A 71,865-nucleotide genomic window follows, 5' to 3' on the forward strand; every position below is an offset into this window, starting at 1 on the left:
GCCGGAGATAAATCCAAGATTACATTTGTTTTGGTGGATTGGGACCAAATGCAGATTTTTCAAGGAAAAGTAAAGTGGCATTTAACCTATAATTTCTCTTTTCTGGAAATTAGTGTTTTTTATTTGATTACTGATAGAAATTGATCATGTCCACATTTCTTCCTTGCCTCTCGTCTTAATTCAGAAAATAGAATGTATTCTGTCTGCTGTCACTCTCCTCACCCCACATCTTCTCATTCTCATTAAGGCAGAGTTGCTAAATAGTTGATATAGTTTCTGATGAGAATTGGATGATCATAGAGATTGAGGAACATGCCACACGCGTGATCAAAGGAGGAGACTGTGTATAGGTGAAACCTGTGAAGTCTCATTTTGACAATTTTATTTTGACAAGTTATTCCCCTTAAAAAAAATTTTTTTTTTTCTGGCCTGAACTTGAACCATTAGGGTCATTACTGTTCTGGATGTTTTTTGTTCTCATCTATTTATTTACTAGCACCTAAGGTCTGCAGCTGTCCTCTGGTGCCGACCACTGCTGTATACGCAGGACTCTCACCCAGCCCTCCGCGCAGGTGCCATTTCTGGGAGGCTCTTGGGGACTGTAGTGGGTGTTGGGCTCTACAAGTGGGCTCTTGAGGGCAGGGATCTCAGATCCAGAAAAGGGTAAGAGGAGAATCCTGTCTGGTTAGATTCTCCAGTCTCTCTGACCTGCGCCAGAAGTACATCTTGAGAATCTTCCAGTTGAAAGTGTCTATTCTATGTAATGAGAACAATGTAACTTATTCTTTTTTTTATTTGTCATGACTCCCAAGAATAGTAGAGATGTTTTTCAGGCCAAAATGTTGGGGACCTTATTGCCTCAAATTTTCCAGTCAGAGATGAAGGAGCTAAACATATGGCAAAAGCTCATTGCTAGTTTAATCCTCCTTTTCTATTTCCTAAAACACAAGACTCAAATGATTCTAAGTTGGAAGAGCAAGCTGACACACAGTCCAGTAGAGCTCGTGCTGGAATGTACTAGAAGATTCTGATCCAGTGGCGTCTTGTTACAATATAAAAGCCTTAAATATCGATGCAGCTGCAAATTCAGGTGGTGAAAAACATGGGTATTTGAGAAATGTGAAACTATGAATTATAACATTAACCACCATTTATTAGCCCTTCCATTGCTTTCAGGTTTTCTATTTCCTGATTTGTATACCTGCTCTCAAAGTCAAATCCAATGATCAATCACGGTAGTCAGCGGTTCCTCAGGGTCAGCACATCTGTTTCTCCTCATGTCCCGGCTTGCTATGTTCATTTCTATTTTGTTAACCTGTATACATACACATTCTTTATCTTCAAGTTTCTTTTGGAAAGAGGCAGCATTCTGCATACAGTTTTGGAATTAGTTTCTAAAGAATAATTAATTGCGAAGGCTTTAGTTTGTCTTAAATTCTAAATAATCAATGGATTACCTGGCAGGAAGACAACAGCCATTCTTGTTAAATTATTCTGCTAATGTTTACTTTGTAAGCAGTGGTATTTTATGCAAACAAAATTGGAAAGCCTTGCTTTGGGCCCTGTAGGGGCAAAGGCCTTTCTTCTATTACTAAGTATTGTCTGGTAGGCCTTCCTGAGGGAGGCTTTGTCATTTCCACACCTCCCTGGAAGGTGGATCGGAAAGGACATGTGGGGCTGGGCTGTTTTCTAGAATGAAGTCTCACTTACTCTCCTTTTCAGTATAGATAATTTGTATTCATAGATGCATAATTTTTACACTTGTACTTTAGGAACAATTTATACACCTGTGTATATAGTACATATGTGATCATTTCTCTAAGCTGTTTCATTTCTACCTGAGTGGCCCTCCATAATTAATCCAATATACTTTTGCACAATGACCCGAATGAAATATAAACTGTTCAAAAAGAATTTAGATTTCCAGAGAGGACAGTTGCTCATTGACAAGGACTCCTACCCTTGGCAAGCTGACTCCGAGGGAGCTGTCAGAAACCTGAGAGGGAGAATGAACTCAAGGGCAGCATAAGTCACCTCCAGGTGGCAGCTCACTGCTATCAGTTGGTGGTGTTAAATCAGGTGGCAGCCTCCTCTGGGGCTGGGGTCCCATTATTTAAAAAAAATTCTTTTTCAATGTTTATGCATTCTTGAGAGAGAGGGCAACAGAGCGTGGGCAGGGGAGGGGCAGAGAGGGAGGCAGCATCCCAAGCAGGCTCTGCGCGGCCAGAGCAGAGCCCAATGCGGGGAGCAAACTCACGAACCATGAGATCATGACCTGAGCCAAAGTTGGATGCTTAACTGACCAAGCCACTCAGGCAGCCCCATTTTTCTTTTTCTAATGTGTATTTATTTTTGAGGGGGAGGAGGGGTAGAGAGAGTGGGGACAGAATCCGAAGCAGGCTCCTGGCTCCAAGCTGTCAGCGCAGAGGCTGACATGGGGCTTAAACTCACGAACCGTGGGATTATGACCTGAGCTGGAGTCCCCATGCTTAACCGATTGAAACACTCAGGCACCCCTAAATTCGTTTTTCAAACAATGGCAGATCTCATAGCACTCCTGGAGAAGGGAGAGGGCTTGTGAAATAAAATACATATGGGACACTACAGGTTGGGATTCACCTCTTCAGATGATTGATATTAACCAATATACCAACCATGACAACTTTTAAGCTAAATATTGAGGAAGGCATCTATCTTTTCAGCTAATGTGTGTATGGGTGGGTGGATGATGATAGTGACCAGGATCTAAAACTGTAACATGAGAAAGTGACACAAATTCCACAAGTTTGCAATACAGATAAAAGACCTAAATCAACATAATGGAGATTTCAATCTAAAAGTAAGATCATGGTTTTATGTAAAGTTTTCTCTCTTAATGCTCTCCATAGGAAAAGAGAGTATTTTAAGATTATAGAGACTATTATCAATGAAAACTTCCTGAAATTCAGGCATACAGACCAGCAAATTCACTTTCAGTGGAGTGGACTAGGACACACAGATGGGGTGCCTCTCAGCCTCTGCTCCCCTTTCTGGGAGTTGCCCATGGTCACACCCAGCAGCCACACTCACACTTGCCTTCCTGCCTGTGGCTGACGAGACCAGCAGTGGGTCCAGCAGAGACTCCGTCCTGAGAGTTCTGAATGGGGCACTGTGAGATGCTGTGTCGTCATTTCCGCAGGCCAGTGAACAGAGCACGAGCAAACCAGGGAGTGAGGGCAACCGCGGCGGGTCACATGCACATATAAGCAGTGACCGCTGGTCTGCTGAGAAGCCAACAGAGGGGACAATGTGAGAGAGAACTTGAGTAAGGGAAGCTTAGCTGACTGCCAGGTTCCTGGTCCAGTCCTCTGTGGGTCCCAGCTCTGCTTGATGCCCTTGGATTCCATTAACTATCGAGAACCTTCCATGAAGGCCTTTTTGCTTAAATTAGTTTTAACTAATGTCTTTACCTTGTGACCCAAAAAGCCTTGACTAGAAAATATGGTAACCAAAGCAAACTGTGTAATGTAACCAGTAATTAACATTGAGAAAGAAATGTAAATGGAAGCAAAATTAGGAATGTATTAGTCATTTTTCCCTGCTGAAAATTTCAGAGCAGTCATTCTTAGCTTTTTGCGGGGGGTGGTAACAGAATTCTTTAAGAAGTTGATGGAAGTTACAGACACTTTTTTGTAGGGAAAAAACCCACTTTTTGCATATAAGCCATGTACCACAGGGTAAGTACTTAAATAATTTGTGTTTTTATTAAAAAAAATTTTTTTAATCTTTATTTTTGAGAGAGAGACAGAGTGTAAGCAGGGGAGGAGAAGAGAGAGAGGGAGACACAGAATCTGAAGCAGGCTCCAGGCTCTGAGCTGTCAGCAAGGAGCCAGACATGGGGCTCGAATTCATAAACAGCAAGATCACGACCCGAGCTGAAGTCATACATTTAACCAACTGAGTCACCCAGGCTCCCCGATTAGTGTTCTGATTTGAGCCTTAATAAATGTACATATATACCTATCATCCTCATTGTGTCACCCTTATAAGCTTCTTTCTGAAGGATAAAACCAGTTTTCTCTGTAAATTTTCTTCAGTTCCTTTAACTTGATGGCTCAATCAGAATTATTCAATTCTATTGAATAACTGTTGAATTCAACAGTTATTATCTGTTAAATTATGAGATATATATTGTACCAAAAACCTTTTTTAAAAAAGTTTATTTATTTATTTTTGAGGGGGTCAGAGGGGAAGAGAGAGAGAGAGAGAGAGAGAGAGAGAGAGAGAACCCCAAGCAGGCTCCATGCTGTCAGCACAGAGCCTGATACAGGGCTCGATCTCACAAACCATGAGATCATGACCTGAGCTGAAATCAAAAGTCAGACACTCAACTGACTAAGCCACCCTATCCAAATACTTTTTCATAATATTTAAAATACTTTTGAATGCAAATCCTGATCGATGCCTGAAACATAAATTGTCTTATTAAGGTGGATTAGATATACTTCACATTGAAATTGAATGCCCTCTTCTGTAGGCTACGCTTTTCTTCCCTATGTTAAACTTGTAATTTATCAAAGGCTCCAAGTAGCTATTAAGTCAGATGGTCTGTATTTGAATCCAGCCTCTGCTACTTACCACATAACCTTGGGCAAATTATTTAGCCCTTTGAGAGTAAATTTCCTCATTGGCAAATGATGTCAAGAGTGGTACCTAATCATAAGGTTTTTGTGAGGTTTTAGTAAAACCCATTTAAAGCACTTAGCAAAGCCTAACATAAGGCAAGTAACTAATAAATATTAATTTCTTATCTAGATGAATTGACATAAAAACTTAATCACGATATACTGTTAACTTGCTTCTCTTGAAAGCCTTTTCTCCTGATTTGTCCTGCATACTTACACGGATAGAGTAAGTGCCAGGATTGAGTCAGGGTCAGGTCCATTCAAGGCTTTCCTCCTCTGGGAACCTCCTTCCCTCTTCTAGACAGAACGAGTATAGCTGAGTTCCACCCCCAGACTCTGGGACAGGGATTGTATTATTCTCCTCCTCTGTATGCCATGACACAATTTGTTGAATAGATATATGAGTAAAGAAGCACAGAGCCTGTATTGAAGGAGATTCCTGCCCTTTCCCTCTCATTGATCAGACCCTGAGGGAGAGTATGGAGAGGTTACAGACATGGAAGAGGTTGGTATGAGAAAAAGAAGGATCCTACCAAGTTAGGGAAAGATGGATTGTTCTGTAGCCGTGGTAACAAGAAGCCACCAGAACTGGTTGTTAAGTCTCTTCAATCTATCTGTGACAATTAGCTGAACTGAACATACTTTTGCAAACCAACCAGTGTTCACTCTTGCTTTTGAAAATCAGTCAATAAATAAGAATGGACCCGCTGTGGTAAAAGTGCACCTGAGCACCTGCAAATCAGTATGTCTCACCTGAGCAACCACATTTCCACAGATGATGTCAACCCATTCACACTTCTGAAAGGCCATCAATCCATGAATTCCACACTTCTCAAAAACCCTACAGGAGATCAGCAGTCTGCTCTGCTCTTGGAGACCATACCTGACAAGCAGTTCTCCCTTACTAGAGACCGCCATAAATCCAGTTTTGTCCTTTAATATCAGATATGGGGAAATAGTCTCATCATCCTTTCCCATTTCTGAAACAGAAAACTCTTCTATTTAGATAAATTTCATGTAACATAATTCACTACCTTAAACATTTTAGAGTATACAATTCAGTGATTTTTAGTATATTCGCAATGCTATGCAACCACCATCCCTGTTTAATTCTAGAATATTTCTACTTTAACCTAAAAGGAAACCTGTAGTCCCCAGTTGCCCTTCTCTTCATCACCCATCAACTACCACTCTACTTTTTGTCTCTGTAGGTTTGCCTATTCTTGACAGATAATATGAATGGAATCACACTGTGTGTGTGGCCTTTTGGGTCTGGCTTCTTTTACTCAGCATGTTTCAAGGTTCATCCATGTTGTAGGATGGATCCATACTTCATTCCTTTTTTATGACCAAATATTATTCCACTGTATAGACACACTACACATTTTTTAAATTTTTTTTTAACGTTTATTTATTTTTGAGACAGAGAGAGACAGAGCATGAACGGGGGAGGGGCAGAGAGAAAGGGAGACACAGAATCTGAAGCAGGCTCCAGGCTCTGAGCCATCAGCCCAGAGCCTGATGCAGGGCTTGAACTCACAGACCGCAAGATCGTGACCTGAGCTGAAGTCAGACACTTAACCGACTGAGCCACCCAGGCGCCCCAGACACACTACACATTTTTTATCCATTCTTCTGTAAATGAATACTTGGGTTGTTTCTACCTTTTGTGAATAATGCTATGAACGTTGGTGAACATTGTTGGTGTGCAAATACCTGTTTGTAAGTACCTCTTTTCAATTGGTTGACAATTTTTTTTTCAGGACTTTAAGTATATCACCCTAAGGGCACCTGGCTGGCCCAGTTGGAGAAGCGTGCAACTCTTGATCTCGGGGTTGTGAGTTCAAGCCCCACACTGGGTGTGGAGATTACTTTAAGATAAAATCATAAAATCACAAAATCAAAAAATACATACATACATATGTCACCTACTGCCTTCTAGCCTCTGTGATTTAAAAAATTTTTTTTATTACTCAAAAAAATTTCACTTTTTTAGTTAGCTTTCTGACTCTGTGCTTGTGCCTTCAACACTTTCAAAACAATTTTCTGCTCATCAACAAGGAAAGCACAACTGGTCCTATCACAAACACACTTAGCTCACATGGAACCACCATAGGTCCTGATGATATGTTCTTTCATTTTAGACAACCTCAGAAGAACTCTAGGTCTCATAGCATGAACTCCTCAAAGTCGGCCTGGGCACACCCCACAAGCAGAATTGGATGCTTTCCCAATCTTCTTGGTATAAAGGTAAATGATTGTATTACCAGGGGTTCAGGACAGCCTGGTTTTGTTAGAGGCTGTATCGTAGGACAGCCAACGATGGTATGTCAAACACTAGACCATTCTGAGTGCCTATGGACACCATCCCGAGAAGAAAAAGCTAGCCTCCATGATTTCTGATAAGAAACCCAGCCATTAACTCATTTTATGTGATGTGATTAACACATTTTATGTGATGAGTTGCTTACCCAGAATAGGCAAATCCAGACACTGAAAGTAGATCCGTGGTTGCCAGGGTTTGGAGGAAGAAGGAATGAGAAAACTGCTCATGGGTATGGGGTTTTGGAGTGAAAATGTTAAAAAAAGAAATTAGTAATGATGATTGCATAGCTCTATGAATGTATTAAAATCCTCAAAACTGTAGATTTTAAAAGGATAATTATGTCTCGAGCTGCTATAGAAAAATCTACATTGGATATCTCAAAGGCATTTCAAAATCAATGTTTCCAACATCAAATTCTTGTTAATATCAACCTGTCTTCTTCCTGTGCTCTCTCGAGCTCAGTGAGTAGACCACCACCCATCTACTTACACTAAATAGAAACTCTAGGTCATGCTTGCCACCTTGTCTCTCCCTTCCCCCAATAGTCAATCGCTGAATCTTATCAATTTTACCTCCTAAATGTCTAAGTGTTCCACTTGTCCCTATCTTTAACAGTCCATCCCAAAGCCACCACAAATCTTCTTATCTGGTCTTATCTGGTCTTGCATATGCACACTTGCCCCTCTTCAATTTGCTATCCCTGCAGCACCTGGCAGTGCTGGACTGCACAATAGTTAGACCAGGCACGTACTGACTACATCAGCAAAGCAGGCCACTTAAAAATTGAGGCAGGGGTGGGGCGCCTGGGTGGCTCAGTCGGCTGAGCGACCGACTTCGGCTCAGGTCATGATCTCACAGTCTAGGAGTTCGAGCCCCTCGTCGGGCTCTGTGCTGACAGCTCAGAGCCTGGAGCCTGCTTCGAATTCTGTGTCTCCCTCTCTCTCTGCCCCTCCCCCGCTCATGCTCTGTCTCTGTCCCTCAAAAACAAGTAAACATTAAGAAAAAAAATTGAGGTAGGGGTGCGTGGGTCCATCAGTCAGTTAAGCATCTGACTCTTGGCTTCGACTCAGGTCACAATCTCACAATTTGTGAGTTTGAGGCCCAAGTCAGGTTCTGAGCTGACAATGCCAAGCCCGCTTGAGGCTCTCCCCTCCTCTCTGTCCCTATCCCACTAGAACACCCCCACCCCCTCTCTCAAAATCAATAAATAAACTTAAAAAAATTGAGGCAAAATTTCTTGAAAATTTTTGGTATTTTGTATTAGGATATAAAATTTCTGTAACAGAAAACCCAGCTCACACTTGCTGAGATAATGGGAAAATGTATTATCTCACCTAACAAGTCCAGAGTGAAGCAGGCTCTAAGGTTAAGCTCAGCCACGTCTTAAAGCACCTCCATTTTTTCTATATTGTTGTTCTGCTACCTCTCCTCATGGTGGTAAGGTGGCTGCCAGCAGCAAATAGGCAGTATGTCCCCTTATTCACATCCAGTGGTAGAAGGAAAACCTCCCTCAATGACAAGTTAGTTCGTCCTTCAGCTTGTATCAGGCAAATTTAAGTTACAGGCACATTGTGGACCAGGGAAAGGCCCAACACTCATTGGCATGGACTGATTAAGGTTCACCTGTGGACTGGACGGACAGCTGAGTAAAATTTGAGGCTCTGCTGAGGAGGAAGAAGAGGGGGATGGATGCTTGCCCTTGATCTAATAACATGGCTTTTCTTTTGGGCAAGGGTTGAAATATAGGGAGGGGCCCTAACACATTGTAGAAAGAGGAAGTCAACTTTAGCAGAGTACCATTTACAGTACAAGTTTTCCCCTTTCATATTTCAGTATTCAAAACTCAAATGCATTTGATTTTCTGTCATCTGGCACAAATTTAACAATTTATCTGCAACTGGTAAAAAGCTTTCCAATTTTTTTTACTGCATTATAATAAAGTTCAAATGTAAAGATTATCATACGGGACCAAGTGTGGGTCATTCTTTTTCTAATTATAAAATATACTGAGCACAATGGCAGAAGTTCACTAACTACAGGGGTAAACACAAAGTCAAAGACTTCTCTTTTGGGGGCTCTACGCATTTAAGCAATATATATGACACATCTACAATTGTGCTAGCGAGCCTTAAGTAAAAAAAAAATGTATTTTAGGCAGTTACAGGATAAGTTGAAGGACCTGAAACCATTCTTTCAGCTAACAGGTCTAGATATATTATAGGTAATTAAGTTCTAAAAATCTGCTGTATTAAAAATCAAGTGCACTTAACCCAGAGATAAAGGGTTCTGTGTGTTAGGTTATTCATGGGGTGCCTGGGTGACTCAGTGGGTTTATATGCTCAACTTAGGCTCAAGTCTTGATTTCACGGTTCATGAGAATCAGGCTCTCTACTGTCAGTGCAGAGCCCACTTTGGATCCTCTGTCCCCTTGCACTCCTGCCCCTCCCCGACTCATGCTCTCTCAAAAATAAATAAACATTAAAAAAAAAGAGGTTATTCATTCAACAGTATGCATAAGTCACTAACAAGCATTGAGGTCAATCGTTCCGCTACCTATGTGTGGTTGGCCAGCTCCTACAAGTCTACGGTAGAAGCTCTCTTCCCTAGGTCATCAGGATCTGCTGATCAGAGTGGAGAATCACAAAATTATAATAAACATTAAAATGTTATTTAAAAAAATTTTTTTTAATGTTTATTTATTTTTGAGACAGAGAGAGACAGAGCATGAATGGGGCAGGGTCAGAGAGAGAGGGAGACATAGAATCTGAAACAGGCTCCAGGCTCTGAGCTGTCAGCACAGAGCCCAACGCGGGGCTCAAACTCACGGACCTTGAGATCATGACCTGAGCCGAAGTCGGACGCTTAACTGACTGAGCCACCCAGGCGCCCCAAAATGTTATTTATTTTAACGTTTATTTATTTTTGAGACAGAGAGACAGAGCACGAACGGGGGAGGGTCAGAGAGAGGAGACACAATCTGAAACAGGCTCCAGGCTCTGAGCCGTCAGCACAGAGCCCAACGTGGGGCTCGAACTCACGGACCGCAAGATCATGACCTGAGCCGAAGTCGGCTGCTTAACTGACTGAGCCACCCAGGTGCCCCTTAAAATATTATTTTTAATTAAAAACATACAATTCCATTCATCCACCATTCCTCTGATATCGGGCTAAAAGGCCTTTTCTGATTGGAGTCTATGGACCAGGGCTGTACAAAAGACATACAGAGCAAGCAGCACTATCAATTTTAGTTTCATTGGACTGAGGACTCAAGACACTTGTAGAGAAAACTGAGGGCAGAATTCTGCTGGATTTTGACCTTTCCTCCAGCCGAACTTACACATTTGTTTGCCCATACCTAATCCCACAGCATTTTTTTCTTGAGAAAGACAATCCTTTAGAGCTACTTCTGGGTATCCGATAGGTCTTTACCAGGACTTTCTAAGTATTCAACTTATTTTCATGGACATCACAACTCTCTTCACGCTCCTATTTGTTTCATTTGGGTAATATTAAATTAAATTATATGATTACCAAGTACAACTTGCATAAACAAGTTTGGGAACAAATGACTGACTTTTAGAGAGCATACGCGTCAGGAAGAAGTGATTAGCCCGTCAGGGACTAGCCTACTTACTAGTTGTAAAAATTGTGTGGGTCTTCAGCATCAGGAGTATTTTTCACACAGAACAGGAACTGGTTCAAAGGTATGAACCACAGGAAAGCTGAGCTGGTTTTAGAAACAGAAAATCTCAATTCAGAAACTTAGCATTCAAATTCATATGAAGCTGTGAAACTCTTGAGGGGAATGCTAACAAATAAGATTTGACCAAACCCTTCTTTGCTAAGCCGCCAGGAGGGCCAGTAAGGCTTCTCTGCAGCAGGGCATAATGCCGGGGTCTCCCATTGGATATGTTTGGTGTCACCGGGTCCAACATGGTGAATGCTCTGAAATATTAAAATACATCTCTTTGAAGAAGGCAGGAAAGGAACTGTTCCTAGTTTATGTTTAAGAAAATATTGAAGGGGCGCCTGGGTGGCTCAGTCGGTTAATCGGCCGACTTCGGCTCAGGTCATGATCTCGCGGTCCGTGAGTTCGAGCCCCGCGTCAGGCTCTGTGCTGACAGCCTAGAGCCTGGAGCCTGCTTTGGATTCTGTATCTCCCTCTCTCTCTCTGCCCCTCTCCCGTTCATGCTCTTTCTCTGTCTCAAAAATAAATAAAACATTAAAAAAAGACAAAAATTTAAAAAAAAAGAAAGAAAGAAAATATTGAAGTCAAGCTTTCGGCTTTCGGCTCAGAAGAGGCCAAGGTGCAACTGTCTTCGGTCGTCCCGAATCCAGGTTCACCTGACACCAGCCGCCTGCAACACGGCGCCTAAATTTGACCCCGGCGAGATCAAAGCCGTACACCTGAGGTGCACTGGTGAGGAGGTTGGCACCACATCTGTCCTGGCCCCGAAGATTGGCCCCCTGCGTTTGTCTACAAAAAAAGTTGGTGATAACATCACCAAGGCAACTGGTGATTGGAAGAGTCTGAGGATTACAGCGAAGCGGACCATTCAGAACAGACAGGCCCAGATTGAAGTGGTACCTTCTGCCTCCACCCGGATTACCAGAGTCCTCAAGGAACCACCAACAGACAGAAAGAAGCACAAGAACAGTAAGCACAGTAGAAATATCACTTTAAAATTTTTTTAAATTTTGTTTTATTTTGAGAGACAGTGTGTGCACACACACAGGCACAGGCAGAGGCAGAGGGAAAGGGAGAAAGAGAAAAAATCATCAACAGGCTCCACGCTCAGCACAGAGCCTAACTCGGGGCTCAATCCCATGACCCTGGGATTGTGACCTCACCCAAAATCAAGAGTCAGAGGCTCAACCAACTGAGCCATTCGGCACCCCAGAAATCTCACTTTTGATGAGATTGTCAATATTGCCTGATAAATGTGGCATGGATCTTTAGCCTGAGAACTCTCTGGAACCATTAAAGAGATCCTGGAGACTGCCCAGTCTGTGGGATGCAATGTTGATGGCCACCACCCTCATGACATCACAGATGACATCAATAGTGGTACAATGGAATGCCCAGCTAGTTAAGAACTACTAATAAGGAAAATATTTGAATAAAGGATCATTTGACAACGAAAATAAAGAAAAGAAAAAGAAAGGAGGTAGGGAAGAAAGAAGGAAACAAAGAAAGAAGAGGAAGGAAGGAAGGAAGGAAGGAAGGAAGGAAGGAAGGAAGGAAGAAAATATTGGTAGCTTTAATAGTGGGTCAGATTATGGGGCGCCTGGGTGGTTCAGTCGGTTGAGTGTCCAACTTCGGCTCAGGTCATGATCTCATGGTTTGGGGGTTCGAGTCCTGTGTCAGGCTCTGTGCTGACAGCTCAGAGCAGCTCAGAGCCTGGAGCCTGCTTCCGATTCTGTGTCTCCCTCTCTCTCTGCCCCTACCCTGCTTGTGCTCTCTCTCAAAAATAAATGTAAAAAAATTTTTTTTAAATAAAAAAAAATATGGGTCAGATTACTAAGGATAATAAAATTCTCAGGGCGCCTGGGTGGTTGAGTCAGTTAAGTGTCAGACTTCAGCTTGGGTCATCTTGCGGTTCATGAGTTCGAGAGCCCTGCATCAGGCCCTCTCCTCTGCTTTCGGCTTGGAGCCTTTGGATCCTCTGCGCTGCCCCCCCCCGCCCCCATTCTCTGTCCCTCCCCTGCTTGATCTCCCTCTCTCAAAATAAATAAACGTTAAAAAATAAAATTTCTTCAAGGGAACCTATTTGCTAATCACTAGGGGCAAAACTATCCTGTTTCCTGGTGCCCTCTTGTGATAAAACAGCAGGTCTACAGGGCGGATTATGAAGCTTTAAGATTCAAGTATCTGAAAGAGATCTTCATTTACCTTCATTAACGGTTGGACTGTATACTGAGAACTAGCTACCAAAATGATATAAGGAGTTCAAGCAGTGGTGTTTAAGGGTGGGCCATAGAATTATAAGTATTTCCTTCCCACCCCCTAAATCATCTAAAATGAAATTATATTACGTTTATCAGTAAAAACAACAAAAACACCACCATGATTTACTACCACGGTTAATAATCAGCAGAACCAATTTAAAGTTTTTGGATAGAATGTCCTATAGCTTCAACATGATGACCCCTCTTTTAGTAATTCTTTTTTTTTTTTTTCCAAGATTTTATTTTTAAGTGATCTTTACACCCAATGTGGGGCTTGAACTCACAACCCAGAGATCAAGAGTTGCATGCTCTACTGACTGAACCAGGCAGGCATCCCCCTTTCTAGTAATTTTTACTGAATTCAGGGGGAAGACCAAATAATTCTTTTTAAGTTTTCCTATTGTTTTATCTCATGCTATTGAAGAACTTTAAAAAAAAAAAATTAATAAGCAAGGCAAGTCTACAACTGTTTTTCTAACTAGCATTAGGAAGCCCGCTAAATTATGGAATCTCTAAAAAGGTTTAACACGCCTTCTAAAAGGCAGTATTGGGGCGCCTGGGTGGCTCAGTTAAGCAGCCGACTTCAGCTCAGGTCATGATCTCACGATCCGTGAGTTCGAGCCCCGCGTGGGGCTCTGTGCTGACAGCTCAGAGCCTGGAGCCTGTTTCAGATTCTGTGTCTCCCTCTCTCTGACCCTCCCCTGTTCATGCTCTGTCTCTCCCTGTCTCAAAAATAAATAAACGTTAAAAAAAAAAAAATTAAAAGGCAGTATTGAATGGGGTTAAGATTATTAACTCTGGGGCACCTGGGTGGCTCAGTCGGTTAAGCGTCCAACTTCAGTGCAGATTATGATCTCACGGTCCGTGAGTTCGAGCCTGGAGCCCGCTTCGGATTCTGTGTCTCCCTCTCTCTCTGCCCCTCCCCCACTCATGCTCTGTCTCAAAAATAAATAAACGTTAAAAAAATAAATTAAAAAAAAAAAAAGATCATGAACTCTGGAGCCAAATGCCATTTACTCAGTGACCTTGGACAGTTACTTAGCCTGTCTGTGCTTCAACTTCCACATCTGTAAAACAGTGATAATATCACCTGATTGTCAAGAGAATTAAATGACTTAGTGTGTAACTAACCAGTTAAGTGTAAACTGCTTTTAACAGTGCCTGTCATGTAGTCGGTTGTATACACATTTAATAAGTTAATGCCTAAGTATATGTTAAGAATAGTTTTTGTAAGGATGCCTGGCTGGCTTAGTTGGTAGAGCATGTGTATAACATGTGACTCTTGATCATGGGGACATGAGTTTGAGCCCCACATTGGGTGGAGAGGTTACTTAAAAAATTTAAAAGAAGAGGAGGAGGGGGACGAAAGGGAGGAGGAGGAAGAAGAAGAAGAGTTTTTGTATCGTTTTCATTCTCTTACTCAACATTCTTACCCTTCAGGATTTTTATTAATAATAATTTCTACTAGGCCTAGAGAAGTTAAACTTATGGTTAATGAAATATATATTTAGGGATGAGTAATCTAAATTTCTAAGAAGATGATGTTTAGAGAAGTTTATAAGCTGAAGACCTCGGAAGAGGTCATGAGGCATGTCCATTAAGAAAGAGTTCTTCCTGAACCCATCTTCCCTGATGTGGAGAGCCTTGAGATGCTGACTGCACACTAGTAAGGAACCCAGGTATAAAGGGATGTGTGTATGGTTTTAGAATACGAACATGAATTCTTGGATGCTCCTCCCTTCAAAAGGTGGATCTTAATCCTCTCTCCATTGAGTGAGAGACGGACTTAATGACTTGCTTCTAAGTAGAAGGGATGGTATGCAGCTCTAGAGACAAGGTCCTTCCTCACATGGATCTGAAGGAAGCTGAGGGAAGCTGGCTGCCATTTCATGGATACCCACCAGCCCTATGGCAAGGCTCACGTGCTCCATCTTGTAAGTGGGCCATCCAGCCCCAGTCAAGTCTTCAGATGACTGCAGGTCCGACTGACTGGCTGAGAAACATCATGAGGCACACTGAGCCAGAAGCACCAGTTGAGTACTCCTAGATTTGACCTGCAGAAAGCATGTAAGATATGTTCACCAGATCTAGTTGCTACATCTCAAGGTAACTTTCTACATAGCATAAGTAAGTATTATAGTGTGTATTCATGGATGAGTAAGAGAGCAGTGTAGAGTACCCTTTCTGGACCTGATACTATCCAACTGGTGAAAATCTATCATCTTGACCCAAGAGCTATCACCACACTGCAGTAAGATGCTGTGATAAAATGGTTTCTTTCTTCTCCCTGCCCAATTGCTACCATTTTTGTCACAAGCTTGTCAGGGTTTGTCCTACCATTAGCATAATTGCCTAGAATGTCTGTGATGAAGCTGGAGTGCAGTCTCAGTGAAAGAGACTATTAGAGAAAGTGGCAACCTGGCTATGGAGAAGCCCCAAAGAGCGAAGTTTCATAATACATTGTCCAGGCTTTGGTTCTTTGTCCTAAAGGATCAGAAACTGTGTTTTATCAGAATATTCAGAATTCATAGACTAAATGGACAGACTTGGGGGCCGAACTATACAAATTAAATTCACATGAGACTAATGTATAAATCAGAAAGCTTCTCTAAATTTGCCACGTGTAGGGGTGCCTGGATGGCTCAGTTAAGCATCCGACTCGATTTCAGCTCAGGTCATAATCTCATAGTTCGTGAATTGGAGCCCCACCTCGGGCTCTTTGCTGACAGTGCGGAGCCTGCTTGGGATTCTCTCTTTTCCTCTCTCTCTCTACTCCTTCCCCATTTAGTGTGTGCACTCTCTCTCAAAATAAATAAACTTAAAAAAAAAAAAAAATTTGCTATGTGTTGAATGGAATTCTGGTGCTCTGAGCCAGAGTTCTTCCCTTTCTTGAATGATAGCTTGGAGGTCATATTAGCAAATCGGAAGATGGTTCAGTTAAGCTTGTAATTAGAGCCCAAAGCTGTGAGTCTCAGGTATGTTCTTCTCAAACCATGGCAAGTCTTGATAAACTGATACTAGCTGAACAAGAGAACACTTCCGGTCACTAAACTGTTCACGTGTCTTGGGTTCAGTACCTCCCTTCCAGGGAGAACACTGTATGTACACAGTCATATTTTGCTTCTCCAAACTCTTGACAAATTGACCATTTATGATCACATTTTCTTTCCTCAAATGAGATAATATCACTTAAAAACCACAGAGTACCTAGGAAACAGAGGCTTACCTTCCCACAAACTGACTTAATTAGTTTAACTCTCTGGGGGTATCTTATTACCGAGTCCTTGGGAAAGGTCTCACTGTTGCTTTCACATATTACCTGTTCAGTTAGGAACAGAGGACATTTATTAGCATGTCAGAGCTTGTCCAGAGATAATATTTTAAAACTGGCATAGCCTACATGAAAGGCAGTTTTGTAATTTTTTATCTTTCATCTAGAAAAATTTTCCATGATCAACAAAATCCTAAGTTGAGACCACCAGGGGTGGAAAAATGAATAAATCGGTTGTCAAAAATAGGGCATTTATGTGATGTTATTTTCCTTTTTTCAATCCACCATATGTGGTAGTATAGTTTTCTAACTTGAGTCATGAGTATTCTTACCAAAATTTAACCATTCGAATTTGGAACAAAGGCTAATGTGCACCTGTTCCGTTTCAGAACTTCAAAAATAGTTTTTAGTATACAATTATTTAATTTCAATAGGAAATATTTTGGTATTTAATGTCTTAATATTAACCAACAGCTACTGACTCAGAAAAAAGTATGTTCCATCAAATGTACACATTTGAATTATTAAAAAAAACCTTAGGATTACAATAAAATCCTCAGTATGTTGCCATTATGTAATTAAGATAAATAATATGTAATTAAGATAAATAATAATAAGATCAACAGTCATTGGTAAAGTGCCAAAGTAATTTCATAAATTTATAAATATATCAAAATCTCTTTTAGTTTTATTATCCTCAGAAACTCAGGACTACTCAAGGGTCATTTACTTGTCATTTCCATCAGAGATCATTCTTACTGATTTTGTTTGTATGCTACAGAATACATCTTTTTCTAATACCTGTTTTACTAAAATGAAAATAGATTTTTTTTTCTTGGAAATAAGATGAAGTCAAATTAGTTCAACAGCTGCTGAAATTTCACCTGAAATACCAAACAGCTCCAAAGTAACAAAAGGAAACGATAAACACATTAGCTTTAATATGGCTAGTACACAGTAAAAATTAAAAGAGCTATTTTAGCGAAGTTAACACAAGTAGAAAACTTGATCAAAGTATGTTCACTGAAAGTCCCATCACTAGCATTTTTATTGAATACAACATATGCTAGAATATAAATACATAGTAATATGCCCCTTCTTATCACAGGGAATCTTTTACACAACTAAAATCATGGCCAACATATGACAAAAGAAAAATAAACCAAACCTGTAAATTCTCAGAAAAGGAGTTAAGGATATAGGAAAATAATGCATTTTATGTAATTACAGAGGACAGTTAGTTATAATGAAAATCCATTACTTTCCTCTCTGACTCCATTTTATAAAATAAAGTCAACATGTATTAATCTGTGAATTGCTAAGAGCACATAAACACTGTGGCCCTCTCAAAAGACAGTGGTCAAAGACAAACTGTTATCTTGATGTTGTATATTGTTCTTAGTTCTTAACTGGAGTTGAGCTTCCTTTCATAGTCTTCTTTAGGTGGTGGTAGTTTGGCAAGATTTTCATCAGGAAATCCAGCTGTAGTGTCTGGGGCTAAAAAGATAAGAGAATTAAGAACTGACAAGCAGAAAGCAAGAGTACCAGGCAGCTCAGGGTCAGGGAAGTATAGGTGATTCCCACTGGCTGATTTTTGCTTACCTGTTTTTTGTGGGGTTTTTTGGTTATTTATTTATTTATTTATTTTGGTTGTTTAATTTACAATGAATATACATTAAGTTTGGAAATACGAAAAAGCCAAAAGATTTTACATATAAAAATATACATGAGGGGCACCTGGGTGACTAAGTATCTGACTCTTGATTTCAGCTCAGGTCACGATCTGCCCCGCGTCAGGCTCTGTGCTGACGACAAGGAGCCTGCTTGGGTTTCTCTCTCTCCCTTTCTCTCTGCTCCTCCCCTGCTCCAACTCACACTCTCTCGCACACTCTCTCCCTAAATAAATAAACTTTAAAAAAAAAATTAAAAATATACATGACTCAGTTTTCAACCCTGCTGTTACAGGCTTTACGCTGGCCTTGAAAAAGTTAAAAAGTTCTAATCGGGGCGTCTGGGTGGCTCAGTCGGTTGAGCGTCCGACTTCGGCTCAGGTCATGATCTCACGGTCCCGTCCGTGAGTTCGAGCCCCGCGTCGGGCTCTGGGCCGATGGCTCAGAGCCTGGAGCCTGCTTCGGATTCTGCGTCTCCCTCTCTCTCTGACCCTCCCCCGTTCATGCTCTGTCTCTCTCTGTCTCAAAAATAAATAAATGTTAAAAAAAAAAAAAAATTAAAAAAAAAAAGTTCTAATCATAGACAACAACCTAAGTAGAATTCTTGGAACGCACAGTTTTCCACAGGCCCTACAAGTACACAGCTGTACTCTCTGCTCTTCACTCACCAGCGCCGCCCAAACTTCCCTCATTGCAAAACTCACTAGGGGTACTTGTGACAAATATGGATGATTATTAGGTCCTTGCCCGAGACATTTTGATTCAGTAAGTTCTTTAATAAGGACCTGTGATGAGTGAGATGTGGAAAACTGTATTCAACTTCAGATATTCTTACTCACTGAATTCTAATCTCTTTTAACCCAACTCCAGTTTCTTTTCTCCTTCTTCAATCATTTTTGCTGGTATGCAGAAAGATAGTGAAAACAACCCTGGTTTGTTTTACTGCCTTTTTGGTCTATAGAAGTAATACTTGCTTATAATAATAATAAAATCCAAACATTACAGAAACAGAATAACCCAAAGACAGCTGGAGTTTTAACATCTGATAAAATATGGCTAAGAATCAGATGCAAAATGATAGATGTCTTGAAAAATATTTTCTTTTGGAGGAGGGGAAAGAGGCTGGGTAACTAAGGAAATATATTGTGTGCCAAACAATGAAGTTCACAACTTCAATCAGAATGTCTTCTGTCCAAAGGAAGCCCCAAATGCCCTATTTTATCTCCTGTATGAAACTCTAAATATATATTCTTAATTATTCTTGGTTCTTAGTAGGAAGAGAGAATTTCTCGTAAGCCAGGAAAATATCAAAACACACTTGCATATTCACAAACTGTGTTTATTTTCAAGTCAGCTATGTTGGTAAACTAACAGATGGACCAAAGTTGGTTGGCCAGTATAAATTTGGTAGGATCATTCCTTACCTTGAGGATTGGTATTTTCGGAGTGAATCAACAGTTTATAAAGTTTGGTGATACATTTTCAGTGAAAATACATTAAGATCAGGAGCAACATCTCTGGATTTTCTTTGCTCATTATCAATTTGTCATTGTCATCTTTGTACATATTTTTGATAATAACTTAAAGACTGAATAATTTCAATGCAAATAAATTCTAGTTTTAGGAATGTTTCTCTGATTTTAATCATTTGCTTTTTATTTTATTTTTTTAAGTTTATTTATTTATTTTGAGACAGAGAGAGAGGGGGAAAGAGAGTGGGAGAGAGAGAATCCCAAGCAGGCTCCACGCTCAGTGCACATCCTGTGACCTACGACCCCACAACCATAGATCATAACCTGAGTCAGACATTTAACTGGCTGAGCCACCCAGGCGTCCCTCTCATCTGCTATTTTTTTTTTTTTTAATTTTTTTTTTAATGTTTATTTTATTTTTGAGACAGGGATTGACATGAACGGGGGAGGGTCAGAGAGAGAGGGAGACACAGAATCTGAAACAGGCTCCAGGCTCTGAGCCGTCAGCACAGAGCCCGACGCGGGGCTCGAACTCACAGACTGCGAGATCATGACCTGAGCCGAAGTCGGACGCTTAACCGACTGAGCCACCCAGGCGCCCCTCTCATCTGCTCTTTAAATGGCAAACTTGCTGTCCCATTAAAACAATTATGTGGTAGTTTTTTGAAAATTAGTAGCGCCAGAAATTTTTTCTAATTGAAGTATATTTATTTAACATTATTCAAGTGTTATATTAGTTTCAAGTGTACAACTTATCAATTCAATGATTCTATACATCACTTGGTGCTCATTATGATAAATGTAGTCACCATGACAACCATAATTACAATTTACTGACTATATTGCCTGTGCTGTACATTTCATCTCTGTGACTTACTTATTTTAAACTGGAGGTATGTACCTCTTAATCCTCTTGATCTGTTTCACCCATCTCTCTCCCCCCCACCCCACCTCCCCTGTGGCAACCACCAGTTTGTTCTCTGTATTTAAGTTTTTGTTTCTTTCAGAAAGAACTCCTTTTTGGGGAGCCAGGGTGGCTCAGTCAGTGAAGCACCCGACTTTGGCTCAGGTCATGTTCTTGCAGTTCATGGGTTCCAGCCCTACATCAGGTTCTGTGCTGACAGCTCAGAGCCTGGAGCCTGCTTCTGATTCTGTGTCTCCCTCTCTCTCTGCCCCACCCCTACTCATGCTCTGTCTCTGTCAAACATTAAAAAAAAAAAAAAAGAACTCCTTTTAAAGACAGGTTCCAGTACCTGTGGTCGCTCAGTCTGCACCCTACGAAGGCAGTCTGCACCATAGATCACTGTATTCTCAGGGATGACCTCAAATGTATTCAGGTTACAGCAAGCCCCAATGATGCAACCACTTGTCAGGATTACGTTTCTGCCCACATACGCTGCAATAAAAACATAGAAAGAACTGTATTTTAAGACAAATGATTAGAATGTTACATTTTTCCAAAATGTCTTAAAGTATGAAAAAGTAAACTAGCTTTAAGAAAAAAATTAAAGAAAATACTTCAATTCAGAGTTGGTAAAGCATAGAGGCAGGCACCAGACTAGTATTAGATGGATTAAACACAGAGCTCTGCTGCTGACTAGTTGTGTGACCTTGGACAAGTCACTAAAAATTCTGAGAAGCTTATCTATGAAATGAAAGATCAACCTACTTACAGTTTGTTGTAAGGAATAAGTGAGATATTAAATGGAAAGTGCCGAGCTCAGGTTTGACACATAGTAAGTATATAATAAGTAGAAAATAACAACGATAATAATTGGTAATCAAATTAAAACAAAAACCATTAAGTAGACTAACAACAAGTCTAACTTTAGTATTTAAAAAAAGAAGCATTTTTCTTTCATGTCAGTTAGGACCACCAAAGATAAATTATTATTCTAAAGACATCTTATTGTTCAGGTTCTTTCTGGACTTTAGTGGGGCACGCTCTTGGGAGCTGCTTTCCCGTAGTGGTGACTTTACATGACCTCCTGCCCAGCTCCACTTATGATAAGTTGCTTATATTTGTTCCTGACTGGCTAAGTAAAGTAGTCCTGAAATTAAAGAAAGCAAACTGATACAGAAAATGATTTTTTTCTTCAATTCTGCAATTATATTAATCAACTAAATTATCACGGACACTAGTATTTAGCAGAAATCTTTTCAAATCTTTCATCTGAACGTTATGGTTTAATCCAATCCCAACTTATGTACACAGCTGAATTTTTAGTTCAATGTATTAAACACATTATTAGGTTCCTTAAAGGCAAAGATTTAGTCTCCTATTGTAGTCCACTTCCAACCATGCCTTCCTTCCACTTTGCCAGAGGTTATACTTGGGTTGTTTTCTAGGACACCACAAAGAAAAAGGAGGTAATCATTTTCACAATAAAATTCTGAATACAGCTTACCTTTTGATTCAATAACATTATTATCTCCCATTTTCATGGCTTGGGAATCTGTAAGCCAGAGTTAAGTAAACATTGTAAACATGTGCATCTTTTCCCCCTACCAATTCACTATATCCTTATCCTGCCCTGGGACAGAGGGTAGGAGCATGGGCAGGGCCATGCAGGCTCAGCCTGGTGAGAGCTCCTTTGCTCAGGGCAGCCTGAAAGTAAAGCTTTAATCTTTAAATGTAAGCATCTCTAAGTAGATATAAATGCCTTCTATGTTTTTTAAGGAAATGAGCATCTTTTACCCCCATTCTATAAGTAACATATTTTCACGACTGTTTGAAGAAAATTAAATTTATCACCCAATCACTTAAAGATAACACTGCTAACAGTTTGATATATCTTTATGTAAATACATATAATTCCCTTAACATAACTGGGAATCAAACTGTATAAACTTTTACAGCTCGCTTTATTTGCTTCAATTAAATTTGCAGGCATTATTCCATACGATTAAAATCTTTAAAACCGTAATTTAAGATGACTGCTTAATGATCCGAATAGTCCATTTTGTGCCTGTAGCTTAATTTATTTAAATATTTTGCTATCACTAAATAGATTTTATTTTCCTCCAAGTTTTTCTGTCATAAAATTATATCTTTCTGACAACATGAAAAGAGTTTACTAGCTTTTTAGAGTACAAAAATCAAGGTAAGAACTAGTAGCACTCTGGGGAAAAAAAAAACAAAGAATGAAATATTTCCAGGGGTGCCTGGGTGGCTCAGTTGGTTAAGAGTCCGACTCTTGATTTCAGCTCAGGTCATGATCTCATGGTTTGTGAGCTCAAACCCTGACATCAGGATCCGCTGTTAGCTTGGGATTCTTTCTCTCACTCTCTCTCTCTCCCTCCCTCTCTCTCATTGCCCCTCTCCCCCTTAAAATAAATAAATAAATAAAATAAACTTAAAAAAAAAAAAAGAAATATTTCCATCCCTTTCCACCATTTCTTTGCAGCAGACAACATACTGTTAACCTAAACTATATAGGAATTGAATGGACAGAGCTGTGGTTCTTAAAGCAGGACAGAAGCCAGGATTCTTCTGTTTCTATGTCTACTGCCACTCAGTTATTGTTACCTATTGTTACCTGTGAACAAGCTGTAACACTAGGAGCAGTGTGTGTGTGTGTGTGTGTGTGTGTGTGTGAATGCATACTTATAATACACTTGATATATTTGACAGGTAAAATATGATGATTTCTATGGAATAGATTTTGGATACTAAAAACAGCTGGGAAGAATGTTTTACTTTAAACTATTGTAAAGGATACAACAGCCAACTTCAAACACATTATTGGTGCCAATGATCATAGGTTTTGGTTCTGGATCTTCAGCATCAGGGGTGATATTATCAGGGTGACTATAAAAAGAAGAGACAAATCATCAAAGTCAATAATGCAATAAGCAATTCTCTTGTTTTAGAATTTGGGTTCATTCTGTCAATTTGATCTCCATCAAGCTTAAAATACGTAACTATATAAGTAATTTCTTATTCCAAGTGAATTATTTATCATCTATGCTGAAGACTTGATTCTGAGTTGAAAAAGAACTACTAAAAGGTAAAGAAGTCACAGGTAATTTTAGAAGGTCAGCCTTCCTTTGCTGATTTTTATTTATTTTTTTTATTTTTAATTTTTCCTTTGCTTATTTTTAAAGCTCATAGCCCAGAGGGCCTTTTCCAGGACAAGGTAAAAATGATGCTGGCTATAATTTTTAGCTTATTAAACTGGAATCAAAATCATGCCTGGCTCGAAAAATTTCCATTCTCAATAATCATTTGAGATTGTGAAATGTAAACAGAAATTCATGTAATTATTTTATATGCTCTTAGGTAGTTTGAAATATTTGGAACATAAAATGTTTGTGGTCTAAGAGGAAGCCATTTTTTAAATGGTGCTTTATCTCTGACAGCTGAGTTACTGCAGAATATAGCTATTACTGACTTACTTACAATAAAGGTGCCAAAATAAGATTTTAAAAAGAAACTGCTTAATATAGTAAGAAACTCCCAAATCCTAAGTAAGTGTTATGACAAATCAATCTCTTTATCACAGTCAAATATTTTCCCAAGGTCTTTCTTACAAATTCCATACATTGTTGCTATAAATTAGGTATAAGCTTGAATTTCCTGCCAAAATTTTATCTAGAAAGCTTTATTAAATGCTTATGAAAATGTCATAGGTATTATAGTCTAGCTCACTAAGACCATGTACATGTTTGAATATTTTATCACTTTTTATTCTTGAAAGTTAAAAATTGCCAGGGCGCCTGGGTGGCTCAGTTGGTTGGGCATCCGGCTTCGGCTCAGGTCATGATTTCACGGTCTGTGGGTTCGAGCCTGGCGTCGGGCTCTGTGCTGACAGCTCGGAGCCTGGAGCCTGCTTCAGATTCTGTGTCTCCCTCTTTCTCTGCCCCTCCCCCACTCATGCTCTGTCTCTGTCTCAACAATAAAAATAAACATTAAAAAAAAATTGCCTCTAAGGCCCCCAAAATTTCAAATATAATTCTGGGTGCTACCCCCACAAAGCATATGAAAATATATATCAGAGTAAAGCTCATGTGTCTGGGCAGGAGTAATAACAATTCAGTCAGAAGTGAGAAATCTAACCAAAAGACTCTCTTCAAGGGTGGTGAGCACAGCACTTGGTTGCTGGAGTCAGGAAATGTTTGCTTAGCGCACAGCGGAGGTAGTGATACGTAAGGGGAAGATTATCAGACTGAGAGGAGGAGATTCTAGTCAGTCACCAACAAGTTATCTCACCTTGGACGAGTCTCTTCACCCATCTGGTCTCTGGTTTCCTTATTTACTAACCACTTGTGTTGAAAAGATCCTAATGTTTCTCTAGTTCTAAAATAGTAGGCTTTCCAGATGTCTACCGTAAAAGGTTCCTATAGATAGCTGAATTAATAAAAACACAACCCAAGGTACTTAGTTCAGGGTATCTGAAAGTGTCTTACTCACGCATTTATGATAAGCGCCTGTTCTTCTATTAGGTTACCTTCCCCAATCACTATTGGCCCGGCTTCTGCAATAATCCGTGCTTTAGGGTGAATCACTGTCCTAGGTCCTGTTAAAAATACGGTGAAAAGAAATTATTGGTGGAGGCTACGCTTCCAATAGGAGGGGAGAAGGTGACCAAGAGGGGGTCGAGGCTATTGGGAGGAACATTTTCTAAAGTATGTGCCAGGCACCACACTAGGTGCACTTTACAAATGTTATCTCCTCAGCTGTTATCAATAGTAGTTAGTGCCAAATCTCAAGGCAAGGTGAGTGGAGACAGCACAGGCTTTGGAGCCAGACAGCCCTGGCTAACCAGCTGTTTGGAAGCCTCTGTTATCTCAGCAGTGAAATGGGGGTGGGGAGAATACCATCTTACAGAGGCACTGTAAGGATTAGATGAGATCATGTTTGTAGACACAGTATTCTGGCACATTGTTGGCAATAACATTAATTCCCTTCCCTGCTTTCTCTCATAAAAGTAAGGCTCCCTTTGCTTATAATATTGGGCTTTCTCATGCTAGTGAACCACATTAACACTTTCTCATGCTTGTGTACTATATAGAGTTAGTCTTCCTATTAAGTGGCTAAGAGGAAACATGGGTGGAATGGGAGAAGGGAAACATGGAAACCTTATCTCTGTTACTTTGTCACCATCCCAATAACAAGCCTAACCACTGGAAGGAGGCAGAGATACTGTTGTGTCTGGTCTAGGACATGATTTTAACCAGTTAAAGGTTGAAAAGGTTACAGGGAGGCAGTGGAAGGAGCCAATATAATTACTGGAATCCTAAGACTCTGAAATAGGCAGACTGAGGGGACGCCTCCTACCTCAAATTGAAAGGAGCGGGAAGGGGTCTTACCACATCCATTTCACCACCAGGGTGGAGGTGGCCGGCATTGCTTAAACAGGGACACGATTCTGGACAGCTAACACATTCCCTCCCCTGGTTCTTAATTTCCCAAAGGCCTAGCATTTTGGTGATAATGAAATCACTCTTGAGAAAATATAACCTCATTACTGCCACTCCCTGCAACACTAGCCCCACCCACCCCCAATGCCATGGCTATTTTTATTGGTAAATAAGTGGACATGAAGTAACCAACTCTGAAAGTAAGACAGCCTGGGTAGAAGTGTTGACAGTGGGAAGGTAGTCAGGAAGATGCACTGTCCCTGTAATTCAGTACTCAACTATGTAAGTTAATTTATTCAATAATCATTAGCTGCGTGTGACAGGCAAGATCCAGTGCTATATGTTAGAGGGAAATAAAAAGAAATATAAGCTACTTTTGCCCTTTTGAGCTTGCATTTCTTCTTTATTTTGTTTTGTTATCTTGAAAACTGGAAATACTTAACATACTCACACACAAATGTATTAAATAAGGTGTTCCTGGTGCTCAGAGAACTGGAAGGAACCTCAGTGCAACTTTATTTTTTCCCCCTAACAATGAAGAGCTGGGGATTGATAAGGAGGGTGGGGTCCAAGACAGGATGCACAGTCAAAAGACGCACAGTCTGATAAGAAATAACATGAGAGTGGTTGTGTTATTTGTCACCCCTGGCTCCCCAAATCCTGAGCTGCCCAAGTAAAATTGCTTTGGTAAATTCTCCTATTCAGGATAAAAGATGGGATCTCTTGGGTCCCTGGGAAGATTCTCAAGTTGACCATGATTGTGAACACATGTGCCTTTTTTTCTGTTAAGAAATACACATATTTACAAAGGTAATACATACTCATTATAAAAATTCAAACAAAGCAAAAGTGAAAGATCCTCTCTTTGCGCTAATCCTATTCCCTAGAGGTAACTATTCTTAAAAGTTTGGGGTATATTATTCCAGACTTAAGTTCCACTATACCCTTAAGACCCGTAAATATCATTGTATATAAATATCTTTTACCATGAAGTTAAAAAATAAATAGAATATAATTTGAAGGTGGAAAAATATGGATTATAAGCACATAGTTGATTTTTTTTTTTAATCAAGGGATGGTACTTATTATTGTCCAATTTTCTTAATTCACCTAAAAAGTCATGGTGATTTTTCCATAAAAGTACATTTAGCTAGCTCTTCTTTTTAATGGCTGAATAGTACTTCATATCATATTAACATATCATAATTTACTTAACCAAGCCCTTACTGACGGGCATTTAGATGTTACCACTTTTGAGGGACAGGTGCTAAATAATACTGAAACAAACACTGGATTCCTCCAAAATGAGAAATTTCTTACAGGTCTTCCAGCTGTGTGAACCAATTTACATCTGTAGTTTGCACAATACCAGATTCACACTTTACTTAAAAATGTTCTGTGGTAAAAGGGACAAATCATTCTATTTTAGATTCTTTGTAATTAAAGCCCCTACCAGCACCCCACTCCTTGTCTAGAAAGTCTAGACTCTGGTCTCTACCACTTAAAGGCTATATGCTTAATCTCTCAAATGCCTGTTCTCTCATCTATAAAAAGATGAGATCCAGAATAACCTACTTCATTGTGTTGAAGTGTGGATTATACGAAATAATGTCTGAAAGGGAGATCACAGGGTCTGGCCCATAGGTGTTAAAAATGGGAAGTTCATCACTATCTGACACTAAAAGCTAACAAATAACTATCAATAAGCAAAACAACTCCTTCTGGTCTGAGAAACAGAAAAACTCCTCTCCTCCACTCAGGTTATTAGGGTGGTAACTCCTTTTAAACAGTGGGGGAAAATTCACATATTACTATAAGATAGTAAAAGAAAAGAATAAATGTATTTTCTGTACTGGCATTAAAATCTTAGACGGGGAAGAGATCACCATGCTGTGATAGAAAGCAGATTGTCTGCCGTGGCCAGATAAGCCAGAGGCACTAGGTATTCTGCTGGCCCCTAAGCTGCAGCTTTGACGACAAGCAGACTTGTAAGAAGTTACTGGAGAATGGACTAGTATGATAAGGTTGTCACTGAAACCTGTCTTTCTTTAAAAATTCCTCTGAAATAGCTTTGAAAATAATTGATATTTTCATTTTTCCCTTTCAAAAATGATCTAATACATGTTAACTATACAAACACAAATTTTAAAAATGAAACTAAACCCAAGTCCCATGTCTTATAGAATTTTTAAATATAATGCCTGAGCTATTTTTTTTTTTTTTTAATGTTTATCTATTTTTGAAAGGGAGAGACAGAGCATGAGCAGGGGAGGAGCAGAGAGAGGGAGACACAGAATCCAAAGCAGGTCCAGGCTCTGAGCTGTTAGCACAGAGCCTAATGCAGGGCTTGAACCTCCCAACCCCAAGATTATGACCTGAACCGAAGTCAGACGCTTAACCGACTGAGCCACCCAGGTGCCCCTAATGCCTGAGCTATTTTAAGCAGGTTTTTTATTATTGTTGTTTTCATTTTTATCATAATTAATAAGTTAGCAAGAAGATAACTGGGTATCTGTTTATAAATCCAAGGGCCCTGGGATATAATGCAGGATCACCAGCTTACATGAGACACCGCCTCCACCTGGTGGCAGCACTGCCAAACTACAAGTCCTTGTGTTTCAGGGCTGAAATAACTTAGAAGGTTCAAGTATCAACTCTGAATTGTGGTGCAACAAAAGTCATGGCTGATAATAAACTGAACAGTTCCCCTAAACCTCTTGCAGGTCTTTTGGGGCAGAGAGTAGAGGGGTTAGTATTCATGTACTTCAGTACATGTGACTGCTAAAATTTTGGTTTCTAGAACTTGCTAAAGGGACATTCTGACTCAGGTGTGTAACCTGCACAGTGTGGGCTTTGTCTCTGCACAGTTTTGTGCTGGAGATTGGCACCAGTGGGCCCAGGAATCCGAGTGGTATTCCAAGACCCGGGCAGCCACGGCACACTGAAGTCTGGGCACAGACTGCTCCACACTCTTCTACATGTAAGAAGCACTTTTACCTAGAACGGGTCTGATTTCAAACCAAGTTTAAGGGTCTTGAGGTTAAAAAATGCTTTAAAAATAAAAATGTATCACTATAGAAAGTTGCTTTTTTTTTTTTTTTTTAAAGGCTGTTGTGAACTTTTTTGGAGCTCTTAACTGGCAGGGTAGTTTGTATATTTGCTTACCAAATGTGCTGAAATCCTATTTGGCTTATCTCCCTGTTTGGATAAATGTGTCTAGAGCTGATGTTGCCTTACTGGCTGATGAATTATTTTTCTAAATGGTTGGCTGGGCTTGATGCAACACAGCCAGAAAGGCATTCCTTGCATCAAACTTCCATTCCCCTCATTTGGTAAAGGACATTTTTCCTGTCTATCTTTGCCACAGGAAGCTATCTTTGTGTACATTTTCATATGTCAATAAATAGTTCAAAAAGCCACAAGCTCTCTTTGGAAAGTTAAAACAATTCCTTTGAGCTGTAAGCTTAAGTATCTGTAAGAACTGCTTTATATTTGATGAATTTCAAGTCAAGGTCACTGTTCTGCCTTATTAAAAAAGACTTCCACAGTAAAGGGAAGCTTTTGATCTGTATTAAAAACTCTAATGGAGAGAAAGAATAAATGGGACAAAGGGGTTCCATCTCCGTTTTCCCACTATGTGGAGGTCTGCCTTCCTACCTAGTACCTTGTCCCAACCGAGCCCTGTCCTGAGACCAGGAGACTGACTTTCACCCTATAATGGGACTACAGAAAAGGGGCTTAGAAGTAACTTTCTGAAATGCTTTTCAGCTTTCAAAACAAAATTTAAGGAAATAATGCGTGGTCCAAAAATCAAGGCAGCCTAATTAAAAACAGGCTGGACGCTATGAAACCTTGTTTACCCACATTGTAATTAACAAGAGAGCTGTTATTTTTCCCAAGGTCTGTTTCCTGGCAGCCTCTAAGGAAAGGGGTCAGGCTCCAGCAGTGCCTCAAGTCCTAGGGTTTCTGCTTAAGGACAATGCTTCAAAGCTTCAGACTAGTTTCTTTGATAAACCAAATACCTGATTTTCTAGGAGAACAGATCAGGTTTAAAGTTCTATTACACTACTGAAACAAAGAGAAGGAAAAATTACTTTCTTTCTGAAATATTTCAGAATAGAATAATTTGGTAAAAGTATAACCAACTAGGGGATGTAAAGTTCTGGATAACATTCTGAAAAATCTATTAAACTCAACTACACTTAAGGTTATTGCTACTTGACTGAGAAAACAAAGCGTATTGTGTTCAAATCTCTATATCCCTAATATAACAGAAGAAGACTTTGGTCTGGTAAATTAAGCAAAAACAAAAACAATAAAAGCCATAAATTGGGGAAAAAGAAAAAAACATGGTGGGGAGAGTGAGTTTTTTTTTAAATTTTTTACATTTATTTTTGAAAGAGTGAGACAGAGCACAAGTGGAGGAGGGGCAGAGAGAGAAGGAGACACAATCTGAAGCAGGCTCCAGGCTCTGAGCAAGCGTTCAGCACAGAACCGAATGTGGGGCTGGAACCCATGAACCGTGAGATCATGACCTGAGACGAAGTCCGACACTTAACCGACTGAGCCACCCAGGTGCCCGGGAGAGTAAGTTTTAATCACATAACTTATCTCTACTCTCTCGTTTAACTTCAGATCTCCCTGGTGCTTTTTAATCTCATGTATTACATCAGAAAAATGAATTAATAGCAGTCAGAAGATTAGGGATATCTTATTCCAAATATAACAATGATAGAAATGGCTATCTAAGTACTGATTCTGGAAATTTTCCATTCTTATATATACAGTTAAAGATAAACACAAACAAACAACAAATAAAACAAAATGATAAGAAACATACATAATGATAATGAGAGAAGAATTATAAAAGACTGAGCACTGGATAACTATATCACTTCTGAATCTTTTCCTTAGTTTTAAAAATTGAGATGTTTCTATAAAGTGAGCAAATTTTCCTGTTTTAATACACTGGGTCAAAAATAAGCATAAAAACATTAATTTAGATCCATTCTATGATAAACTTCAAATCACTAGTTAAAAATTACGACCACTTCTTATGCTAAAAAATCTGTGTTGAACTGTCATTTTACATTTTAGCCATCTCTGTACTGTCAGCTACTGGAAAAAAAAGTAGATTTAAACACTGTATTCCTTACATAATTTCAACATTTAGGGAAGGTTGGTGATTAAAAGGATAAGGAAAGGGGAGGAGCACAAAGTAGTGAAAGACAGCAGGAGAGACTGGAAAGTGAGTGCTGACTCCTGATACTCCCATGTCCCAATCCTATGCTGTGGTCCCTGGTCCACCTTTTCTTTTCATAGGAGAAAAGGAGAAAAGTAACAGGAGTTTTTTTTGTTTTTTTTTTTCAAATCTGAAATATACCTACAGACAAACATGTACCTACACCTGTGTGTACATTTTTGCCAGCAGAGGTTTCTATACTATCTATCTATTATATAATAGGTATACCATACTTCGTTAAAAATGAGGAAGAAGTAGAAATGAAAGGGCAAATTTGTGTAATTAGCTACATTATTTTAGTCTTACTTTCCTTCTAATTAAAAATACTTGGGGGTGGTTCAGTTGGTTAAGCTTCTGACTTTGGCTCAGGTCAGGACCTCGCAGTTCCAGAGTTCGAGTCCCATGTCAGGCTCTGTGCTGACAGCTCAGAGTCTGGAGCTTGCTTCGGATTCTGTGTCTTCCTCTCTCTCTGCCCTTCCCCTGCTCACACTCTGTCTCTCTTAAGAATAAATAAACATTAAAAAAAAAAAAAAGAGTACCTTGTGGGTGGGGTGCCTAGGTGGCTCAGTTGGTTAAGCGCCCGACTCTGGATTTCAGATGAGGTCATGATCTCACAGTTCATGAGTTTGAGCCCTGCATCAGGCTCTGCACTGACTGCTTGGGATTCTTTTTCTTTCTCTCTCCCTCCCTTTGCCTGTCTCTCTCTCTCTCTCAAAATAAATCATTAAACTTTAAAAACAAGAAAAAAGAAAAAAACAATACCTTGTGAGCTAATGAGAGGGTTATTCCTTGAATCATGATGAAAACCATAAAAATACCAGATTAAAGGGACTTCTGGGTGGCTTAGTTGATTAAGCATCTGACTTCAGCTCAGGTCATGATTTCACCGTTCAGGAGTTCAAGCCACGACGGCTCTGTGCTGACAGATCAGAGCCTAGAGCCTGCTTCAGATTCTGTGTCTCTCTGTCTCTCTCTCTCAAAAATAAATAAACATTAAAAAATTTTTTTTAAATACCAGATTAAAAATAATGCAGAACAACATCTTTGATAAACATGTGGCCATCATGATTTCTCCTCATAAAAAGTTTGCAAATGGTTTTAAGAATTAACAAAAAGTTAACATAGCACTGAAAAGAAACTGTGTCACCTTCTAAACTCTGAAATACTGTCAATCTAAAATAAAATCCAACCTAGAAAATTCCTAATGATATTCCATAATACTGGTACAATCTTTACTTGTTTTATAAGACATGATGTCTAAATTGGTTGGAGGCTTAGACTTACTAAAATTCACAGGGTTTTTTTTCCTATTAAAGATAGTGTTAGCAGCGCCCGGGTGGCTCAGGCAGTTAAGTGTCTGACTCTTGATCTCGGCTCAGGTCATGATCTCGCAGTTCATGAGATGGAGCCCCGCATCAGGCTCTGCACTGACAGTATGGAGCCTGCTTGGGATTCTCTCTCACCTCTCTCTCCAAATAAATAAATAATACAACAACAACAACGAAAGACACTGTTAGCATAAGGGACCAGGGCGTGTTTTCTCTCTGAAATTATACTTAACTCACTGAAAGCTCTACTCTGGTAACATGCAGCTGCTAGTGAGGATGGACTCATGTTAGTTCGTAAAGCTACAAAGGCACAAGATGCAGTGAAAACATACGTAAATGAACTAGTGGCTAAAATTTAAGTTCAGGGGAACTCAATCATGTCCATATACGAAAGTTACCACATGTTAAACTGTTAATTTGATTTCAGTGTTGGACCTCACCTCCAGCAAGGCTACATACTGCTAAGATTTAACAATGTGGTCAGCTAGTGTTAGGTTTCGGGCAATGACTTTCACAAATATTCTCTTACTTAATCCTTCAAAAAGTGCCTGTAAGGTGGGCACTCCTATTTTGCACGTCGAAAAACCTGCTACTTGCCACTAGATATCCGTTCTTCCCTTTCCCTGGTAGCTGAATCCCACTGGATTGGGGGCAGCAATGCACCCAGTTCAGACTGTATCTCCCAGCCTTCCAAGGCTGAGACTAAGTCCAAGGCATCAGACATACAAAGAGAGAATGTGTGAAACTTTCAGGAAGACTATGTAAAGGAAGCTGATCCAACTTGGAGGTACACCCTTTTGTTTCCACTCCTCCCCTTTCTTCTTCTTTTTTTTTAGTATTTATTTGTGGGAGAGAGAGAGCGCATGAGCTGGGGAGGATCAGAGAGAGGAGAGGGAGACACAGAATCCGAAGCAGGCTCCAAGCTCTGAGCTGTTAGCTCAGAGCCTGACTTGGGGCTCAAACTCATGAACTGCGATATCATGACCTAAGCGTAAGTCGGATGCTTAACGGACTGAGCTACCCAGGTGCCCCAAATCCTCCTCTTTCTTATCAAAGATCACTCTTGGTGCTTTAGCTATCACATTCGGGCCTACAAGGCTGGAGCTCCTGGACAATCAACTGACCAGCCCTGAATTGCCTACCTCTAGACTTATTTATATAAGAGAATAAACTTTTGTGTGTTTAAGCCACCACTATATGCAGCTGAACCTAATTCTAATACACACACTTACACAGATGGGGAAAATGAAGGCTGGTGAGGTTATGTGTAATAATATGTGCAAGGTAAACCAGCAGGTAAAGAGCAAGGATGCTAACCCAGGTCTGTCCGACTCCATGGTCCACCTCTTATTAACTACCTAGTAGTGTATAAGCTCCATGAAGGCAACACCTTTGTCTGCTGTGTTCATCGCTGTGTCTCTGGTGCTAGCACAGCGCACACTGTAGTACATAATAGATGTTCCTCAAATAAATTAATGACTCTATTACATCGCCTCATTCCTTTATCAGAGAGGGGTTTTCAAAATAGAGAGTCCATCCAGGTGCCTGGCTGGCTCAGTCAGTGGAGCATGTGACTCTTGATTTTGGGGCTTTGAGTTTGAGCCCTACATTGGGTGTAGAGATTACTTAAAAATAAAATCTTGGGGTGCCTGGATGGCTCAGTCAGGAGATGTGACTCGATCTTTGGGTCGTGGGTTTAAGCCCCATGTTGGGTGTAGAGATTAGTTAAAATAAATAAATTTTTAATTAAAAATAAAATAAAATAAAATCTTTAACAAGTGCCCATCACACTTACTTCTTTTAGAAATACTAAACATGGGGGGTGCCTGGGTGGCGCAGTCGGTTAAGCGTCCGACTTCAGCCAGGTCACAATCTCACGGTCCGTGAGTTCGAGCCCCGCGTCAGGCTCTGGGCTGATGGCTCCGAGCCTGGAGCCTGTTTCCGATTCTGTGTCTCCCTCTCTCTCTGCCCCTCCCCCGTTCATGCTCTGTCTCACTCTGTCCCAAAAATAAATAAAAAACGTTGAAAAAAAAAAAATTAAAAAAAAAAAAAAAAAAAAAAGAAATACTAAACATGGGAGAAATACATCATTTTCTCAATAAAATTAGGACGTCAATGAAACAGACAAATATATAACACCTAATTAATTGTAAAGCATTGAAATAAATTAAATTACATCAATTTTTGAGGAAAAAACCACTAATAAACAATTTCCTTACCTATGGTTACATCACCCCGGATTTCACTTTCTACACATACAACTGCTCCAGGAGCAATCTTCACACTGTAGGAAGAAAAAGGTAACATTCACCATGGGTAAGTTTAAAAAATATTGCTATAGGGGCGCCTGGGTGGCTCAGTTGGTTAAGCGGCTGACTTCGGCTCAGGTCACGATCTCACGGTCTGTGAGTTCGAGCCCCGCGTCGGGCTCTGTGCTGACAGCTCAGAGCCTGGAGCCTGTTTTGGATTCTGTGTCTCCCTCTCTCTGACCCTCCCCCGTTCATGCTCTGTCTCTCTCTGTCTCAAAAATAAATAAACGTTAAAAAAAAAAATTAAAAAAAAAACATTGCTATAGAAGCTATCTAGACACTTCAGTGAAAAAAAAGTTAAAAAAAATCTGATTAAAAAAAAGAAATGATAAAAGGTAAGGTATTTAATATACTATAAGTTTCTGAGGGGGCATACTATCCATCAGGCTAAAATCATATATGATGCCCTATTAAAATGCTTGAGAAAAGAGATTTTGGATTCTTTTAACACCAGCATTGTTTCCAAACAGCAAAAGGCTGAATACAACCTAGATATCCATTAGAAAGGGACAGGTTAGTAAAGTATGGTACACCACAATTTAATACACAATCATTAAAAAGAATGAATAATCCTTTATGTAAAGATTTGGGATGATTTCCAAGCTATATATATTTTTATATTAAATATAATTTATTGTCAAATTGGTTTCCATGCAACACCCAGTGCTCATCCCAACAGGTGCTCTCCTAAATGCCCATCATCCACTTTCCCGTCTCCCCCACCCCCATCAACCCTCAGTTTGTTCTCAGTATTTCAGGGTCTCTTATGGTTTGCCTCCCTCCCTCTCTGTAATCCAACCTATCTTAAGTCAAAAAAAGTAAAAGCCAGAAAATGGACAGTATATAATACACCACTATTTTTGTAAAAGGAATGAATATTCACAATACATAACAACTGGCAAGGTAATATTAATATAGAAATCAACGTAGAGATTCAAAATTTACAAATATTCTCTATTTATATTATAAATCAGCTTATCAAGTGATATAAACTAGAGTGCAAGCTGTTCAAAATTACTAAATTCCAAATAATTTATTGATGCTTTTGATATTCCGTGATGTCCTGTTTGACACAGCTGAATCTAGCTGAATGCAGCTGTAGCTGAGCCATGAGCTGACGTGAAGAACTGTACCAAACGACTTTCCCATTAAATTGACAATCATTTGGTAACTTGTTCCAACTATTTTTCTTAGTAGGAATGGTATTATTCATGGTTAAATGTGCACTCGCTTCTATAAAATAACAATACCATTTTAGATATTTTGACTTCATAATTCTATTTGGATTTTTCAAAAATTTTGATTTCCAGTCGTTCACTGCAAGTACACAGAAATACAATATAATTTTGTATATTGACTTTGTATCCTGAAACTTTGCTAAACACACTGAGTTCAAGTAGATTCTCTGGGATTTCTCACATAAATAATTTTGCTGTCTGTGAATACAGTTTTTCTTCTTTTCCAATTATTTATTTTTCTTGCCTTATTGCCGTAAGATTTCCAGTATAATGTTTAATATCCTTAACCTGTTCTAGTTCTATGAGATCAACAAAACCTATCAAACTACTTTTCTAAGCCATGAATTTTGCATTTTAATATTTATTTTTGAGAGAGAGCAGGGGAGGGGCAGAGAGAGAGGGAGACACAGAATCTGATGCAGGCTCCAGGCTCTGAGCTGTCAGCACAGAGCCCATGCAGGGCTCGAACCCACCAATGGTGAGATCATGACCCAAGCTGAAGTTGGACGTTTAACTGACTGAGCCAACCAGGTGGCCCAATTATGCATTTTAAATAAACTATTAAAACCTGATATATAAAACAGCGGAAACTTTCTTGACCAAAATGTTAATATCTTGACTGATTTGTTAAGTTTTCTAAAAACTTGTTTTCAGAAACTTTAGCAAATGTTTTCCAACCAGTAAGAACCAGAAATGTAGAGTGCAATAATCACTCGTATTAAGTTCTATAAATATTCATGTATGAAAATACTGATGTTTAACTGATAGTAGATAGTATAAAAATGTCAATGGTACTTTCTATTTGTTTTTCATGCCTTTTTTTTGACATTGCTTTGATAAAAAAAAAATTGTTACTGCCAGGTTTTATTTTTCCAAATGTTTTACTGTGAGATGGGTTCATTCACTTTTTAAATCTGTCCTCTTTGATGAATGCAAATCTTCATTACATGTAACATGAACTTAAATAGCACATGCTTGCCATTCTAATAAAATACTTGTGTTTAGCAAATTCAGTTTCTTTGATATAACTTTTGAGCATCATTTACAACTGATACAACCAATATAGCTGTTCTAGTGTGTAACTGCTGAATATTTGTATTTGCTTCAATATTCCCAAACTATCTCTGGAGGGACACAGAAGATACTAATAATATTCACTGCCTTCTGAGAGAGGAGCTGGATAGCAAGGACACAATGGTAGATGGAAAATGTTTTTCTTTACATCCCCATTTTTTAACTGTTTGCATTTTGAAGCCCACAAATGATTACTTATTCAATATATAACTAAATAAAACAAGACAGAAAAGAGATTGATAAAATTTTCTTAACACCAGGTGCCAAGGGGATCCTGGATTCATTTCTGTAACTAGGCTGAAAATGTATCCTTATTTCCTTAAAAAAAGTCTCCCTCAAATCATGATCCTTAAATGCCCTCCCCTACCTATAAATACTTTCTTGTAACTCGTATCATTTAATGAATTTTAGACTCCTAGTTTCCCTTTTTAAGACCAGTTTTTTTGTTGTTGTTCTTTAAATCACTGTTCTCACTGATTCAGCAACAATCTTTCTTAACCCAGGATAAAATTATTATTCATTAGTAACACTCTCATTACTTCCAATCTTCAAATAAACAATCAGCTATCATAAATACAACCCTATCATGCCGATTCACAATGGCATTGGTTATAGTATTTCTACGCCACTGTCTGTCACTGTTCTGTGTCATATTACATGAAGGATGGTTGATACTATACTAATAGAAACATGACACAAGTCAATGTAAGTAAGAAATAAAAGGCTATGTTATGAAATAAATGCAAATAGTTGGAATATTCAGTATAATCACACTCCAGTCCATTTCCTGTATTAGTTTGTTCAGGATAATGAGGTGTTTTTGCTTTTTCATTTATTTTGGCTATCAGATGATGTATCTGTAATTTAACTGAGACATTTGGACACTTTTGATGATAATTATCAGGATACTTCTTAGAAAATACTGTACCAATATGCATCAGGAATCAACGTAGTCACAATGTTTGACCTAGGAAATCTATTTCTGGAGTTCTACCATCAAGAATTCCACAGGAGGAAAATATATGCACAAATTGGCAATGTTATTTAGAATAATGAAACCATAAAAGGGGAGAAGTAATGAAATAAAATGTAATCAACTTACTGGAATACTATATACCCCTAACAATAAAAACAAGGTAAAACTACCATTTTATAGAAAAAGTTTGCCCCTCCCTGCGGTACTGCACCCAAGAAATCAGGCCCAGAGGTAGGTGATGAGGACTGGCTGAGCAACAGTGAGCCCACCATCTCCCCTTCCCCTGTGTGCCTCCCTATCCTCATACAGAATTTTAGGCAACAGGGGAATAGAAGAGGATTCTTTTCCAAAGAAACTACCAGACAACATGAGTTCTTCAATGAGAAGTTCAGCTTCCTGCCTGATTTCCTCCACCCTGAAGCACATCACAAGGTAAGCCTAATGCGTATACCTGGAGCTTCCAGTTGTTTAAGTTCCCATCCTTAATAATGGACAGAGAGCCAGAGATGATTAGATAAATCAAGAAAGCCTCCAACTAAAAAGGAAAAAAAGCAAAACAAAGGAAAAAAATAGTCTGAAGAAACACAGACAATTCAGGTAGTAAAAGTAAACTTAAAAAAAAACAAACGTATAATTCACGAGAAATAAAGGACTACTGCATTAAACAAGGCAGAAGTCTATTAAAAATGAACAGTCTAAGAAAGAGTTCCTAAAAATTAAAAACATAACCAAAATGTGAAATCACTAGGAATGTTAAAAAAAGAGCTCTTCCAGAAAGTAGAACAAAATGCAAAATAAAATAAAATAAATAAAATAAAATTGAAAATAGGACAGAAAAAGTGAGAAAATTAGAGTACCAACATATGAGGTATAGAATCCAAATAAATCTCAGGGCACCTGAGTGGCTCAGTTGGTTAAGCATCCAACTTTGACTTAGGTCATGATCTCACGGTCCATGGGTTCAAGCGCCACAGTGGGCTCTGTGCTGACGGTTCAGAGCCTGGAGCCTGCTTCCGATTCTGTGTCTCCCTCTCTCTCTGTCCCTCCCCTGCTTGCACTCTGTCTCTCTCTTTCAAAAATAAACATTAAAAAAAAAAAAAAGAATCCAAATAAAAAGGAGAAAACAATTTATGGAAAAAAACTATTAAAGAATAATACAAGAGGGGCGCCTGGGTGGCTCAGCGGTTAAGCGTCCGACTTCGGCTCAGGTCATGATCTCGCGGTTCATGAGTTCAAGCCCTGCGTCGGGCTCTGGGCTGACAGCTCAGAGCCTGGAGCCTGTCTCAGATTCTGTGTCTCCCTCTCTCTCTCTGACCCTCCCCCATTCATACTCTGTCTCTCTCTGTCTCAAAAATAAATAAACGTTAAAAAAAATTATTAAAAAAATAATAAATAAATAAATAAAGAATAATACAAGAAAATTTCCCACAGACTAAAGAATATTAATCTCAACCCTAAAAGGATGTGAATGCAAAAGGCCCATGCCAAGTAATATCATCTTAAAATTTCTGAATGCTATGGAAAAGATCCTTAAAGTTTTCAGAACGAAAACAAAAACAAAAACACAAAAACTCAAAACACCAAGAGAGGTTAAAATAATCAGAGTGGCAACAGAGTCCTCAGTAGCAATACTAGAATTTAGAAGACCACAGACAATCCCTACAGAATTCTAAGTGAAAACTATGTTCAAACCAGAGCTATCCACCCAGCCAAACTAGCAATCAAGTTTGGACAGAGAATAAAGACATCTTCAGACTTGCAAAAACTTTAAAAAAGTACTCTTTATTGGGAAGCTCCCGAAGGATGTACTAAGCTAAATAAAAGTAAGCCAATAGATAAGATAGAGTCTAGAAACAGAGGCTCCAGTGTGTTAGTACAAAGGGAAATAACAGGACAACAGCCATGCATCAGCCTCAGAGAACAAAGATGATAGAGGGTTTCATGGGAAGATCTCCAAAGGGAAAAAAAAAAAGACAGATTATGTGATAATTACTAGATATTTGATATATCTGCTATATCTGTTAGAAGATTTGAAAATCATCAGTACATAGAAAAGTAAGGCAATGACAAAAGTGAAGTCATTTTGTTAAATTTTATATTAATTCAGGTTGAGGGTCCACAGAAAATTCAGGAGAAAGACTCAGTAAGAAAGTAAAAACACAGAGCTCATGAGAGTTCTAGACCAGAAAGATAGCTCTGACAAAAATGAACTATTACGACTTCATCAAGATAAAAAGCTTCTGCACAGCAAAGGAAATAAATCAACAAAACTAAAAGGCAACCGGCAGGAACGGGAGAAGATATATGCAAATGACATATCCGATAAAGAGTTAGTATCCAAAATCTATAAAGAACTTACCAAACTCAACACCCAAAAAACAAATAATCCAGTGAAGAAATGGGCAAAAGACATGAACAAACACTTTTCCAAGTAAGACATCCAGATGGCTAACAGATGCTCAACATCACTCATCAGGGAAATACAAATCAAAACCACAGTGAGATACCACCTTACACCTGCACCTCACACCTGTCAGAATGACTAAAACTAACAGCTCAGGCAACAACACATGTTGGTGAGGATATGGACAAAGAGGAACTCTTTTGCACTGCTGGTGGGAAGGCAAACTGGTGCAACCACTCTGGAAAACAACATGGAAGTTCCTCAAAAAATTAAAAATAGAACTACCCCATGACCCAGCAGTTGCACTCCTAGGTATTTATCCAAAGGATACAAAAATACTGATTTGAAGGGGCACATGTACCCCAATGTTTATAGCAGCACTATCAACAATAGCCAAATTATGGAAAGATACCAACATCCATCAACTGGAGAATGGATAAAGATGTGGTGTATACACACACACACACACACACACACACACACACACACACAATGGGCTATTACTCAGCAATCAAAAAGAATGAAATCTTGCCATTTGCAACAATGTGGATAGAACTAGAGTGTATTATGCTAAACAAAATAAGTCAGTCAGAGAAAGATAAATATATGATTTCACTCATGTGGAACTTAAGAAACAAAACAGATGAACATAGCGGAAAGGAAGGAAAAATAGAGAGGGAGGCAAACCGTAAGAGACTCTTAAATATAGAGAACAAACTGAGGGTTGCGAGAGGGGTGGCGGGGGTGGGCTAAATGGGTGATGGGCATTAAGGAGAGCTCTTGTTGGGATGAGCACTGGGTGTAATATGTTAAGTGATGAATCACTAAATTCTCCTGAAATAATTAAAAAGAGAGAGAAATATAGCTCTGAAAGTCAGCAGAGTACAAACTCTTTAACATGTCTCTCCATCATTTACATTCTAGAACCCCCCTAAATATTCCCTGATACAAGTGCAAAGTGACAGCAAAAATGTATTTCTTAAATCACACCCACTTCCTTACTGATAGGGAAAACTATAAAAAAGGAGACACAATTTTTTCTTCTACAAATTTCAGCAAACAAACCTTCCTACCACAAAGCATTTTTTAAAGCTCTAAGTAAAAAGAATATATATCAAACAAAAACTAGTAATTCCTGAGTCTATCTAAGAAATACTTGTGAGATCAGACACAGCTGTATCTGTTTCCATCATTTTGACATACACTGACTTTCTACAAGGCACAAGTTAATGAAATTCTAAAAACGATGCATCGGGGTTACGTGTCTGACTCTGCTGAAGTCACAGTAAAAAAATACAATCTTTCTACCAAGTAAAGAAAAACTTCAGTAACATGGAACAGAAAGCAGAAAATGGCCTGATCTTCTCATCTTATAGATGAGGAAACTGAAGCCCAGAGACTAGAAATTTCCTGAAGCAGTTTGTCCCTGAAGCATCATCATCCTAACACCAATCATTTCTTTTCTGTTAGTTGAAAGTTTCTTGGAAACTTCCTGACATGTTGGGTATTTTTCCTGTGAAAGCTGAATGATGCTGTCCTTGAATGGATCACCATTTGAAAATGTGATTCCTCTAATGTTTTTCATTTAGAGTGGGTTTGTGTGTTAAAATAATGCAATCTTATTAAAATGCCTCTTGTTTTAGACCTTATTTCCCATTTCAAGTTTCCATTCCCTCAGCCCCCCTCTATGATTTTTTTTTTATGAAAACAGCACTAACATATAACTTGTCCTAGACAAGTGAGGATAGGAACGATTCCCAAGTGTCCCTCTGTCCAGTTTTATGTCTAAGGGAGAGGACCCAGGCAGAGTTTGTGGTCCCATCAGCATACTTCTCCATGAGGCAGAAAACAATTAAATTCATCACTAGACCAACTAAAACGTGGTCCAATCATCTCTGTGTAGACTCCACTGCACCTCCGAGTGATGGGGCTGAGGGGGCTCAGGCAGCTGAGATGAAAGGCTTAGCTGAGCACCTATTTACATAACAAGCCATCTGGGGAGCCCGGGTAGCTCTTGATTTCTGCTCAGGTCACGATCTCACAGTTTGTGAGTTCAAGTCCCACATAGGCTGTGCTGGCAGCTCGAAGCCTGCTTGGGATTCTCTCTCTCCCACTCTCTGCCCTTCCCCAGCTCTAAATAAATAAATAAATAAATACACTAAAAAAAACCCAAAACACTCCACTGTACACGGCTATATACTGCACACAATTTTCAGAGTATACCTGGTTCTCTTTAGCTTATGAAAAAAGATTATAGTTACCTGCCTCCATAGAAAAAAAACCCTAAATTTTAATTTACTGCAACAGAAACAAGGTGTGTCGGTTTCCCGTTCAAAGAGAGGCAGCAGAGGGTGCTCAACGCCGCTGCTTTTCGAAATCGTTAACTTAAGCATTTCTCCCATCCAAGCTGTTCGCAGCAGTGAAGGCTGTTGGGAGGAGCCCCCACTGCTGTCCTCACACATTTACAAAGTAGCTTAGCCACGCCGAGCAGAATGTCTCACACTGTTCTAGCCCAGGCGCAGTCCCCTTGTGACGAGCGACAGCGATGGGTTTACACACACTGCGCCCACAATGGGCAAGAGGGTTCTGGGGTGCGGCCAGCACTACCGTGGGTGTGTCGGAACGCACAGCAGAGAATACTGCTACAAGCCGCCCTCCGTGAACAGCTGCATCAAACAGCGCCGAACTGGGGGACAGGGGGTGAGGGTCGGGGTGGGGAGGGGGTCCCCGGGGTCCCCCCGGGTCCCGAGGAAGCGGGCGACGCCATTCTCGCCGCGCAGCGCCTCTCGGAGACCCTTTCCGCGCAGGCGCGTTCTGGAGGAGGGCGGCGCGGTGGCGGTGGGATCGAAGAACAAAAACCTTCCAGGCACCGATTCCTCATCCCTTCCCAATCCTCCCTTACGCCCGCTTCGTCGTTTTCTGCCTCAGCGGCTGCCAAGGCTGGGCTTTAAGAGCCATCCAGGCCGAGCGCCCGGGATAAGACATCATCTTAGTCCCTACCGTTGGCGACCAGGAGCAGATTCCACTCATGTGGAGTCTAGAAATAGACTTTTCTCAAACAACCGACTCACCTCTTTTGAGCCTTCTCCGCCATGGTTTGGACCCTGTCTCCAGTTGGAGCGGAGATCGACACAGCCGCCTGGGTCCAGCGATGGCCTCTACAAGCGATTGGAGCGCCTGGCAGGATCGGGATAGGGCAGGGGCGGGCCTGCCCGGGGGCGGGGCCTGCCGGGGCTAGTGGTTGCGCCACTCCCTGCCTGAGGAGGATTGTGCGAGGCGACCTCGCGTGGCCGCTGGCTTATTTTTAGCGCAGTCCAGAGATGGATAGACTCGGATTTAAAGCAGCCGTTTAGTCTAATCCAGCGCACATCATGATGACCTCATTATACTCCACCATTCTTTTTCAGCCTGCTTTTCGGTCTTTGCCCGTTAAATTCCTGCCAGGGCCTGGGCCCTTTTCGTTCAGTGTGAGCTCAGCTCTTGCTGGGTGAGCTCAACATTCCCATAAGTACCCTCCTACCTGCTGACTTTCTCGGGTTAATATCTCTAGTTCTGTCCTCTTTACCGAGCTTCATACATGGTTATTTCATTGCATCCTCCACTTGGATGCCTCAAAGTCGTATCAAACCTAAAACGTCCGGGGCAGAGCTTTTGATATACACCCCTTAGTTGATGCTTTGCTCTCCACCTCAGTAAAGAGATCCACCATTCACTTAAAATTGCTCAAGCTAGAAACTCAATAGGCATCTTAGACTTTCCTCACCTCCCCGTTTATAATTCGTATATAATTCACCGGCAAGACTTCCACCTCCCTAATGCAATCTCAGCCGCCATCTCTCCCGGGGTGTCCCCCATCCCCTTCCCACCGCCTCCCCACCTCCCTCATTGAAGCCATTCTCCTGTCGCCAGAATCATCCTTTATCTTATTTTTAAGTTTTTTCAATGTTTTTATTTTTGAGAGAGACAGTGTGAGCAGAGTAGGGGCAGAGAGAGGAAGACGCAGAATCCAAAGCAGATTCCAGGCTCTGAGCTGTCAGCACGGAGCCCGATGCAGGGCTTGAACTCACCAACTGGAGATCATAACCTGAGTCGAAGTCATATGCTTAAGCGACTGAGCCTCCAACAAAATCATCCTTTAAACACTAATCCAATTATTGTACTTTCCATTCTTTTCGTTTTTCTTCCTAACTCCTTTCTGTAACCTACCTCTGGACTAGATCCAGCCCCTGACTACTTCTCTTATTCAGTTCTTCTGACTACTTCTTCATGTTCAGTTTCTCTTCCTCTTTCTCTAATCACGCGTTCATTCTCTATGAAGCCAAGCTGACTGCCCCAGAGTGCTTCCACCTGACCCTGCTCTCCACCCTGCCTTCCTATGATGGTTTAAGTCTCAGATGTCACATACTCTGTGTATTGGTCAGGGTTCAACCAGAGAAACAGAACTGCTAGGAGTTATAAATTAAGAGGTTTATTGCAAGGAATTGGCTTACACAATTGTGGGGGCTGGCTAGGCAAGTCAGAAGTCTGTGGGGCAGGCTGGAACTCTCAGGCATGTGGTGTAGCTGCTGTCTGTAGGTGGAGTATCTTCAGAGAAGCTCCAGGCCTGCTCTTAAAGCCTTTTAAGTGATTGGATCAGTCCCACCCGGATAATCTGGGATACTCTCCCTTCTTTAAAGTCAACTGGTTATGGACTTCAATCACATCTACAAAACACCTTCACAACATCACCTAGATTGGTGTTTGATTGAATAGCTGGGAACTGTAGCCTACTCTAGCTAAACTGATACAAAAAACTAACCATCACACTCAGAGACACCCTCTCTGGCCACCCAATCAGAAATAGGTCATTCTTGCTCTACTGCTGGTTTTCTCCATGGAATAAGAAGAGGACCCATCATCCAGGTGCCTCGCTGGCTCAGTTGGTACTACATGGGACTCTTGATCTTGGGTTGTAAGTTTGAACCCCATCTTGGGGGTAGAGTTTACTTTAAAAAAAAAAACGCAAAAAAAAAGGACCCATTGGCAGCTGTAATTGTTTATCTTATTATTTTCCCCAAAGACTTAGTTCCTTGAAAGTAGCCACACGAATTTGTCCCCGTTTACCCAGCACTGACCACAGTACCTGACACATAATAAATACTAAAAAAGAAAATTGTTGAATAAATATATGGATGAATTTAAAACATTCTATTGTCCCCAAGCATATAAGCACCTGTTTTCAAACAATGTCTGTCTAAATTAATTTGAAAGACTTCCATGGTGTATGTATTAATCACAGTTCTCCAGAGAAACAAAACCACGGGAGATTACACACACACACACACACACACACACACACACACACACACGCATATGCATTTATTTTAGGAATTGGCTCACGTGATTATGGTGACTCCTTTCCTCGCTCACATCCTTGCTTCTCCTTCCCAGCCAGCCAGTTGTCTGTCTACAACTGGAAAATGACATTTTTCTTTAACTTAGTGAAGAAAATATGACAGATGACTGGAAAGGCAAATAACACAGTATGTAAACTAAACGAGAATTGTGAAAGCAATGTTTTTTGTACGTTCTTAATATCACACCAAGACGCATTTTGGTTTCTATAGTGCAGTTCCCTTTATCAGAAAGCCAACTTTTATGCTGCTTCTCGCCAGTGCTTTTGTTTGCTTTTTACTCACCCACGCCTTCCTGAGCCATATAAGCAGATCAAAGAGAACCTGGTTGAGATTTCTATTCCTGAAGGAAGGCACCTGTTAAGGACTCTGGAAAGCACAGTATCTTTGTCCCAGTTCACAATGGATTGGCTTCAGCTGTTCTTCCTCCATCCTGTATCACTTTATCAAGGGGCCGCTTTTCCTTTTGCACTTCTGTTTAATTATCTCTGCACTATGGATTCATTTTCCACCCCTGCCAGGTAGGTTTAAAGGCTAATTTTGCTCTTACATCTATGAATACCATAGTAGGTCAAAAAGCACGGATTGGCCTGAAGACATGAAGATTAAATAATTAATTATACAGGACCGCCTGGGTGGCTCAGTCGGTTAAGTGACTGACTTCGGCTTGGGTCATGATCTCACGGTTCACGGGTTCCAGTCCCGCATCAGGCTCTGTGCTGATAGCTCAGAGCCTGGAGCCTGTTATGGATTCTGTGTCTCCCTCTCTCTCTGCCCCTCCCCGGCTCATGCTCTGTCTCTCTCTGTCTCTCAAAAAATGAATAAATGTTAAAAATTTTTTAAAAAATAATTAATTATACGGTTGTTTTTAAGTACTTATCACTACCACTGATTATTGATTGCTCAATCATTGATATCTCTATTAGAGTGCAATGGTAGTGGAAATTGACATCATGTCTGCATTGACTCAAAGTTTGACAGGTTTACATTAAAGGGGAAAACGGTGAAAATAAACTCTGGGGAGAGATCGATGTTGAGTTAGTACAGGAGTTCCCCAAACAGATATGTCTATACCCCCACCATATGACCAGTCCTAATTTCATGGAATTTTATAATTTTCAATAAAATTAAATTTTATTAAATATATAACTGATTTTTAAAATGCCTTTGTATGATTTCTCAGAGAAATGGAATAAGTCGAAATAAATTATGTTAGATTGGCTGGATCTTAATCTGGGGTCCAAAAATTATTATCATTAGAGACTTGATAACTTGATTGAAATGATTTTTGTGTAGTTAATAAGTTATTATTATTATTTTTTTAAATGTTTATTTATTTTTGAGACAGAGAGAGACAGAGCATGAATGGGGGAGGGTCAGAGAGAGGGAGACACAGAATCCAAAGCAGGCTCCAGGCTCTGAGCTGTCAGCACAGAGCCCGACTTGGGGCTCGAACTCACAGACCGTGAGATCATGACCTGAGCCGAAGTCGGAAACTCAACCGACTGAGCCACCCAGGCGCCCCAGTTATTATTATTTTTTATTTGAGAGAGAGCACAAGCAGGGGAGGGGGTAGAGAGAGAGAGAATCTCAAGCAGGATCCATGCTCAGTGCAAAGGCTGATATGGGGCTCCATCCCACAACCCTGGGATCATGACCTGAGCCAAAACGAAGAGTCAGACTCTCAACCAACTGAGCCACCCAGGCGCCCCTGTATAGTTAATACATTATATACATTAAAGGCAGCCCGTGTTTTTAAAGAAGTTTGTGGAATATCCTTGTGTCACATGAAAATCCATTGCCCGAGGGCTACCTCCTAATGATTCACTTATTTTGGAAATTAAGATTTTTATACACTGGGGATTTTTAAGTAAGATCTAGTTGTATCTAATAAAAAAAACTAGTGAGTTTGACTAATCTGTGGTATATTACATGTTCACAAGTGGTTGACAGCCCTTACCCTCACTTAGGAGGGGAGCAGTTGTAAAAAAGTTTCCTATTGAGAAAGAATCACAAATAATAAAGCAAAGCAAGTGCAAAAACAAGGGTTAATTCCCATAGGGTTAAGATTGCCGGCTTTGGGGGACGCCTGGGTAGCTTAGTAGGTTAAGCGTCCAACTGTTGATTTCAGCTCAGGTCATGCATGATCTCATGGTTTGGTTTGTGACTTTGAGCCCACGTGGGGCTCTGGACTCTGTGCTGACAGCATGGAGCTTGCTTGGGATTCTCTCTTTCTGCCCCTCCCCTGCTTGTGTGCACATATGCGTGCACGTGCGCTGCCTCTCTCTTGCAGAGAGAGGGAATATCTCAAAAATAAATAAACTTAAAAAAGAGAGAGAGAGATGGCTGGCTTCGGAGTCAGCCTGACGGGTCCTGGGTCCTTCCCTTCCTGTGTGTCCTGTGTATGTGAATAAATTCTCAAGTTGATCTATGAAATGGAAATAATAATGCCTATCTCATGGAGTTATTTTAAGGATTAAATAAAGCTATTTCTTACAAAGAGATTATTAGCACAATGCCTAGAATAAAATAAGTACTCAATACATCATGTAGCCTACATTGAACACGTGTAGACATTTTAATGTTTACAAAGCCTGAGGGCAGTTGCCACTTCAGGCTTCTACTTCTGCTGTGTAAGGAATACGTGTTCCCCTTATTTTTCCGTGGCAGGGAAGCACAGGAATGGCCCAGACCCTGTGTGATAGAGCAACTTACATGGGGACCACCTATCAGTCCCCCCACAGGAAAGACATTCTTACTAATGTGTGTGTGTCGCTGAGCCATGATACATACCCTGCAGTGGTCAAGAAAATGTAGGCCTCTTTTTAATCTTTTTGTTTGTTTGTTTTAATGTTTATTTAGGTTGAAGGGAGGGAGGGGCAAAGAGGGAGGGAGAGAGAATCCCAAGCAGGCTCTGTGCTGTCAGCGCAGAGCCAGATGTGGGGCTCGAACTCACCAACGATGAGACCATGACTTGAACTGAAATCAAGAGTTGGACGCTTAACTGGCTGAGCCACCCAGGTGCCCCAAAAGCATAGGCCTCTTTGACTCAATTTTCCTATCCCTGACCAGTCAGGACCTATTTTCACACCTCTTCATTCAGATTTATTAATTTGGCACCAATTAAAACAAACAAACAGGGGCACCTGGCTGGCTCAATTGGGAGAGCATGTGACTCTTGACCTCGGGGTCATGAGTCCAAGCCCCACAATGGGTGTAGAGATTAATTAAAAAAAAAAAAAAAAACTTTAAAAAGTAAACAAACAGACTAACTTCCATACACTGTGGAAAGAAGAACTGAGTCCTCATAATGTGAAATTTCCCAGGTCTCTGCACATCCTCAGGGCATCTATCAGCTTCTGAGGGAGGCAGTTTGCATAAACCACTTCACTGACGTGGGTCTTTAACAACATTAAGAAAAACCATCAACTCCTAAGATCTTTAAAGTGCAATAGGGAAGATTAAGAGCACCTATAAAGATTTTCTAATTGAGTTTTTTTTTTTTTTTTTCTAATTGAGTTTTCAAACAGTGGAGAGAGGCACGGAGTCCCCTTTCCCACTCTCTCTGGAATGGTGCAGGGCAGTGCAACCCAGCGAAAAGGAAAGAGGCTCATCTCAATGAGACGATGTCTAGAGAGCTGTCCTAGATCCTCGACACTAGCTTCCCATCACTTTTCAGTCAGGCAGCAAACCACTAGATTAAAAAAAATTTTTTTCTTAATGTTTATTTTTTAGAAACAGAGACAGAGACAGAGTACAAGTGGGAAGGGCAGAGAGAGAGAGAGAGGGAGACACAGAAGCCAAAGCAGGGTCCGTGCTCTGAGCTGTCAGTACAGAGCCTGATGCGGGGCTTGAACTCACAGACTGCAAGATCATAACCTGAGCCAAAGTTAGATGCTCAACCTACCGAGCCACCCAGGTGCCCCAGCAAACCACTAGATTTTTTAAGATGTCCCCACCAGGGAACCTTCCAGAGCTGTCACCCACAGGATTGTCAGGGGAGGGTGTTGTTCCCACTTGAATGGTGGGTATCAAAATTTGTTTCCTGAGGTAGGTGTTTTCAAATGGACTCTGGCTTTTTCTCCCAGGGTTCTTTCCCTCAGAAAAACAAAAAGAAGACTTTGGAGTGATAACAGTATGGCTCCCTTAGGTGTTACATGGGATTCTCCAGAATGACATCTGAAGTGACTCATCTGTCACACTGTTCCAAGTCAGTCTCACACTTGTCCTTTTTCTTCCAGGTACCTCTTTCTCCTGGCTGGAGGCGGGGCCCTGGCCTGGGCTGCTATGGGTTCCTTCGCCGTGCTTGTCCTCATCCCTGCTCTGTGCGCCGGGGTTCTGATTTCCTCTCTCGGCCCCCGGGATGCCCACAGGTGGGCTTTCTTCTTTCAGATGAGCTGGCAGACGCTGTGTCACCTGGGTCTGCACTATACTGAATATTACCTGCAAGAACGTCCTTCCATGAGGTAAAGCGGCCTGTTCCCTTGGCTGTATTAAACCAGCCAAGGCTTTGCTTGTGCCTGGGGGACGTGGAGAGACCCTGAGTGTGGAGTTTGAATCTCAGTTCTTGCACATCTGAGCAGTGTGACCTTAAGCAAGTCATTTAACCTCTCAGCCTTCATTTCTTTTCCTAAAAACAAAAGTGTGCATGTATGTGTATATGTGTGTTTATGTCTCTGAATGCAAATCTTTGATGTTAGAGATAATGTATATAAATGTAATGATGTGACTATAAATAACTACCATGTATTGCCTGTGTAGTACAGTATCTGGCACTTAGCTGTACTTAACATTGTGCCTGAAAGGACGTTGAACCAGGGGTCCCAGGGCCCCTGGATGAGGCCTGTCTTGAAGTGACTAAGCACTATTTGCTGAACTCAGAGTTGGTGGTTTAGACACACGGCCAGCGGCCTCTCCTCCCCTTTAATAGGACCAGGAAGGTATCAATCCACTGTAAACCTTTGCTACCTTCCCATGGAAGCTGCTGTGCAAGAGTTTTGCTTCTTCTTCTTCTTTTTTTTTTATGTTTATTTAATTATTTTGAGAGAGAGAGAGAGAGAGAGAGAGAGCAAGAGAGCAAGCAGGAGCAAGGGAGGGGCAAAGAGAGGGAGAGAGTAAATCCCAAGCAGGCCCCACACAGTCAGTGCAGAGCTCAACGCAGGGCTCGAACTCACAAACTGTGAGATCATGACCTGAGCTGAAATTAAGAGTCAGATGCTGGGGTGCCTGGGTGGCTCAGTTGGTTAAGCGTCCAACTTCAGCTCAGGTCATGAACTCACGGTTCATGAGTTCAAGCCTCACGTCAGGCTCTGTGCCGACAGCTTGGAGCCTGGAGCCTGCTTCGGATTCTGGGTCTCCCTCTCTCTCTCTTCCTCCCCTGCTCGCACTCTGTCTCTCTCTCTCTCTCTCTCTCTCTCTCTCAAAAATAAATAATGATTAAAAAAACAAAACAGGGGCGCCTGGGTGGCGCAGTCGGTTAAGCGTCCGACTTCAGCCAGGTCACGATCTCGTGGTCCGTGAGTTCGAGCCCCGCGTCAGGCTCTGGGCTGACGGCTCGGAGCCTGGAGCCTGTTTCCGATTCTGTGTCTCCCTCTCTCTCTGCCCCTCCCCCGTTCATGCTCTGTCTCTCTCTGTCCCAAAAATAAAAAAAAAAAAAAAAACAAAAAACAAAAAACAAAAAAAAGGAGTTGGATGCTTAACTGACTGAGACTCACAGGTGCCCCAAGAGTTTTGCTTTCATTGAGACTCAGCTATTCCATCCTCCCAGAAGGGTGGTCACCCAGTGTAGGAAAAAGAATCAGTCTAAAGAAATGTTTTCATGAGTCCCTGAGATCACCAAGATTAGAGGTATCTAATACAGGTATGTCTGTATTCTTGAGGCCTGTGGTCCCTGGCTCCCTCTGTTATCACAATTGGCGTGGGTCCATGGTCACTCACAGAACAGGGGCTGTGACCTGTCGAGGCGGGTCTGATTCTAGCTTGCCATTGCTTCACTCATTTTGCCATCCCTGCCACACCCAGAATCCTTTTCTTTATCCTGTCTTCACCAAAGGCTTTAGGGTTTGCTTCTCAGAAGAAGAGGCAAGATGGCAGCCGGTAGGGAATGGGGAGTACTGACTAGGGTGTGGTGAATTAGCATTTCAGTGGGAAGCCAGGACCTGATAGGGGCTGGAGGAGCAAGTTCAACGGGATCTGGTTGACGGAAGGAAGGCTGAGCCAGAGCTGAAATGGGAAGAGGTGCTAATTTGCTCTGGTTGTCATAACAAAGTAATGAAGACTGGGTGGCTCACACAACAGAAACTTACTTCCTCTGGAGGCTGGAAGTTCAAGATCATGGTGTTGGCAGGTTCAGCTTCTTCTGAGGCCTCCCTCCTTGGCTTGTAGATGGCTCTTTCCCCCTGTGTCCTCATCTGGTCTTTCTTCTGTGTGTGTCTGTGCCCTAATATCCTCTTCTCATAAGGAGACCAGTCATATTCGTTTAGGGTTTACCCCAATGACCTCATTAAAAAAAATTTTTTTAATGTTTATTTATTTTTGAGAGAGAGAGAGAGAGACAGAGTGTGAGCAGAGAGAGAGGGAGACACAGAATCGGAAGCAGGCTCCAGGCTCTGAGCTGTCAGCCCAGAGCCTGATGCGGGGCTCGGACCCATGAACCACAAGATCATGACCTGAGCTAAAGTCAGACACTTAACCAACTGAGCCACCCAGGCGCCCCTGATGACCTCATTTTAGCTTAATCAACTCGTCTCCAAATATAGTCACATTCTGAGGGACTGGGAGATAGGGCTTCAAAATACGAATTTACGGGGAACACATTCCACCCCAACAGAAGGAGTGTGAACAGGGGTTGGTGGCATTTGGAGGCAATTTTACTTACTGTTCGGATAAGTCAGATGAAGTCAGTTGTCCTTTAATCCTCAGACTCACAGAATGAAACAGCAGCATTTGGAAAACAGTGCCATTTTCTCTCCACAGGACAGCAACCCTGATTGTAGAGTGCACCATATAATTTTCCTTAATTTTCTCCACAATAACTTTGCCAGTAGTATCTTCTCTACCTTGTGACACTGAAGCCAGAGCAGTTCAGGTGATTGGTTAAGAACACCCCTCAAATTGCTAATGACTCAGTGCACACCCTGAACCCCTAGCTTGACTCACATTCCTCAGCACAGAAACCACAGCCTGCAAAATCTTACTATCAGGGACCGGTTCATATTCAAAATCTCTGCTTCACTATAGTCTCTTCAGTACTAAATTTTTGTTTCTTCCATGGCAAATTTCTTCCAGGTCCCTGATCCTAATCTGTATAGGCCATTCTTAGAAATATTATAATCAATATTTCCCCATGATATTCCTTGTCAGTCTTTTAGTTGCCTCTCGGATTCATGATTAATTTCCCCATTACCTTAAAAAAATTTTTTTTAAATGTTTATTTTTGAGGGAGAGAGAGACAGAGTGCAAGCGGGGGAGGGGCAGAGAGCGAGGGAGACACAGAATCCAAGGCAGGCTCCAGGCTCTGAGCTGTCAGCATGGAGCCCAACGCGGGGCTTGAACTCCTGAACAATGAGATCATGACCAGAGCCGAAGTCAGACACTTAACCGACTGAGCCACCCAGGTGCCCCGATTTCCCCATTTACCTCTTGATCCTGCCCAGAGTAGCTTGTGGTCTGAACTAATCTAAGAGTCTTTGTGGGGGCACTGTAGGCCAGGACATCGGTCTTGATCATTCAGAGCTATTATCTGCTGTGGGGTCATGTGTGAGGGACTGTACTGGGATGAAATAAATATGGGGAGCATTTTCACATTTAAATAAATCTCTTTCAGGTTCTGCATCACTCTTTCCTCCCTCATGCTCTTGACCCAGAGGGTCACATCCCTCTCTCTGGACCTTTGTGAGGGAAAAGTGAAGGCAGAAGCAAGAGGCATCAGGGGCAGAAGCTCTGTTCTTGAACATCTGTGGAAGACACTGCCCTATTTCAGCTACTTGCTCTTTTTCCCTGCTCTCCTAGGAGGCTCCCTGTGTTCCTTCCAGAGATTTCAGGCTCGTGTTCAAGGGTCCAGCAGTTTGGGTCCCAGGTGCTCTGTCTGGGCTCTGACCCGGATGGGTCTGCAGATTCTGGGCCTCGAGTGCCTAAAGGTGGTCCTGAGGAAGGTGGTGGGTGCAGGAGCAGGTCTGACTGACTGCCGGCAACTCCAGTGCATCCGTGTCATGTGGTCCACAGCCGAGCTCTTCAAACTCACCTACTATTCCTGCTGGATCCTGGATGATGCGCTCCTCCATGCAGCAGGCTTTGGACCTGAATTCGGTCAGAGCCCTGCTAGGGAGGGATACGTCCCTGATGCGGACATTTGGACACTGGAAACAACCCACAGGATATCCCTGTTCACGAGAAAGTGGAACCAAAGCACAGCTGGGTGGCTCAGACGCCTCATATTCCAGCACGGCAGGGCCTGGCCGTTGCTGCAGACATTTGCCTTCTCTGCCTGGTGGCACGGGCTCCATCCAGGACAGGTGTTTGGTTTCCTCTGCTGGGCTCTGATGGTGGAAGCTGATTACCTAATCCACACCTTTGCCAACTTGTCTATCAGATCCTGGCCGATGCAGCTACTCTATAGAACTGTCACCTGGGCCCACACCCAGCTCATCATTGCCTATATAATGCTGGCTGTGGAGGTCAGGAGCCTCTCCTCTCTCTGGCTGCTGTGTAATTCTTACAACAGTGTCTTTCCCATGGTGTATTGTATTTTGCTTTTTCTATTAGCGAAGAGAAAGCATAAATTGACCTGATATCTTTCCCCAGCCTTCATCTTATACATCCATGAAATAGAGTTTAAAAAGTGCCAGATGGTGTGTTGATGATGCATATGCTTGAACTTTTCCATACTAGGTCTTTTTTTTTTTTTTTTTTTTTCAAGTATTGGATGCGTATACCTCATGTCTTGCCATAGAAATTTGGGCATCTACTTTAACAAGCTATTATACTGGTACCGAAGTCCCGCCCCCCCCCCCCCCCCCAAAAAAAAAAGAGACAAAGACATGGTTTCTTCCCTTGGGGCTTACAGTGTAGGTGTGGAAACAACATTTAGGTAAGGGCATAGATAAAAACATTAGGTACTGTGAACCAAATGACAAACAGTATATACATGGACACCTAAACACTGAGTGTCCGATTGGTCCACTTGATCCTGGACCGTGAGTTCAGCAAGACAAAAACAACAAAAACAAAAACCTAAGTCAGGGGCGCCTGGTTGGCTCAGTCACTAGAGCATGTGACTCTTGATCTCGAGGTCATGAGTTCTAGTCCCGTGTTGGGTGTAGAGATTACTTTAAAAACAACAACAACAACAACAAAAACCCTCTAAATCATATAATTGTGTGAGTTTGTTACATGAACTAGAGACTCACGCTGATCCGTAAGTAATTTGAAAAATTTGGTCTCAGAATGGAAAGGCTGATATTACCTCAGAATATGTTAATAAATTGAAAATCTGTCTGAGGCTTGATAAGCACTTACATAATTGTTAAGTACAAAACTGACCCATGAAATATGTCACACAAAGAGACCAAGAACAAGAAGTAAATCCTATTTTAGTACAACGTTGAGGGTCCAGTTCCCTTTTCTTGGCACATCCTAAATAATTGTCTCCGTTTCTTCCTCTGTTAGGACTTAAAATACCCCAAGAGAAAGCTGTCAAGACCTCCAGTGGTAGTGAAGCCACAGTCACATAACGATCGTTTTCACATCTGTGGGCCACCTGGCATGTTACAGAATTACAATTTCTCTTCAAATCAATTTTAGCTCAGCTTACTTTAAAAACTTACCCTCTTTCTAAGCAATGGCATTGGTGAAAATCGAGTTTAGTGCATTAATTATATTTTATTCTCATATTCACTAAAAGGAATACATACAAATCGTTTGTGTTCCACTTAAAATCATCTGCTGACTCCGTTTATTGCACCATGGGAAGCACTGCACAGCATCTAATCTTCCCAAACCAACCATTTTCATTCTTTACAAAATTTAAACTTGCAAGTGAGCTTCTAATTTTTAAAACCTGACGAAGACAGTCAGAAGTTATAGATCATTTAGAAAGTTGTGTCGGGGCGCCTGGGTGGCTCAGCTGGTGAAGCATCTGACTCTTGATTTTGGCTCAGGTCATGATCTCACAGTTTGTGAGTTCAAGCCCCACGTCAGGCTCTGTGCTGTGTCAGCATGGAGCCTGCTTGAAATTCTCTCTCCCTCTCTCTCTGCTCCAACTCCACTCAAGCTCTCTCTCTCTCAAAATAAATAAATAAACTTAAAAAAAAAAAGTTGTGTCAATATCACTCACTAACAGACAGCAAACAAACAGCCCGATCTTCACACACAGAATATAGCACAACAAGCAGTGAGGGCCCCGAACAGATGGCAGGAATTTGTAGTGGCCTTAACCCTCCCACACAGAGGAGACAATGTGGACAAACAGGATTTTCCAAGGTTGGGGATAGTCAAGGGGAAGCAGTAGGTTGCCAAGGGGATGTTAAAGTACTCTAAGACCATTACAAGCACGTTGCTGGAAGGACATCCCTAGAATCCGACCCAGACGGGCAAGTGGGATGGTAGTGGTGTTATAGGATGGTGTTATAGGTTGGGAAGAAAGATAAATAACCATTGCAGCATTATTTATCATTAAAAAAAAAAAGTCAGCATTAGGAGAATGGTTAAACAATTACGATGGGCTATGATAGAGGTATTAAAAATGAACGGTTGAGGGCGTCTGGGTGGCTCAGTGGGTTGAGCGTCCGACTTCGGCTCAGGTCATTATCTCAAGGTTTGTGAGTTGGAGCCCCACGTGGGGCTCTCTGCTGTCAGCTGGGAGCCTGCTTTGGATCCTCTGTCTTCCTCTCTCTCTGCCCCTCCCCCGCTCACACTTGCACTCTCTCTCAAAAAATAAATTAAAAAAATAATAAAACCATTAAAAAAATGAATGCTTGTATACAGGCACATCTGAGGAGCTAGCTACATGGATGTATGTGTTCAGTTTATGAAAACCCTTCAAATTGTACACTTAAGATATGTGCAAGTTTATGTATGTACATTACACTTGAACAAATTTTTTACATGAATGCCTTTAATGATTAGGAAAATGCTTACGATAGATTATTCAATTTTAAAGAGTAGTTGGTTAATAAAGTTTTTTAAAGGGCAATTTGGTCTCCAAATCTATCTCTCTATTGATGGCCAGGGGTAATTTCTGCTCCTCCGATTGGTTAAAACCAGGACATCTACTTCCTTCGCTTTCTATTTGCATCCTATAGAAATGCTTCATTTATATTGGACAGTATAAAGAACAATGTGATTTGAAGGACTTAATCTAAGGAAAAAAGTCTGAGCCAGACATGTAGATCCAGAAGCCATCTGTCTGCACAGAGGAGATTCGGGGATCCAAGAGCAGAGAGCAGAGAATGTATCTTCTTCCAATCCTCATTTCCTTTGTTAGGACTTAATTTTTGAGTTCCTGACTCCTGCTTCAGCTGCTCCCTCGGCATTTGGCAACTTTAGTTTCCCTTTCCTTCAGTTACTGATTATCACTCCCAAGACCCCGCCTATTGCCTCCCAAATTCCCTTTGACATATCACCGATAGCACCTGCTTTTTCATCTCTGTCATTATTAATCTCATGGCTCTGACCTTGCTTTCAGAACTGGATATGACACTTTTCTTCTTTTGTTTGATCTAGAAACTGGCCTTCAGGCCACCCCTGATTTCTGTCTCATTCTGTCCTACTTATAGGCCCAACCAGAATAGTATTTTGATAAATTATGTTTATCCTCTATAAATGCAAGGAAAGGGCCAGCAGCTGCTGTCCTGTAGGTGGTACCCTGGACAAGTGAATTAGATTCTCGGGGCCAAGTACTAGAGCTAAGTAACCCATAGAAACAGCCCCCAATGGGGCTGAAGCCCCTGGCTTCTGGCATCCTACCTTTTATCAGCCAATTTACTCTAAAGAGTTTGGTAGGAGGCTTCACAGATCCCCCCATGGGACCTCATCCAAATTTTGAAAAATATCATTGTATGAGATTCTGTTAAGAAATTTCTAAAAGTGGGATAAGCCATTAACAGACACATGAAACAAATGCTCAGCATCACTCATCATCAGGGACATACAAAACAAAGCCACAATGAGATACCACCTCACACCTGTTAGAATGGCTGCAATTAACAACGCAGCCAACAACAGATGTTGGTGAGGATGCAGAGAAAGGGGAGCCGTTTTGCACTGTCGGTGAGGATGCAAACTGGTGCAGCCACTCTGGGAAACGGTATGGAGGTTCCTCAAAAAACTAAAAATAGAACTACCCTATGACCCCCAATTGCACCACTAGGCATTTATCCACGGGCTACAAGTGTGCTGTTTTGAAGGGGCACATGCACCCCAATGTTTATAGCAGCACTGTCAACAATAGCCAACGTATGGAAAGAGCCCAAATGTCCTTTCATGGATGAATGGATAAAGAAGATGTGGTATACATATACAATGGAGTATTACTTGGCAATCAAAAAGAATGAGGTCTTGCCATTTGGAACAACATGGATGGAACTAAAGGGTATTATGCTAAGTGAAATGAGTCAGTCAGAGAGAGACAAATATCATATGACTTCACTTATATGTGGAATTTAAGATACAGAACAGATGAACATAAGGGAAGGGAAACAAAAATAATATAAAAATGGGGGGGACAAAACATAAGAGACTATTAAATACAGAGACCTGAGGGTTGCTGGAGGGGGTTTGGGTGCGGGATGGGCTAAATGGGCAAGGGGAGTTAAGGAAGACGCCTGTTGGAATGAGCATTGGGTGTTATGTGTAGGGGATGAATCACTGGATTCTATTCCTGAAATCATTATTGCACTATATGCTAACTTAGATGTAATTTAAAAATAAATAAATAAAATAAAATAAATAACAATGGGATAAGCCATGATAACTGAAAAGCTCAGAATACTAGCAAAGCTTAATTAGAAAATCTTTAACAAAAAACTGCAAAATTTGCCTTCCTAAGAGGACCAAGGAGCTATAGGGGCCATCATTTGTCTGTTGAGATGGCATTGCCCGGGAAATGTTCCATGAGAACTTCAATTCACCTTTCAATTTTAGGTAAGGTAGGCTCACAGCCTTGTCCCCCTGATGCACATGTAGCCACTCACCCACGCTGGCCTCTTTCTTCATCTGTTGGCAGCTGCTGTGACCAACAGGCAGCCAGTGGCTCTAAATGGGTAACTCAGGTTTAGTGATCCATCTCAATTGTTAAACTTCTCTGAAGGACACAATCCAATCTTGATTTTTTTCTATCCATGTAGTTTTATAAAGCAAACCATAGGGAGACATCACTGACACACAGTTAATTCATCAATCCTTGATTCATCAATTTCATGAGAACATGGAAAAGGAGGCCCAGGTGGAGCGTTTTGAGGAGTTCGTCCTGGCAAGCATTAGTAGATATTTCAATCCAGAAAAGTACTAAGAAAGGCAAATTTTATCTCTGCCCAAAGGATGCTACTCTGCCCACGTGACTGATCTCTTACAGGCAATGAACTCTCTCTCAGGTCGCTTGAGAGGCTCTGGCAGCCAGCCTGCCGAGCCTGGGTGAAGGGGAAAGGATCAAACAATGAGGAACAGATTGATGGTGAATCAGGTTCAGTAGGTGTGAAAGAACAGATTGGACCAATGTATTCCTATAAGCACTATAGGGGCCACTAGATTATGAACATTGCAATCCCCAATTGTTATCAAAGAATAAATGGCAATCATTAGTAACAACCCTGATTAAAATGGCAACTATTAGACTGTAGATTCAAATCACTTCCAACAGATTCTTTTCTACACGTTTTAACGTAGCAGAAACTTGGTGGGGTTCAGCACTAAGAAGTAAAGGGTTAGTGGTTATATTTTATGTGAACTTTGTCAATGGCACCTATTTCCAAAACAATAAGAATGTGCAAAAATGTTGAACAGACACTTCACAAAAAACCCAGATACTTCACTCTTTGGCTATCATGAATAATGCTATTATGAACATTTGTGTTCAAGTTTTTGTGTACATGTTTTTTTTTTTAAATTTTTTTTCCTTAACGTTTTATTTATTTTTGAGACAGGGAGCAACAGAGCATGAACAGGGGAGGGTCAGAGAGAGGGAGACACAGAATCTGAAATAGGCTCCAGGCTCTGAGCTGTCAGCACAGAGTCCAACGTGGGGCTCGAACTCACGGACCGCGAGATCATGACCTGAGCCGAAGTCGGCCACTCAACCGACTGAGCCACCCAGGCGCCCCTGTGTACATATGTTTTTAATGGTCTTATGTATATACATATGAGTGGAATTTCTGGGTCATATGGTAATTATGTTTAGCTTTTTGAGGAACTGCCAAACTCTTTTCCACATCAGCTGTACCGTTTTACATTCCTGCTCACAATTTTTCCATATCCTCGTAAACACTTGTTTTAGATGTCTTTTTCATTCTAGTCATTGCAGTGGATATGAAGTAGTGTCTCACTGTGGTTTTGATTTGCATTTCCCTAAATGACTAATAATGTTGAGTACTTTTTCATGTAATTATTAGCATTTGTATCTCTTTTTTTTTTTTTTTTTTTTTGGAGAAATGTCTATTTCGATGCTTTGCCCATTTTTATTAAAATTTTTTTAATGTTTATTTATTTATTTTGAGAGAGAGAGAGAGACAGGCAGGGGCAGAGAGGGAGAGGGAGAGAGAATCCCAAGCAGGCTCTGCGCTGACAGCCCAGAGCTGGACATGGGGCTCAGTCCTACAAGTCCTGAGATTATGACTGAGCAGAAATCAAGAATCAGACCTTTAACTGATTGAGCCACCCAGGTGCCCTGCTCTGCCCATTTTTAAACTGGGTTATTTGGGGCTTTCTGCTGTTGAGTTGTTAAGAGTTATTTAAATATTTTGGATACTTGATCCTTATCGGATATGTAATTTGCAAATATTTTCTTCCATTCTGTGGGTTGTATTTTCACTACTTTCTTGATAGTGTCCTTTGAAGCACAAAAATTTTTAATTTTAATGAACACAAATTATACATTTCCCTCGGTTGCTTTTTGCTTGTCATATCTCTGAAATCATTGCCAAACCAAGGTCATGAAGATTTGCTCTTATGTAAATCTTAGACTTAGCTTTTACATTAGGTCTATGATATATTGAGTTAACATTTGAAAGTAGAGTGAGGTAGGGGTCCAATTTCATTCCTCTGCATGTGGATATCCAGTTGTTCCAGCACCATCTCTGAAAAGACTAGTGTTTCCCCTTTGAATTAATTGCCTTGGCACCTAAAGTTGATTTTTTTCTTTTAAGATAAGAACTGAAAGAAAAAAAGAAAGAAAGACACAAAATCACTGAGAAACTTGGGGGAGCAAAATCTTAGATCTCCACTAGAAATTCCATATTTTAATCCGGAGGTCAGAAAGTTTCCAGTAAAACCCACAGGTCAGGAACTCACACATTCGGCTTCAGAGCAGTGGAGTACAGTCTTGTCAACCCTTGAGAAAACTCTCATCTGCTTAAGCCTGCACACCACTGTTGGCAGAGGAAAAGCATCTTTTGGTCTCTTTGTGTTTTCGAAAAGCATGGTGAGTGTATTTAATTAGCAAAACAGATTAAACTCGGGAGCCTGGAGGCAGAGGGATCTGGAAAATCTAGTTCCAAGACTTCTGTAATAGTGGGAATGAATGCTGGTTGTCACTAAGCAATGTGCAGCTTATCAGCCAGTCACAGAAGGACAAATACTGTGTGATTCCACTTACACGAGGTATCTAAAGTAGACACACTCTGGAGACAGAAGGCAGAACAGTGGTTGCCAGTGGCTGGAGGAGAGGGGGAAATGAGTTGCTATTCAACAGGTGTAGAGTTGCAGTCATGCACGATGAAAAAGTTCCAGACATCTGCTATATAATGTACGTATAAGCTAACAATACTAACTGCACTCTTAAAAATATGTTAAGACAGTAAATCTCATGTTTTTTTAAATATCTATGTATGTACGTACGTACATAAGTATGTACGTACGTACATAAGTATGTACGTAAGTATGTATGTATCTATCATCTTATTGAGGGCTCATTCAAAGGGTTATTTTGCTCTCCTTATATTCTACAACCAATATAATATCGCATAACCTCTGTTGTGGTGTGTTGACATTTCTTATTCTTCTATTTTTTCCCAAATGTCCGGGGAGATCTGGATGCACCCTATTCGTTTTTGTTTTCATAGAGTGGGCATCTATTAACAGATTTTTCCCTCACTCAGAATCTGCTTCAAAGGGGTGAACTCTTTGGATCCTTTTTATAACCTTGCCTGGGGCAAATACAATTGGTAATAATGACAATCATCTATAATTTTATTATTTCATTTGAGGTGGCTTCATATGCAACATTAAAAGTAAATTGGCATAATTGCCTCAAGAAATTTGCAAGGATTACATATTTGCAACAATGCAAAATTTAATTTTTTGAAAAAGTTGCACATGTATCTTACTTATGAACAGCAATTAACAGTCATCCCTTTTCAAAACTGCTTCTGTTGTGGTAAAATAGGCATAACATAAAAGTTACCATTTTGACCAGTTTTAAGTATACACTTCAGTGGTATTAAGAACATTCACATACTTGGGGTAATCACCACCATCCATTTCCAGAATGTTTTCATCATTCTAAATAGAAAGCCACTAGAGAATAACTCCCCATTTCCCAACCCCCCAGTTCCTGGTCACCACTGTTCTATCTCTCGTCTCTGTGTGTTTCCCCCTATTCCAGGTACTTCATATAAGTGGAATCATACAGTATTTGCCATTTGTGTCTGGTTTATTCCATTGAGCATAATGTCTTCAAGATTCATCCATGTTGTAGCACGTATTAGAATTTCATCCTTTTTTAAAGCTGAGTATTTGAGTTGTTTCCACCTTTTGGCTACTGTGAATAATGATGCTATGAACATTGGTGTAAAAATATCTGTTTGAGTTCCTCCTTTTAGTTCTTTGGGTCATATACCTAGAAGTGTAATTGCTGGATCATAGTCAATGTTTCATTTTTTGAGGAACTGCCGTACCATTTTCCACAGTGGCTGCACCATTCAACATTCCTGCCAACAGTGCACAAACATTTCAATTTCTCCACATCCTTGTAAACACTTGTTTATTCTGGCTTTGTTTTATTTAAATATAATAGTCATTCTAGGGGTGCCTGGCTGGCTTAGTTAGTAGAGCATGTGACTCCTAATCTCAGGGTCATGAGTTCAAGCCCCATGCTGAGTATGGAGCTTACTTAAAAAAGTATATATACATATATGTGTGTGTGTGTGTATGTATATATATACATATATATACATATATATATATATATAGGTAAATACATATATACATATGTTTGTGTGTGTGTGTGTTCTAATGGGTGTGAAGTGATATTTCTTTTTTTTTTTTTTTAAGATTTTTATTTTTAAGTAATCTCTACATTCAACATGGGGCTTGAACTCACTACCCTGAGACCAAGAGCCACATGTTTTGCTGACTGAGCCAGCCAGGCTCCCCTCATTGTGGTTTTGATTTGCATTTCCCTTCTGATTATTGATGTTGAGCATCTTTTCATATGCTTATTGACCTTTTGTATATCTTCTTTGGAAAAATGTTAGTTCAAGTCTTTTGCCCATTTTCAAATTGGGCTTTTTTTTTTTTAATTGTTGAATATAGGAGTTCTTAACTCATTTCTTATTTTAATCTTTTTTCCTGAGAGAGAAAAATAATAAAAGGTATAGTCAATACCAGGGGCTTTAGTCCTATATTGGGCAATTTGACAAAGATCTCTTCAACCAGTCTTACCCTGGAATTATTGATCTGCAAGGAAAAAGAAAGATCTTTTATAAGGTGTTTAGGTTAAATTCGGAAGTCATTCTCTAAACCATTATGATTCATTCCCTATAACTGTTCACATAGCCACAAACAAAATATGTTCCTTTTTTTTTTAATGTTTATTTATTTTTGAGAGAGAGAGAGAGAGATTGCCGTGCAGGGGAGGGGTGGGGGGAGGGGGGATGGGACAGGGGATCTGAAGCAGGCTCTGTACTGACAGCAGAGAGCCCCATGTGGGGCTTGAACTCAGGAACTGAGAGATCAAGACCTGAGCTGAAGTCTGGTGGTTAACCACCTGAGCCACCCAGGTGCCCCCAAAATGTGTTTCTGCTAGCAATTATTAAGAGAGAAAGAGCTGTGGGGTAAAGAAACAAGTGTCTGCCTCCTGTAGTTTGTCTTCTTTGTTAAACTTTTTTTTTAAGGTAAGAATTTAAATCTTGAGTATAAGAACATAATGAAAAATACCTGGGGCCTATTTATCCGATCATCAGCGCTCCCAAATACTGCCAATGCATCTGGCTCTGTTCCGCAGACTCTGGCTGCTGCCCAAGTTCTTGTCCTTTTCAAGACCAGATTTGCAGCTTCTCCATAGATTCTGTGAACTAGTCCAGAGTCTTCCTATATACTCCTGTTGTTGTCGTCATTGCTTAAAGAATGGAGAGTTTTGTTTTATTGTACAAAACCGTCCATAGATAGATGACAGTCACCTAATGTTAATATTGGCTATTTCTGGGTGGTAAATGAGGATGGGAATGATTGCGTTCTTTGAATTCTTTAAGAGACTGCTTTATTTGAAGAGTTTTCTCAATAGGGTTTAGATGTAAGCAGAAAGATTTAGGGGTCCCCTGAAAAAAAAAAAAGACAAAACACAGCTTTTGTGACCCAAGAGAAGTCATTTTAGATCCCAGCTATTTACTGTGATCTGTGCCCAGGCACACTGCTGGCAGAGCTTCCTAGGTGTCAGAATCACAAAGAAATGCAAAACCTAGTAGTTACAGATTTTAAGAAAACAAAGGGAATTGCGGGGGGGTGGGGGGGGGGGGAGTCTCTACCAAGTCAAGAAATAGCCTAACAAATTCAAAGACAATAAATCAATGGTAAAACTCGCAAAAGTAAAGATTGACCGAATGCCCATTCTTGAGTTGTTTCTGCAGGTTTGAAACCGTGACCCATAGGGTTAATGAGTTTAAACTAGCAGAAAATTTAAAGCTTGTTTTTCAGAGAACTGTTTCTCCCTAATCAACTATTGTTTCTTTTCAGACCCACCAACAAATATTCTGTCTCTGCAGAAGCCTGGACTCCTGGTCAACTGATTGATTTCAGCCTATGAACAAGCAAGGCCCTGCATTCCTTACCTTAGGAGCCCAAGACCCCATCCAGGTTACATCTGCTCTCAGAGCACAGCCATAGTCCCTTCCCCTAGTCTGATATTTACCTCTGCTTCTTTGAAGTCTCCACTCTAGAAGGAACACAAGCTTCATTAACATAACATAGGATGTGTGTATAGGCATTTGTGATGACAAAGCTTCCTTTTCTGAATATTTATCCCAAAACTTAAATTAAAACAATCTGCTCACCCCTGCAAAGGGGGGGGGGACGGGGGGGGACAGGACATTGTGAGAAATAAGGGAGATGATTCATTTTCAGAAATACCAAATAAAAGCTGTGATGTGTAGTTAATAGTAGGTTTACAACCTATTGGAAATATGTACAAACCCCCACCCCCCTCTGTTGCATACACACCACTCCTGAAACAGAATGCTATGGGCACCAGTGACAGTTGCAACAAAGTTTATTACAATGAGAGGCAAAACTGACCGATCAGGACCAACACTCTTGATAAGAGTGTGGCTGACCGATCAGGACCAACACTCTTGATAAGAGTGTGGCCGACTGATCGGGACCAACACTCTTGATAAGAGTGTGGCTTCGAACAGCCGGGGTACAGAGTTTTTAAAGCCGATCACATCGTTTTATCATTATCTGGGAACAGAACAGAGAAATAGTTCCCAGATGATTAGAAACAGTTGCCAGATGAGTCACAAACAGTTATCGAATGAGGTGATTATTTTAGACTTTTTGCTGCTAAGTTGCAACCAGTGGATCTCCTTGACCTTGTCTCTGATGCTCCTTTTTTGAGGTTTTGTTTCCTTCATTGGTAAAGCCTGATTCACAAGAGTATGAAGTATGATTTACAAGAGTAAAAGCAAGGTTGTTATCTTTTGACCTTTAGTGTCAGAACAAAGTTGTTATCTTCCAAGCTAAGCGTTAGCCCTATAGTACAATTTAACCTTTACACCCTCCACCAATGGAGTCCCAAACTTTTAGACACTTCACTTCCTGGTTCTTCTTCCCCTCTGCATTTCGAGGGCTTATTTTAGTGGGCTTTGCAATGAGCATGCGCCAAAGAACAAAAGGAGGAGGGACTGAAAATCTCTGTCACCTCAGGGAATGTATATTTGTTCCAATCACACTATTTTTTGTCTTACACGGGCACAGGCGTGGCCCTGAAGGCTCTAACCTCTGTAGTACTCAGCCAATGAGGAACCGGGGAAGGGACTTGCACACTAGGAGATAAATTGTCTGCTGTAACTGCCCAGAGTGTGCCTGTTTCTCAGACGCCTGCTCTTGAAAGAACGTTGATTAAAGTCTCCCTTGACTCTGCTCCAAGTTTCCGCGGCCCTCCTTTGATTGGGTTGGTGGGCTTAGTCCTCACATGGTGGCTTTGTAAATTATTCCCCATCATCTCCTTACTTGCTGCAAATGAAGTTTCCTTTGTGTGACAACTCAACTGGTATAATCTCTATCTGAAACTCACCAAGGAGTGAACTTACGTTAGTTCAGTTACTACATAGATAGTCCCCATGTTCTGGCATTTAAAAGCCTCGTCTTTTTTGCACCTGGATGGTTTAGTTGGTTAAGCATCTGAATTTAGATATTGGCTCAGGTCATGGTCTCACAGTTTGTGAGTTCCAGCCCCACGTTGGGCTCCGTGCTGACAGCACGGAGCCTGCATGGGATTCTGTTTCCTGTCTCTTTGCTGCTCCCCCACTTATTCTCTCTCTCTCTGAATGAATAAATGAATGAATAAATAAATAAATAAATGCCTAGTCTGATGTGGGAAACAAAAGCAAGAGGAAAAAATTAAGTTTCCTTGCTACTTAGAGCCCATTGACAAGTCCTTGAAACAGAGACCTTCCTCTGAGAAGGTACATAGATACGTCCCCACCTTTGCCATTAGAAATGCATTCAGCTTTCTTTCTTTCTTTTTTTTTTTTTAACATTTATTTATTTTTGAGACAGAGAGAGACAGAGCATGAACGGCGGAGGGTCAGAGAGACAGGGAGACACAGAATCTGAAACAGGCTCCAGGCTGTGAGATCATGACCTGAGCCGAAGTCGGACACTTAACCAACTGAGCCACCCAGGCGCCCCTCAGCTCATTTTCTTTGCAGCCCTGATGATCTCTCCCTCTGCTTTTCTAGCTCAGGATGATCTGGCCAAAGCTCTCATTCTAGTACTCATGCCATCCAAGCTCAGGGAATACATGCCAAGTTCCCTGAGTGGCTCCCTTAAACTGCTTCTCCCTTGGCTTGAAGGAGGAGGAAGCAGTTTCTTTTCACACCCTTGGAGGGGGAAATGCCACAGTGCTCCAGTGACTCTCTTCAAAGGGTTACTGTCTCTACTCTTTGATCCTCCATGTTTTACTTCTACAGGTAGGAAGCGGGTATGTGTTTAATAGATGTGACTTGGCACCACATTTAGGACAAGGGGACAGAAATTGGCACCTATAGTATTATTCTTGGTTTTGGGGACTTCAACTGAGATTGAAAGAGTCCCATTTATCATTAGTGTAGGAAGATCTCATTTTTACAAAAAATCATTTTTAAAATTACTTAGACACATCTAGTTAATATTTTGATATATAGGTATAATGGGCTGAATTTTGTTCCATCAAAATTCATATGTTAAAGTCCTAACTCCCAGTACCTCAGAATGTAACTGTATTTAGAGATGGGGCCTTTAAAGAAGTAATCAAGATTAAGTGAGGTCATAGCATAGGTCGTAGTCCAATATGACTAGTATTCGTACAAGATGAGGTGATTGGGACAGAGAGAACACAGACTGAGGGATGACACAGTGAGGAAGAAGGTGGCTTTCTGCAAGCCAAGGAGAGGCCTCAGAAGAAATCAGCCTCCAGAACTGTGAGAAAATAAATTTCTGTTGTTTTAATTTTATTTTTTGAAAGTAAGCTTTATGACCAACGTGGGGCTTGAACTCATGACCCCGAGATCAAGAGTCACATGCTCTGGGGCACCTGGGTGGCACAGTCGGCTGAGCATCCAACTTCAGCTCAGGTCATGATCTTGTGGTCCATGAGTTCGAGCCCCACATCGGGCTCACTGATGTCAGCCTGTCAGTGCACAGCCCTCTTCAGATCCTTGGCCCCGCTCTCTCTGCCTCTCTCCTGCTTGTGCTCTTCCCCAAATAAATAAATATTAAAAAAAAAAAAAAAAAAAGAGTTGTATGCTCTGCTGAGCCAGACAGGCATCCAGAAGTTTCTGTTGTTCAAGCCACCCAATCTCTGGTACTTTGTTATGGTGGCCTGAGCAAACTAACACAAAAACCTCCCAACTTTCTCTACATATACATACATATGTATTTATATACATGTACTTACATATTCTCAGAAAATTAGGATCATACTCATTTTCTAGCCTGCTAATGATTAACAATATGATGTAAAATGTTCTTATGTCTGCATTTTTTACAAGGTGATTTTTAATAACTGCCTAATACATTCATGACTTAATCAATCTTCTGGTATGCGACTTTAACATTTTTAAACTTTTTACTGCTATAAATAATAAGGTGATGACTATCTTCTATCTCTGATTAATTCCCTAGGATTACTATTCAAGGACTTAATAGGTTAAATAGTATGCATACTTGGAGGCTTTTAATATTTATCACCAAATTACATTTGAGTATGTTTTTTAGTTTTTTCTTTTAATGTTCTTTTTAAAAATTTTTAATGTTTATTTTTGAGAGAGAGAGAGAACACGAGCAGGTAGAGAGAGAGAGGGAGAGAGAGAGGAGAAACAGAATCTGAAGCAGGCTTCAGGCTGTGAGCTGTCAGCAAAGAGCCTGACATGGGGCTCAAATTCATGAACGGTGAGATCATGACCTGAGCCGAAGTCGGACGCTTAACCAACTGAGCCATCCAGGCGCCCCTTAATATTTTTTAAAAGTTTTTATTTATTTATTTATTTATTTATTTATTTATTTATTTATTTATTTATTTAGAGGGGGACAGAGAGTATGAGCAGGGGAGGGGTAGAGAGTATGAGCAGGGGAGGGGCAGAGAAAGAGCGAGAATCCCAAGCAGGATCCACTCTGTATGTCAGGACAGAGCCCGATGCAGGGCCTAAACTTACCTCACAAACTTCAAGATTATGACCTAAGCTGAAGTCAGAAGCTTAAATGACTGAGCACCCAGGCGCCCCTCTCTCTCTCTTTTTTTTTTTTAATGTAAACTCCACACCCGACATCAGGCTTGAACTCATGACTCTGAGATCAAGTGTCACATGCTCTACCAACTGAGCCAGCCAGGTGCTCTGCATTTGAGAATGTTTGTACCAATTTATACTCCTACCAAAAATCATGACCTGAGCTGAAATCAAGAGTCAGATCATTCACCAACTGAGTCACCCAGGTGTCCCCATTTTCCTGTCTTTAAAATAAATATTAGTTGGTTAAGCATCTGACTTAGGCTCATGTCATTATCTCGTGGTTCATGAGTCCGAGCCCTGAGTCAGGCTCTGTGCTGACAGCTCAGAGCCTGGAGTCTGCTTCAGATTCTGTCTCCCTCTCTCTCTGCCCCTCCCCACTCACACTCTGTCTCTCTCTCTCAAAAATAAACATTGAAAAAAATAAAAATAGGGGCATCTGTGTGGCTCAGTTGGTTAAGCGCCGACTTCGGCTCAGGTCACGATCTCACGGTCTGTGAGTTCTAGCCCCGCGTCGGGCTCTGTGCTGACAGCTCAGAGCCTGGAGCCTGTTTCAGATTCTGTGTCTCCCTCTTTCTCTCTCCTCCCCTGCTCATGCTCTGTCTCTCTCTTCTCAAAAATAAATAAACGTTAAAAAAAAATAATCAAAAAAAAGTGTAAAGTATAACAAAGTGTCTGTGTATGTACCATGAAAATTTTAAAAAGTGAAACATTGAGAATACTGTTGAAGTCCTTTTTGTATCCTTCCTTAATTACTTCTCTCCACTTTATCACTTCAGGAGAGATTTTTTTTTTTAAGACTTTTTTTCTTAATGTTTATTTATTTTTGAGAGAGCAAGAGAGCAGGGGAGGGGCAGAGAGAGAGGGAGACACAGAATCCAAAGCAGGCTTCAGGCTCTGAGCTGTCAGCACAGAGCCCGATGCGAGGCTTGAACTCACGAACCTCGAGATCATGATCTGAGCTGAAGTTGGATGCTCAACAAACTGAGCCACCCAGGCGCCCCAAGATTTTGTATTTTAATGTCACAGTTTATTTATTCCAAAACAGTACATTGTATTTGGGGCATGTTTTAAAACTTTACAACAGTGGGTGTTATTGTCTAGTATTCTTTTGTAACCTGAATTTTCATTCACAAATCCTTGTCAAGTTCATCCATGCTGGATGTCCTAGTCCCTTCTTTTTTGCTGCTGTATGGTGTCCCCTTGTGTGAATGTACCACAATTTATTTACCCAGTCTCCTTCCCTCCCCCCCCCCCCCCCAGTATTTGTCATTAAAATAATTAGTGATGGGCATTCATACGTGTGTAAACATGTTTCCTTGAGTGCATGTATGAGGGTTTCCCTACGATATGTTCACAGAGTCGTTTGGTTATGTTTACGTATCTCCATCTTTGCTAGGGGTTGTCAAATATTCCTATATATTCTACAAAATGGTTGTACCAGTGGACACTTACACTAGCAGTATTTGAGGGTTTAATTTGCTCCCTGTCCTTTCCAGTTATGGAGACTGTCAAGACTTAAAATTTTTCTGATCCGATAGGTGGTAAGAGTACTTTAAAAAACTTATTTTGAAATAGTCTGACTTACAGAACATTGCAAAAACTAGTATAGAGAATTCATATATACCTTTTACCCAGCTTTCCCTAATGTTAACAAATAACATAACCATAGCACAATTACAAAACCAAGGAATTAATATCAGTACAATGTTATTAACTACTAAACTATGACCTTATTCAGATTTCACCGATTCTCCCCCCTGTCATTGCTCTGCTCCAGATCTCATGCAGGATCCCCTTTACATTTAATTGTTGTGTCTCCATAGTCTCTTTCCATCTGTGACAGTTCCTCAGTTTTTCCTTGTCTTTCATGACCTTGAGGACTCTTGCCTTTCATGATTTTTGAGGAGTACCAGTTGTTTCATAGAATGTCTCTCAAATTGGGTTTATCTGACGTTCTGTGATTCGATGGAGGCTAAAATGATACCTTCATTCTAGATTAAAATGGTTGAAAGGATAATGTGCTTACTTAAGAAGAACCCTGTCTTCTGTGGGCAGGGTTGCATTTACTGCAGATGATGCTGTTTTGGAGCAGGGGGCCTGGACTCATGTGAGGGGACCTCATAAGTCCCCTCACAAGGGCTTCAAGAATCCCTACTGTCCAGAGGAGGTAAAGTGCTACCTGCAACCTGGCACAGTCAGAGCTAGAGACTTGAGGCAAGCGCATGGCCAAGATTGTAGAAGACAGTGAATACAGCATTCAGTTTTGTTTTTGTTTTTTTGGAGGGCGGTGAGGGTTGTGTAGTAATTTCTCTCTTTTCCTCAGGTCTTTGGTAAATGATTTGTTTAAAGTTATAACCTGATTTTATTTTTATCTTTAAGGTTTTTTTAAAATGTTTATTTTTGAGAGACTGAGAGAGAGAGAGAGAGAGGCAGAGAGAGAGAGAGGGAGACACAGAATCTGAAGCAGGCTCCAGGCTCCGAGCTGTTAAGTACAGAGCGCGACTTGGGGCTCAAACTCACAAACTGCAAGATCATGACCTGAGCCGAAGTAGGATGCTTAATGGATTTTAGATGTGCTTTGCAGGATCAAGAGAGAGGGTCTTACCCATGGTTGGGTGCAGGCTATAGGGAGAAGAGGAAAAGTAGTTAGAAAGTGGTAAAAGGTGGCTGCAGAGAAGTGGAAGTCAGTCCAGTGCCAGAGTTTGGCTGAGGTACAAGCATGTTACACGTAACATGTAAGCATTCCCGGGATTCCCAGAAATACTTTGGAAG

The 71,865-nt window shown here is 40.8% G+C and overlaps 2 protein-coding genes and 1 pseudogene across 3 annotated transcripts; 1 reads left to right on the forward strand and 2 right to left on the reverse strand.

Annotated features, from left to right (window-relative positions):
* Positions 1 to 6,601: 6,601 nt before the first annotated feature.
* LOC132691632 (large ribosomal subunit protein eL34 pseudogene) lies at positions 6,602 to 7,010 on the reverse strand (annotated as a pseudogene).
* A 10,224-nt stretch (positions 7,011 to 17,234) lies between these two features.
* Positions 17,235 to 43,488, reverse strand: DCTN6 (dynactin subunit 6). 2 transcript variants are annotated; one of them, XM_060653148.3, is made up of 8 exons: positions 38,334 to 38,352; positions 34,505 to 34,569; positions 31,720 to 31,932; positions 24,766 to 24,871; positions 23,075 to 23,163; positions 21,761 to 21,808; positions 20,606 to 20,748; positions 17,235 to 17,707 (listed from the first exon to the last, which is right to left on the reverse strand). In XM_060653148.3, exons 3-8 carry the CDS (start codon positions 31,814 to 31,816, stop codon positions 17,609 to 17,611), a joined length of 582 nt encoding a protein of 193 aa, XP_060509131.1. In that variant the 5' UTR covers positions 31,817 to 31,932; positions 34,505 to 34,569; positions 38,334 to 38,352; the 3' UTR covers positions 17,235 to 17,608. The 2 variants fall into 2 exon arrangements, with proteins under 2 accessions (XP_060509131.1, XP_060509132.1); XM_060653149.2 differs by lacking the exons at positions 31,720 to 31,932; positions 38,334 to 38,352 and adding an exon at positions 43,358 to 43,488.
* A 2,134-nt stretch (positions 43,489 to 45,622) lies between these two features.
* MBOAT4 (membrane bound ghrelin O-acyltransferase MBOAT4) lies at positions 45,623 to 54,523 on the forward strand. The gene is made up of 3 exons (XM_060653151.2): positions 45,623 to 46,200; positions 49,921 to 50,145; positions 53,505 to 54,523. Exons 1-3 carry the CDS (start codon positions 46,082 to 46,084, stop codon positions 54,466 to 54,468), a joined length of 1,308 nt encoding a protein of 435 aa, XP_060509134.2. The 5' UTR covers positions 45,623 to 46,081; the 3' UTR covers positions 54,469 to 54,523.
* Positions 54,524 to 71,865: the final 17,342 nt, after the last annotated feature.

The sequence above is a fragment of the Panthera onca genome, chromosome B1 (assembly GCF_046562875.1).
Source record: "Panthera onca isolate mPanOnc1 chromosome B1, mPanOnc1 haplotype 2, whole genome shotgun sequence".
Classification (NCBI taxonomy): Eukaryota; Metazoa; Chordata; class Mammalia; order Carnivora; family Felidae; genus Panthera; species Panthera onca.

What these genes read in the sequence shown, in the direction of transcription:
- DCTN6 (XM_060653148.3), bottom strand. Translation starts at nt 31,816, where the DNA reads ATGCTTAATCAACTAAGCCACCCAGAAGTCCCTTTAATCTGGTATTTT. An exon ending in TGTGTTTGAAGTTGGCTGTT is followed by an intron (nt 21,809 to 23,074) that starts GTATCCTTTACA and finishes TCTGGCTTACAG; the next exon opens with ATTCCCAAGCCATGAAAATG. An exon ending in TAATGTTATTGAATCAAAAG is followed by an intron (nt 20,749 to 21,760) that starts GTAAGCTGTATT and finishes TTTTTATTGCAG; the next exon opens with CGTATGTGGGCAGAAACGTA.
- MBOAT4 (XM_060653151.2), top strand. Translation starts at nt 46,082, where the DNA reads ATGGATTGGCTTCAGCTGTTCTTCCTCCATCCTGTATCACTTTATCAA. An exon ending in TCATTTTCCACCCCTGCCAG is followed by an intron (nt 46,201 to 49,920) that starts GTAGGTTTAAAG and finishes TTTTTCTTCCAG; the next exon opens with GTACCTCTTTCTCCTGGCTG. An exon ending in CAAGAACGTCCTTCCATGAG is followed by an intron (nt 50,146 to 53,504) that starts GTAAAGCGGCCT and finishes AATCTCTTTCAG; the next exon opens with GTTCTGCATCACTCTTTCCT.